The 69,709-nt window shown below is 51.1% G+C and overlaps 2 protein-coding genes across 3 annotated transcripts; one reads left to right on the top strand and one right to left on the bottom strand.

The window, feature by feature from the left end:
• Positions 1–25,846: 25,846 nt before the first annotated feature.
• Positions 25,847–34,097, top strand: ZYX (zyxin). 2 transcript variants are annotated; one of them, XR_010322562.1, is made up of 9 exons: positions 25,847–26,083; positions 26,789–26,988; positions 27,094–27,186; positions 27,280–27,879; positions 31,455–31,575; positions 31,722–31,891; positions 31,974–32,152; positions 33,062–33,249; positions 33,639–33,752. XR_010322562.1 is itself a non-coding variant. In XM_064289608.1 (9 exons), the coding sequence occupies exons 1-9, from the start codon at positions 25,882–25,884 to the stop codon at positions 33,741–33,743; spliced, it is 1,791 nt and encodes a 596-aa protein (XP_064145678.1). In that variant the 5' UTR covers positions 25,855–25,881; the 3' UTR covers positions 33,744–34,097. The 2 variants fall into 2 exon arrangements, 1 of the variants encoding a protein (XP_064145678.1); XM_064289608.1 differs by having other exon boundaries at positions 25,855–26,083; positions 33,129–33,249; positions 33,639–34,097.
• A 78-nt stretch (positions 34,098–34,175) lies between these two features.
• Positions 34,176–49,837, bottom strand: EPHA1 (EPH receptor A1). The gene is made up of 18 exons (XM_003422805.4): positions 49,747–49,837; positions 48,785–48,852; positions 44,612–44,893; positions 43,296–43,692; positions 42,953–43,108; positions 42,351–42,695; positions 42,146–42,273; positions 41,830–41,980; positions 41,275–41,371; positions 40,984–41,042; positions 39,866–39,991; positions 38,949–39,134; positions 38,761–38,822; positions 38,475–38,681; positions 37,135–37,284; positions 36,684–36,877; positions 34,547–34,702; positions 34,176–34,459 (listed from the first exon to the last, which is right to left on the bottom strand). Exons 1-18 carry the CDS (start codon positions 49,835–49,837, stop codon positions 34,381–34,383), a joined length of 2,934 nt encoding a protein of 977 aa, XP_003422853.2. The 3' UTR covers positions 34,176–34,380.
• Between the last annotated feature and the right edge of the window lie 19,872 nt (positions 49,838–69,709).

The raw sequence follows: 69,709 nt of genomic DNA, 5'->3' as shown, positions 1-69,709 counted from the left end.
CTGTATTAATTTGCTCAAGCAATGAAACCACATTTAGAACAGTAGCAGCAAAAGGAGTTGCCAACTGGTTAAGTTTACAATAATCCGTCTTCATTCTTCAAGATCCCTCTGTTTTTCCCATAGGCTAAATAGGCAAGCTGAATGGGAATGTGGTGGGAATCACCACCCCTGCATCCTTCAAATCCTTGATGGTGGCAGTAACCTCTGCAATCCCTCCAGGAATGCAGTATTGCTTTTGGTTTACTATTTTTCTAGGTAGGACAGTTCTAATGGCTTCCATTTGGCTCTTCCTGCCATAATAGCCCTCATTCTACTTGTCAGAGATCCAGTGCGGAAGTTTTGCCAGTTGCTGAGTGTATCTATTCCAATTATGCATCCTGGAACTGGAGAAATCACTACAGTATGGTTTCAGGGACCCAATGGACCTACTATGAGATGGATGTGAGCTAAGACTCCATTAATAACCTGACCTCCATATGCCCCCACTCTGACTGGTGAGCCACAGTGATGTTTTGGGTCTCTTGGAATTAGTGTCCGTACAGAGTCAGTATCCAGTAATCCCCGAAAAGTCTGTTTTCTTTTCTCTAATGAACAGTCAATCTCCTAAAAGTCCATAGATTCCTTTGGGTAAGGCTGGGAGAAAGACTAACAGTATAAATTTTTGCCAGCGTAGTGGGGCCCTTCCTCAAGGGGACCCAGTCTCCCCTTCATTCCAGGTCCTGTGGTTCTGTAAACTCACTCAAATCTGGAAATTAATTGAGGTGCCCTGACTCTCTATTCTTGTGATTTGAATTAGACTGCGATTTCCTTGACCTAGAATTCTTTCGCTTGTACAGATCAAGTAAATATTTAGTAGATTTCCCATCTATTTCACCCCTAGGGACACCATGACTAAATCACCAATGCCCTAAGGCTAGACAGGTCAGATTATTCTGATGAATGTTTTGACTCTGCTGTCCATTACAGTAATCACTCCCACCTTGTCTTTGTCAATTGAATGCTGCTACTTGCCCCTACCACCACAGGATCCAATCACCCCATTGTAATTAAGTGTCTTAATTCAGTTAGGGCAGTTCCCACTGTAAATCAGACTTACATAAAATAGCAATCACAGCAGTCTTCAAGGATGCTGGAGCTCCCTTTACAAATTTGTTCATCACTGTTGCGGTAAAAGATGTGCCCTCTGGACACTCCATGTGTGAGTCTGTGCGTTTAATCTGATAAATCCACTCTAGCATGCCAATTTCCCTAAGCCTTTGGATACCTTCTTCGACAGTATACCAAGGCAGGGTTGGTACTTCAACTTGATTTAGTGTAGGCCCCTGTGTAATCCATGCTTCAGCAACCCAAGCGAATAAAGTATTAGATCTTTTCCTAACCTTTCAAGCTGAAACATTGAATGAATAATCTGTGCTTAGTGGGTCCATATCAATAAACTTGGACTGATCCATCTTTATGTTCCTTGTATCATTATCCCACACCCTTAATAGCCATTCCCACATATATTCCCCAGTTTTCTGTTTGCACATATTAGCGAACTCAAGCAGTTCTTTTGGAGTGTAGCGTACCTCCTCCTGGGCCACACTTTGTGCTTCATCTTTTGGCGCTTGCTGGGACTTAAGTCTAGGTATACGTCTAGAAGCCAAAATGGGTGGTGGGGATCTGTTTTGAGAACACATTGTCTTGTAAGGCATTTGCCTCAGGCAATGTCCCAGGCAATGAATGACCTAGTAAAGAAGAAGTGTCAATGATTCTGGACTTATTGGTAAAACATTTGTGTGCCAGAGGGTGGGAAATTAATCCAACAAAAATTCAGGGGCCTTCCACTTCAGTGAAATTTCTAGGGGCCCAGTGGTATGGGGTGTGTCGAGATACTTCTTGTAAAGTGATGGATAAGTTCTTGTATCTGGCCCCTCCCATAACTAAAAAGGAGGCACAATGCCTGGCAGACCTCTTTGGATGTTGGAGGCAACATATCGCTCATTTGGGTGTGCTACTCTGGCCTATTTATCAAGTGACTTGAAAAGCTGCTAGTTTTGAGTGGGCCCAAAACAAGAAGAAGGCTCTGCAGCAGGTTCAGGCTGCCATGCAAGTGACTTTGCCCCTTGGGCCATATGATCAGGCTGATTCAAAGGTACTTGAAATGTTGATGGTGGGTAGAGATGCTGTTTGGGGTCTTTGGCAGCGCCCTGTTGATGAATCACAGCACAGACCCTTGGGATTTTGGAGCAAAGCCCTTCCATCCTCTGCAGATAACTACCGTCCTCATAAGAAACAGTTTTTACCTTGTTACTGGGCCTTAGTAGAGGCTGAACACTTAACCATGGACCACCAAGTCACCATGTGGCCTAAGCTGCCCATCATGAACTGGGTGTCGTCTGACCCACAGAACCATAAACTTGGACATATATAGCAGCACTCCATCTTTAAATGGAAATGGAGTATATGGGATTGGTCCCAAGCAGGACCTGAAGGCACAAGTAAGTTGTATGAGGAAGTGGCCCAAATGTCCATGGACTTCACTCCTATCACATTACCCCTCACCTAGTCTGCACCTATGACCTCATGGGGAGTTTCTTATGATAAATTGACTGAGGAAGAGAAAACCTGTGCCTCAATAACAGGTGTTTCTGTGTAATATGCAGGCACCACTAGAAAGTGGACAGTGGCAGCACTACAGCCCCTTTGTGGGACCTCCCTGAAGGACGTGGTAGAAATTCTCCCAGTGGGCAGAACTTCTACCAATGCATCTGGTTTTTCACTTTGCTTGGAAGGAGAGTGCCAGATGTGCAATTGTATACTGATTCATAGGCTTTGGCCAGTGGTTTGGCTGGATGATCAGGAACTTTGTATGTACATCTATTGCTATGAATTGACCTCTGAGCACTACCTTTGCTGTGTTTCAAAGTATGGTGTATTTTCATTTTTGTTGATTCTAGGAATTTTTAGATTTCATCTTTGATTTCTTCTATTACCCAGTAGTTTTAAAGCAAGGTGTTATTCAGTTTTCATGTATTTGATTTTTTTCCCCCTTGCTCTTCCTGTTGTTAATTTCTACTTTGGTGACATTTTGTTCAGAGAAGATGCTTTGTATTATCTCAATGTTTTGGATTTTGTTGAGGGTTGCTTTGTGGCCTAAGATGTGGCCTGTTCTGGAGAACATTCCATGTGTGTTGGAAAAGAATGTGTACTTTGCTGCTGTTAGGTGGAGTGTTCTATACATGTCTGTGAGGTGAAGCTGGTTGATGGTGGCCTTTAGATCTTCTGTATCTTTGTTGAGTTTCTTTCTAGATGTTCTGCCTTTACTGATAGTGGTGTGTTGAAGTCTCCTACTATTATTGTGGAACTGTCAATTTCTCTTTTCAGCGCCGTAAGAGTTTGTTTTATGTATTTTGAAGCTCTAGCATTGGGTGCATCGATATTTATTATGGTTATATCTTCATGATGGATTGTCCCTTTAATAGTTATATAATTTCCTTCTTTGTCTTTTATGGTGGATTTTGTTTTAAGGCTCATTTTACCTGAGATTAGTATTGCCATTCCTGTTCTTTTTTGGCTTATGTTTGCTTGATATATTTTTTTTCCATCCTTTGACTTTTAATATATGTATGTCTTTGTTTCTAAGGTGTGTCTCTTATAGATGGCATATTGATAAGTCCTTTTTTTTTTTTTTTAATCCATTCTGTCTCTCTTTATGGGTGCATTTAAGACATGTTCAGTGTGATTATTGATAGGTGTGAGCTCATTGTGGCCACCTAGTAGTGCCTTTTTTTTTTTTTTTTTTGTGGGGCTAACGTTTTCTTTGTTCCTCTTACTCTCTTGTGCTGAATTCCTTTTGATTGTGTATTTTTTGATTGTTTCTTTGATTTTTGTAGATTTTGTGTTTACTGAGACTTTATGTTTTTCTTCTTTATTTTGATAAGTAGGTTTGTCAACTTTGTGGTTACCTTGAAGTTTACCCCATCTTCCTAAATTTAAACCAGTCTTTTATTACTTGATATAACCTTGATTACCTCTCCATTTGAAAGTTCTATACCTACACCATTCATCCCCTCTTTTATTGTTCTGATGTTGTTGTCATTTACAGATTGACCTTTCTGGCTCCCTGTTGTAAATCTTTTAGTTTTGTTTTATCCTTGAGAGTTTATTACCTAGGTTGTTATCTGGCTGATGCAGTCTTGTGTCCTAGATTCAGGCTGTTGTCCGATGTTGTTAGTTCTCTAACCAAAGGACTCCCTTTAATTATTTTTGTAAATTTGGTTTGTTTTTTTACATATTCCCTTAATTTCTGTTTAGCTGGAAATGTGCTAATTTCACAATCATATTTGAACAAGAGTTTTGCAGGATATGTTCTATGGGGCAGTTGTACTCTGTCCTATAGGGTCACTGTGAGTTGGAATTGACTTGGTGGCAATGGGTTTTTGTAGGATATATTATCCTTGGTTTGCAATTTTTTTCTTTCGATGTTTTATATATATCATCCCATTGACTTCTTTTTTTAAATTATTTTTTTGTTGTACTTTAGATGAAGGTTTACAGAGCAAATTAGTTTCTCATTAAACAATTAATACACATATTGTTTTGTGACATTGGTTGCCAACCCCACAGCATGTCAAGATTCTCCCCTTCTTGACCTTGGGTTCCCCATTACCAGCTTTCCTGTCCCCTCCTGCTTTCTCATGCTTGCCGCTGGGCTGGTGTGGCCATTTAGTCTCATTTTCTTTTATGGGCCTGTCTAACCTTTGGCTGAAGTGTGAACCTCAGGAATGACTTCAGTACTGAATTGAAAGTGTGCCCATGGTCCATACTCTTGTGATTTCTCCAGTCTTTGTCAGACCAGTAAGTCTGGTCTTTTTTGTGTGGGGGGGTTATAATTTTGTTCTACATTTTCTCCAGCTCTGTCCAGGACCCTCTATTGTGATCCTTGTCAGAGCAGTTGGTAGTGGCAGCTGGGCACCATTTAGTTGTGCTGGACTCAGTCTAGTGAAGGCTGTGGTATTGTGGTGCCTTAGTCCTTTGGACTAATCTTTCACTTGTGTCTTTGGTTTTCTTCATTCCCTCTTACTCCAGATGGGGTGCAGTATCTTAGATGGCTATTCATAAGCTTTAAAACCCCAGATGCTACTCACCAAAGTAGAATGTAGAGCATTTTCTTTATAAACTATGTTATGCCAGTTGAGCTAGTTATTCCCCTAGTCCGTGGTCTCCAGCCCTCAGCCCAGTAATTTTGTCACTCAGGGAGTTTGGATATGTCTATGGAGCTTCCATGACCTTGCCTTGGTCAAGTTGTGCTGGTTTTCCCAGTATTGTGTACTGCCTTACCCTTCACCAAAGTTACTGCTTATCTATTGTCTATATTATCCCAATGCTGTTGAGATGATTCGAACTCCTAGCGACCCTATAGGGCAGAGTAAAACTGACCCCGAGGGGTTCCAAGGAGCAGCTGGTGGATATGAACTGCACACCTTTTGGTTAGCAGCGGAACACTTAGCCACTGCACCACCAGGGCTCCATCTATTGTCTAGTTAGTATTTTTCTCTCCCCATGCCTCCCTTCCCTCGTAACCACCAAAGGTTGTTTCTTTTTTTGTGTAAGCCTTTTCATGAGTTTTTATAGTAGTGGTCTCATACACTGTTTGTCCTTTTGTGATTTACTTATTTCATTCAGCCTAATGCCCCCCAGATTCACCCATGTTGTGAGATGTTTCACAGATTCATCATTGTTTTTTATCATTGAGTAGTATTCCATTGTGTGTATTTACCATAGTTTGTTTATCCACTCATCTGTTGATGGGCACTTAGGTTGCTTCCATCTTTTTGGTATTGTGAATAATGCTGCAGTGAACATGGGTAAGCATAAGTCTATTCGTGTGAGGGCTTTTATTTCTCAAAGATATATTCCTAGGAGTGGGATTGCTGGATCATATGGTATTTCTATTTCTAGCTTTTTAAGGAAGCACCATATCATTTTCCAAAATGGTTGTAACATTTTGCATTCCCACTAGCAGTGCATAAGAGTTCCAATTTCCCCACAGCCTCTCCAACATCTGTTATTTTCTGTTTTGTTTTTTTTTTTCTGTGCTGGTAATGTCTGAGTGAGATAGTATCTCTTTGTGGTTTTGAGTTGCATTTCTCTAATGGCTAGTGATCCTGAGCATTTCCTCATGTGTCTGTTAGCCTCCTGAATGTCATCTTGGTGAAGTGTCTGTTCATATCCTTGGCCCATTTTTTAATTGGATTATTTGTCTTTTTTGTTTTAGAGTTGTTGGATTTTCCTGTAGGTTTTAGAGATTAGACCTTTGTCAAATCTGTCATAGTCAAATTTTTTTACAGTATGTTTGGTTTGGTTTTTATATATTCCCTTAATTTCTTTTTATCTGGAAATGTCCTAATTTTGTCATCATATTTGAGCGAGAGCTTTGCAGAATGTGTTATTCTTGTTTTGCAGTTTTTTCTCTCAAGATTTTATATATGTCATCCTATTGCCTTCTTGTCTGCATGGTTTCTGCTGAGTAACCAGAAAAAAAAAAAAAGTCTTATTGTTTTCCATTTGTATGTGACTTTGTTTTTTTTTTGGAGTTCTTTTAGCATTCTTTCTTTGTTTTTGGTTTTAACATTACTATAGTACGTCTCAGTGATTTTCTTTTAGGGTCTATCCTACATGGGGTTTGTTGAGCTTCTTGGATGTTCAATTTTTCATCTTTCATGATATTAGGGAAGTTTTCTGTTAGCAAATCTTCAATGATGCTCTCTGCATTTTCTGTTTTCTCTGCCTGTTCTGGAAATCTGAACACATGCAAATTTTTGCTTTTGATTGTAACCTACATTGTTCTCAGGGTTTCTTCATTTTTCTTCATTCTTTTCTCTGATTTTATCTTCAAATAATGTGGTGTCCAAGGATTTGTCTTTAATATTGCTGATCCTGTCTTCCATTGTTTCAATTTGCTCCTAAAATCTTCTATTGAACTACCTACTTCTGAAATTTTGTTATTTTTGGATTTCTAATTGCTGTTTTTGTATGATTTCTAGTTTTTTGTTTGACATTTGTTCCTGTATTATTTTCCTGAATTCTTTCATTGCTTTGTGTTTCTCCTGATTTAGTCTGTGTTTTCCATGATTTTGGGTATTTTTTCCTTATTTGTGTCTGCATTTTCTTCATCTCTTTGAGAGCCCTGAATATTAGTGTCTTGAGTTCCCTATCAGGTAGTTCCCGTAACTTTTCTTCCACTAGAATGTCAACTGGTGTTTTATTTTGGATGCTTTCTGAAGCCATCCTGTCCTTTTTTTTTTTTTTATGTTTTGATATTGTTTACTGTCTTCAGAACATTCAGGAATTATTTGCTTTGTTTATTGATAGTAAGTTTGTTTTGTTCCATTTTTTTGTTTTGTTTTATTTGGTAATGTCTGGGCAGGCAGGGAAGGTGTGCTTTGTTGCTTGCTTGTCTGTGCGCATGACACTTCTCACCACCTTGTCTAAGTGAACAGAGCTGGTCACTCAGCTATGGTGCAGCAGGCCAGGTCCAGCAATGGGTAACGGGCAGGGATGGTTAATTTGTAACACATACCAGGGTCGCCAGGGTGGGGCAGAGGGCAGTGCAGGGTGGGGTCTGGTGGCCTGTGCCTGTGACCTCAGGAGTTTGGCACTTGGCACAAGGTGCAGATAGGCAAAAGAGAAGGGAGAGAATTTGATGTGTGAAGCTAATCAGGGAGAGGAAGAAGAGAGAAACAGAAGCAAAAAGAAGAAAAATGAAGGAATAAAGAAAAATAAAAACAAGTAAATAAAATAGTGACACTGTAGGATTAGATGGGTGGGGGTGGGGAAGACCTGGCAAGGCCATGTGCTGGTGGCTTTCTAGCTGAGCGATGTGGCTTGGCCTGTCAAGAAGGGGCATGGGCGGTGCCCATGGCTAGGTGGGCAGGGGAAAGGAAAGGAAAAAAGAGTAAGAGAGAGAAGAAAAAACAAAAATAAATATGGTGCTGGGGGAGCCAGCCATTGGGGACAGGCCAGAATTGGGGTGATGGTGAGTTAATGTCTCTCTCACTGAGCAGTGTGGCACAGCCCATCAGAAAGAGGCAGGGGCAGCACAGGTCTGGGTTCTCTGTCTTGTGTTGGGAGCTCCACGAAGTTGACTTCCCATACTCCTTGTCTGCAGTCCTTGCTGGCTAAAGTCCAAGATGGTGCATCTGGGTGGCAGTAAGCTGGCATTTCTCCAGCCAAGTGACCGTGGCCTGTTGGAAAGTGGCAAACCTTCAAACAAGGAAGAAGGGTGAGGGTGGGAAAGTGTGCATCCCTGATTATAAGGTGCTATGTCTTCCCGTACTCCCTGTCTGCATTCCTTGGTGGCTGTAGTCTAAGATGGTTAATCCATGCTGTGTTAGCTGATAGGGGCCTCTACTCTATAACTCTACTCATTCTCTGTTCTCTGTCAGTTTCTTAGTCCATTTGGTGCTTGATTGAGTTCTTTATCCCTTCATTTGATGCTTAGTTTCCCAGGATTTACGTTTTTATCTGTTTTAGTTAGTTTTTCATGTCTTCGCTGTAGACGGACGGCATGGTGCTTCTGTCTATAATACCTTGTTGGCTCCTCCTCTGGCCAGGAACTTGGAAAGAACATGATTGGAAAATTGGTGACAAGGAGGTGTGGGGAAGAGGTATGTGGATAGGCCTCTCTGAATGGAACAAATATGTGAAGACATTTGTGTCTCATGTGAATGCTCACCAAAGGGTGACCTCAGCAGAGGACGATTTTAACAACCGGGTGGTTAGGATAACACATTCTATGGAAACCAGTTATCTTCTTTCCTCTGCCACTCCTGTCATTGTCCAATAGGCTCATGAACAAAGTGACCATAGTGGCAGGGATGGAGGTTATGCATGAGCTCAGCAACATGGACTTCCACTTACCAAGGCCAACTTGGCTACAGCCACTGCTGAGTGCCCAGTCTGCCAGCAGCAGAGACCAACCCTGAGTCTCCAACATGACACCATACCTCGAGGTGTTCAACCAGCAACCCGGTGGCAGGTTGATTACATAGGACTGCCTCCATCATGGAAAGGGCAGTGTTTTTTTTCTGACTGGAATAGACACTTAGTCTGGATATGGATTTGCCTTCCCCTGTACACAATGCTTCTGCCAAAACTACTATCTGTGGACTTACAGAATGCTTTATCCACTGTCATAGATCAAGGAACTCACTTCACAGCAAGTGAAGTGTGGCAACGAGACCATGCCCATCATCCTGAAGCAGTTGGCTTGAGAGAACGATGGAATGGCCTTCTAAAGACATCTTTATGGTGCCAGCTAGGGGGCAGTGCCTTGCAGGGTTGGCACAATGTTCTCCAGGAGGCTGTATGTGCTCTAAATCTGCATCCAGTATATAGTGCTGGTTCTCCCACAGCCAGGATTCATGGATCCAGGAATCAAGGGGTGAAAATGGGAGTGCTACCACTCACTGTTATCCCTAGCACCCACTTGTAATATTTTTGCTTCCTGTCCCCATGACCCTATGCTCTGTGGGTCTAGAGGTCTTAGTTCCAAAGGGAGGAATGCTTCTCCTTGGAGACAAATCACTGATTCCATTGAACTGGAAGTTAAGAATGCCACCTGACCACTGTGGGCTCCTTACGCCTCTGGATCAACAGGCAAAGAAGGGAGTTGCCATATTGGCTGGTGTGATTGACCCTGATTACCAAGAGGAAACTGAATTATATTATATAATGGAGGTAAAGAAGAGTATGTCTGTAATGCAGGAGATCCGTTAGGGCGTCTCTTAGTACTACCATGCCCTGTGATTATAGTCAATAGAAAACTACAGCAACCCAATTCCAGCATGACTAATGACTAATGGCCCAGACCCTTCAGGAACGAAGTTTTGGGTCACCCACCAGGCAAAGAACCACAACCAGCTGAGGTGCTTGCTGACAGCAAGGGAAATATGGAATGGGTGGTGGAAGAAGGTAGTTCTAAATACCAGTTACAACCACATGACCAATTGCAAAAACAAGGAGTGTCATCTATATGAGTATTTTTTCCTTGTAGTGTGCATCAAATATATATATATATATATATTTTTTTTTTTGGTTATAAAATATAAGATATACATTTTCAGTTGTCATGTTAGGTGCTAGTATGACTTTATAAGTGTCTTTATTTAGAGATTATTTGTGGTTTAAGGAGATGTGTACAGGTGCCACATGGATAAGGGGTGGACTGTGATGTTAAGGTGGTGTGTCAGCTTGGCTGGGCCATGGTTCTCAGGATTTGGAAGTTATGATGTAGTTTGGCAGATGTGTAATGATGTAGTAAACTCCATGATGCGTTCTGATATAATATATTCACCTCCATGATGAGATCTGCTATGAGTAGCCAATCAGATGAAAGGGAATTTCCTTAGAGGTGTGACCTGTATCCAATATATGTGGACTTTCTGGCAGGGCTCTCTGGCTTTTGCTGTGCTCTGGGTCCTGTGTTCAGTGTCAACATCTGATCTCCGGTTCTTGGAACTTGAGACAGCAGCTTGGCATTTTACAGGCCGATCTTGGATTTGTTAGTCTTTGTAGCCTGTGAGCCAGGAGCCTACTGCCTGACCTGTGAATCTTTGGTTTGTCAGCCCCTGCAGCCACATGAGTCAGGAGAATCCTCCAGCCTGACCCACCGACTTGGGACTTGCCAGCCTCTACAACTGCATGAGCAATTCCCTTGAGATAAATCTCTCTCTCTCTCAGTGGTTTCACTTCTCCAGAGAACCTAGCCTAAGACAACAAGGATGTCCTGATTTCTAGGAAAGCTAGGTTTGGGGAAGACAAGACTTATGGGTGTTGTGTACTGGACTGCTGACACTATTTTGTCAACCACATGACACATTTTTATTTCATTTAATACACCCGTCAGACCCATCTCACCAGGTGAAAACTGAAAATCCACCTCTTGGATTCCTGAACATACCTATCCCCTGGGCTCCCAACCCTGTGCCCTCCTCAGCTTTTGGGAAGTCCTGTGCTCTCAGCTTGAATTCCCCTTGCAAATACTTACTCGAACTATGGTCTGTTTGTACTGCAAAGTCTAATATCCTGGGATATTTTCTTCTTTCCTGCAACTGGGCCTGTTCCTGAGTGGTGTGTTGCATGTTGAATGGGTAGGTGTAGCTCTGAGTCTCAACCCTCCCCATTTGGCCGTCTTCTTCTTGAAGCAAGAAGAACAAGCACAAAGAGAGGACAGCAGAGGAATTTCCCTAGCAATTAAAGAACAGTGGATTTACAAGAAACAAACACAGTTTTCTCAATGTTAGAACTGGAAGACACCTAGAGATCTCATCTGTGCTATACTTTCACAGACAAGGAAAATCCATCTTTCAGATTTTTGCAGTCACACAGCTAGTCAGTGGCTGAACTGAGACCCACATTTATCTCCTCTGATTCCTAGGCTAGTATTCTTTTACCTACCCTATGAAAGATTCTTACTTGTGTTTTATTGGCTACGCAAAGGTAATTGGGTGTGTGGATCAAGACAAATTGTGGATAACATTGAGAAGAATGGAAATTCCAGAACACTTAATTGTGCTCATGAGGAACCTTTACATAGGTCAAGAGGCAATCATTCAAACAGAACAAGGGGATGCTATGTGGTTTAAAATCAGGAAAGGTGTGCATCAGGGTTGTATATTTCACCATGCTTATTCAATTTGAATGCTGAGCAAATAATTTGAGAAGCTGGACTATATGAAGAACAGGGCATCAGGATTGGAGGAAGACTCATTAACAACCTGCGATATGCAGATGACACAACCTTGCTTGCTGAAAGAGGACTTGAAGCACTTACTGATGAAGATCAAAGACCACAGCCTTCAGTATGGATTACACCTCAACATGAAGAAAACAAAAATCCTCACAACTGGACCAACAACTAACATCATAATAAATGGAGAAAATATTGAAGTCGTCAAGGATCCACAATCAACATCCATGGAAGCAGCAGTTAAGAAATAAAGCAATGTATTGCACTGAGTGAATCTGCTGCAAAAGACCTCTTTAAACTGTTAAAAAGCAAAGATGCCACTTTGAGGACTAAGGTGTGCCTGACCCAAGCCATGGTATTTTCAGTCGCCTCATATGCCTGTGAAAGCTGGACAATAAATGAGGAAGATGGAAGAAGAGTTGATGCCTTTGAATTACAGTGTTTCGTTCTGTTGTATAAAGGGTCGCTATGAGTTGGAACTGACTCGATGGCACCTAACAACAACCCTATGATGCTTATCTAGATCTATAGTAAATTATTATTTTATATGGTTTTTATTATAACACAGAACACTATTGAAATAGTGTTCTTGCTTTGTAGATTGAAGCTCCTTGCAGATGAATGAGTTAAAAAGAGCACTGTTCCTTTTAGTTCAGGGGTTTAGGAGTTGAGTGTTCTCCTTTTCTTTGTGCTTAAAAATGGGTGTGTGATCCTTACATGTATCTCAGGGTCATTGTTTGGCGAACGTTTCTTTTTTATTTTTCCTGCAGAGATAAGCTATAGGGAACAAAGTATCACTCTACTGGGTAGGGGTGGGGTGGAATCCACTCAGAAGCTGTTTACTCCCTGTGTCAACCACGAATGTCCCACCCAGATGGGAAAGCCCTAGAGAGATTGAAAACTTTTAACCCTGAGTGGTGTGTGTGTATGTTTCTTCGTTAACTAAAAAAAAAAATTACACACGAGATATACTCCTTTCAGAAAAATTTAAAAATATAGATGAGCGAGATGAAGAAAATAGAAGTCACCGCCCTATTTTTTGCATCGCCAGCATTCTGATTAGCTTCCTTTCTAATCTTTTCTATGCATGTACATGCACTGAGGTATCTGGTGGCTGCAGAGGTGGAATTTTATAACTGAAGGTGGAAAACGGCATTGGGGAGGTGGTGAGAGCAACTTCTGCATTCTAAGGTGGGAGCTGGATTTGCCCCTTGACCTCCCCCCTGCATTTCTCTCCTTTCCTCACTTTTCTTCCCTATTTCCCCACTTCCATGGCCTCCTCGACCCCCTCCCATATGGCATCTTCTCTCTACCGAAACGCTTCCACTGACATCTCCCATAAATTTCATGTCAATAAATCCCTCGAAGAGGAATCTGTCTTTCCAGCTATCTTTCTAGGAATCTTCTTTCTTACCTTGCTGGACAATTTGGTAGCATTCCACCCGATGAGCGTTTCCCTGTTCCAAAACTCTCTTTCTTGGTTTTCTTTTTCCCTTTCTGGCTGCTCCTTCTCTGTCTTCTTTATTAGTTCATCTCATTCATTCCATATGAAAAGTAATTTTGAGCACCGGTTATATTGGAGCCCTGGTGGTGCAGTGGTTAAGTGCTACAGCTGCTAACCAAAAGGTCGTGTCTGAATCTACCAGCCGCTCCTTGGAAACCCTATGGGGCAGCTGTGCTCTGTCCTATAGGGTCGCTATGAGTCAGAACAGACTCAACAGCAACAATTTTTTTGTATTATATCCCAGCACTAGGTTTTTATTTTGTTTTGTTTTTAATTTGGGAAAAATAGTAGCATATCTGTACGGTGATGAAAATGATCTAGTAGAGAGGGAAAAGTTGATTGTTCAAGACAAAGATGTCAATTGCTGCACTAACATCTGTAGCTAGGGGTGGAAACTCATGCCCTCACGGGACTTCAAGTGGAGTGAGAAATGGTGGAGAGGAGACAGCAATAGTTAAGAACTCAGCTGCTAGCCAAAAGGTGGATGGTTTGAACCTGCCAGATGCTCTGCAGGAGAAAAGACCTGGCAGTCTACTTCTATAGCAGATTGTCTTAGTTATCATCTCACTTATCTAGTGCTCCAGTAAACAGAAATACCAGAAGTGGGTGGCTTTAGCAAACAGAGATTTATTCTCTCACAGTTTAGGAGACTGTTGTTGTTGTTGTTAGGTGCCTTCAGGTTGGTTCTAACTCATAGCAACCTTACGTACAACAGAATGAAACACTGCCCAGTCTTGCGCCATCCTAACAATCATTGTTATGCTTGCGCCCATTGTTGCAGCTGCTGTGGCAATTCACCTTGTTGACGGTTTCCTCTTTTTCACTGACCCTCTACTTTACCAAGCATAACGTCCTTCTCTAGGGACTGATCCCTTCTGAAGACATGTCCAAAGTATGTGAGATGCAGTCTCGCCATTCTTGCTTTTAAGGAGCATTCTAGTTGTACTTCCCCCAAGACAGATTTGTTCATTCTTTTGGCAGTCCACGGTATATTCAATATTCTTTGCCAACACCATAATTCAAAGGCGTCAATTCTTCGGTCTTCCTTACTTATTGTCCAGCTTTCTCATGCATAGGAGATTGAAAACACCATGGCTTGGGTCAGGCACACCTTAGTCTTCAAGGTGACATCTTTGCTTGTTAACACTTTCAAGAGGTCTTTTGCAGTAGATTTGCCCAATGCAATGTGTCTTCTGATTTCTTGACTGCTGCTTCCATGTGTGGTGATTATGGATCCAAGTAAAATGAAATCCTTGACAACTTCAATCTTTTCTCTGTTTATCATGATGTTGCTTATTAGTCCAGTTGTGAGGATTTTTGTTTTCTTTAAATCGAAGTGTAATCCATGCTGAAGGCTGTGGTCTTTGATTTTCATCAGTAACTGCTTCAAGTCCTCCTCACTTTCAGCAAGCAAGGTTGTGTCATCTGCGTATCGCAGATTGCTAATGAATCTTCCTAGATTCCTGATGCTCCATTCTTCTTCCTGTAGTCCAGCTCCTCAGATTACTTGCTCAGCATACAGAATGAATAGGTATGGTGAAATGATATAACCCTGACGCACACCTTTGCTGACTTTAAACCTTGCAGTGTCCCCTTGTTCTGTTCACCTGCCTCTTGGTCGAGGAAGCTAAAAGTCCAAATTCAGGGTGCCAGGTTCAGGGGAAGGCTTTCTTTCTCTGTTGGATCTGAGGGAAGGTCCTTGTCATCAATCCTTCCCTTGTCTAGGAACTTCTCAGCACAGGGACTCCAGGTCCAAAGGACGTGCTCCACTCCTGGTTGTTTTTGCTAGGTGATGATAAGGTCCCAGCATACTTTTCCAATCTGTATACTGAACACATAATCTGAGAAAATGGACTATATGAGGTCAAATGCGGCATAAGGATTGGAGGAAGACTCATTAACACCCTCGATATGCAGATGACACAACCTTGCTTGCTGAAAGTGTAGAGGACTTGAAGCACTTACTGATGAAGATCAAAGACTATAGCCTTCAGTATGGATTACTCTCGACATAAAGAAAACAAAAATTCTCACAACTGGACTAATAAGCAACATCATGATAAATACAGAAAATATTGAAATTGTCAAGGATTTCATTTTACTTGGATCCACAATCAACACACATGGAAGTAGCAGTCAAGAAATGAAATGACGCATTGCATTGGTCAAATCTGCTAGAAGAGATCTCTTTATTGGGTTGAAAGGCAAAGATATCACTTTGATGACTAAGGTAGGCCTGACCCAAGTCATGGTATTTTCAATTGCTTCATATACATTCGAAAACTGGACAATGAAAAAGGATGACCAAAGAAGAATTGACACGTTTGCATTATGGTGTTGGCAAAGAACATTGAATGTACCATGGACTGTCAGAAAAACAAACATGTCTGTCTCAGAAGAAGTACAGCCAAAGTGCTTCTTGGAAGCAAGGCTGTCGAGACTTCTTCTCACGTACTTTGGACATGTTATCAGGGGGAACCAGTCCCTGGAGAAGGACATCATGCTTGGTAAGGTAGAGGGTCAATGAAAAAGAGGAAGACGCCCAATGAGATGGATTGACACGGTGGCAGCGACAACAGGCTTAAACATAGCAATGATTGTGAGGATGGTGAAGGATCGGGCAGTGTTTTGTTCTGTTGTACATAGGGTCGATATCACTCAGAACTGACTCAGTGACACCTGACAAAAACAACAACAAAGATTACAGCCTAGGAAATCCTATGGGTCCCTTCTACTGTCACTATGGCGTCACTATGAGTCAAAATTGCCTTGATGACACTCAACGACAACATAGCATATTGAATACCCTATGGAGCGAAGTTCTACCCTGAAACACATAGGGTCATCTTGAGTCACAATTGACTGATGGCACCTGGTAATGTCAAAAGTGGGGACTAAGAATTATCCATTAAATGTTTGGAACAAATTAAGAGAAAATGGGAGAGGAGAAATTCGCGATAGCTTAGTAAGTATAGAAAATTCTTTGAAGGGGTTTCCCCCTCAAAGGAGCAGAGATAGGAAGTAGCTGGAGGAGAAAATGGGGTTTAAATATATATACACATATATATTTTAAGTTGGGGAAAAAAATGGCATATGTGTATGCTGATAAGAGTGATCTAGTAGAGAGGGAAAAATTTATTGTTCATGAGAAAGATGCCAGTTGCTGGGTCAACATCCACAGCTATTGTAATGACGTGCCCAAAAGTGGGTGGTTTATAAGAACAGAAATGTATTGTCTCGCAGTTCTGGAGGCTAGAAGTCCAAAATCAGTGTGTTGGCCATGTTGATTCCTTCTGAGGCTGTGAGGGAGAATCTATTCTACTCCTGTCTCCCAGCTTCTGGCAATAGCCTGTGATTCTTGCCAAATCTTCACGTGCTATCTTCCCTCCATGTCCAGTGTCTGTGTCTCTTCTCCTCCTTTATAAGGACACTGCTTAGCTTGGATTTGGACCCACCCTGCTCCAGTATGACCTCATGTTAACTGATAACACCTTCAAAGACCCTATTTCCAAACAAGATCACTTTCACAGGTACCGGGGCTTGTTGTTGTGTACTGTCGAATTGATTCAGACTTATAGTGACCCCGAAAAATTTTCTTGTCTGTAAGGAGCCCCGATGATGAAATGGTTAAGCACTAGGCTACTAACTGAAAGGCTGGCAGTTCAAACTCACCCAGCAGCTCTGCAGGAGAAAGACCTGGCCATCTGCTCCCATAAAGATTACAGCCAGAAAAACCGTATGGGACAGTTTTACTCTGTCAAATGGGGTTGCTATGAGTTGAAATTGACTTGTCTGCACCTAGCAACAACAACAACAATCTTTACAAAAGTAGGTCACCGAGTCTTTCTCCTGCTGAGCCGCTGGGTGGGTTTGAACCACCTAACTTTTGGTTAGCAGCTGAGTGCTCAACCGTTGAGGCACCACAGCTTCAAAATATCTTCAATCCATCACAGCAGGTAGGAAGTAGTAGAGTCTAGTGCATGAGTGGCAGAGATGGCTTTAGGACTGCGGGTGGTTCATTACATAAGAGGAAGGCAGGCCAAGGGCAGGAATACAGACTCAGGCAAAAGGTTGGATGTGGAGGGAGCTGGGCAAGGTGTCTTCTGTTTGCTTCACCTTATTCGGTGCAACAGGAAGTAGGGTCATCAGCTGTGCCTGGGGATGGGGAAGAAGGGGCTGGAGATTTGAAGAGAGATGAGAAATTCTAGAAGTGGAGATGGATGGACAAGGGACATGGGTATGCTTATGTGGGTGCAGGTGTGGAGCTGGTAGAGAGCTGGGCTGAACCCAGATGTGGGTTTTGCCAAGTGAGTATTATAGAGTGAGAGAGAGGCACAGCGGAGCTGAGAGCAGGTGCAACCATGGTGATTGTCCAAGGAATCAACCGGACAAGGAAGGCATGGGGGAGGGAAAGGTAGAGAGAACAGTTGATTCATAGGGTCAATGATTGATTGTAGGTCCCAGTGGCCCAAGGATTGTTAGAGTTAAGGTACAAAAAGGGAGTGCCCTGGGAAGCTACAAGGAAGTAGCTGGAAAGAAAGCTGCTTAGGACTGAGTTTGTGATGGGGTTGGGTGTGCCCTAGCTGGAGCTGCTGTCCAGTGGGGTGGCAGCTAGTGATGTGTGCCTCTTGAGCTGCAATGGGACTAGTCCAAATGGACATGTGCTGTGAGTGTAGAATATACATCAAATTCACAAGATTTGGGACCAAAAACAGAGAATGTAAAATATCTCCTTCATCATCTTGTAATGTTGATTACATGCTGAGATGGTAGTATTTTGGAAGTATTGGGTTAAATAAAATATATTAAAATGAATGTCATATGTTTCTTTTTAAAATATCACGTATGTGGCTCACATCGTATTTCTACTGGACAGCACTGGTTTAGGATGTTACCACGGGGATGGTGGTGGGGTCAGGCACAGGGAAGTCACTGGAAGGGAGGAGTTCAAGGGACGGGGCAGGGAGAGAAAGGACCATCTCTGTGGGAATTAAAATCACCAAGAATCAACAGGGAGGTTTTTTTTTGGAGAGAGTCACTGCGTGCTAGAGCCTAAATCCTGAGGAAGTGAAGATGAACGACCTGGGGCAGAAGCTGATGCTACAGGGAAGGGCAGCGAGTAGGATGGTTTGATAGTAGCATATTCAAAGCTGGGGTTTTAGAGAGAAGGAGAGGAGAATTGTCTGGAAGCAGCAATGAGGATCAAAAGGGACAACTGTTCACATCCAGGGCTAGTGGTAAGAGGGCTGGGAGAGGAAAAAAAATTCTGCGGCCACTTGCCAGGACTACAAAGGAGGCAGTGTCCTCGGGGGCGACCAGGTTAGAGAAGAAGGTAAGGGGGGATCTCAAAGAAGAGCATCTACTAAACTTGGCCTCTGAGCTCCAGGAGGCACCAGGGATTGTCTCAGGAGTTGGGCACAATGTGAGGTGAGCAGGGAACCCTGGGCTTCTTATGGTGACTAACATGAGGGGTTATCGGTTCCATGAAATTAGTTCTGGTCGTCTCCAGGCAGAGCTGATAGAGGCCAGGCTGCGAGTGTTGGATGGCCCACTGTCTATCAACAACAGGAGATCACACTGGAGTAGGTTGGGTCTTAACTCAATACAAGTGGTGTCCTTACAAAAGAGGGGAGACACAGAAGGAAGACACCACGTGAAGATGGAGGCAGAGATTGGAGTGATGCATCTATAAGCCAAGGACGGCCAAGAACCACCAGGAGCCGGGAGAGACAAGGAAGGATCATTCCCTAGAGACTTCAGAGACTGCGTGGCCCTGCCGACATCTTGATTTAGGACTTCTGACCTCCGGAACTGTGGAGAATCCATTTCTGTTGTTTGAAACCACCCAGTTTGTGGTACATACAATCCCTTTCCCTCTCTGAGCCCCAGTGTCCACTTGCCCCTCTCGTCTCATCTCTGAGGGGCCAGGTAGATAACAATGAGCTGGGTGGCTGGAAGGATAGGAGGAAGCTTGAGCAAGCTCTGAGGGTTTGCTCAGGAACGCTTCTTCCTGTGCCAAACAGCCTGGTGGGTGTCTGAATATTACCAGTAACAGCTGCCACCAAGTCGGCTCTGACTCATGGCAACCGGTTGTGTGTCAGAGTAGAACTGGGCTCCACAGGGTTTTCAATGCCTGGTTTTTCAGAAGTAGATTGTGAGGCCTTTCTTCTGAGGTACTTCTGGGTGGACTCAAACTGGCAACATTCAGGTTAGTAGCCGAGCACGTTAACCATTTGCACCACCAGGTATTCTGTCTGAATATTAAGCTCACCTCTCGTTAAAGGAACCCAGAAACTAGAGAAACATCAGTACTTCTCGTCTTAGGCAAGATAGGTTATCTACCTGTATTAAACCCCTCTTCCTGTTCCCTGTAGTGTTTACTCCCTGTAGTTACTCCATCAGCTATTTCAGTGACAAACAGTGAGTTTCCAGGCCAGGCGCAGAGCCTGGCTTCTTGAGTTCGGGGAGGAGGCCAGTGGCAGGTGCCCCTCGAGCTGGTGGCCTTGGTGCCAGTGAGCCGGCTGTGCTGCAGTGGGGCTGGACCTCTCTTCCTGCCTCCCTTCCCAGCCCCCCTGCTGACTCTCCACCATCTGACCATCTGCACAGCTAGTTCCCCCCAACCACCTCATGTTTTTGGCTCTCTGATACTGCAGTGCCTTTGGGCACCATCTGCCTTGGCCCCGGTATGCGTGGTCTCTTGCCTTTCTCTGCTTCCCAGACACCCTAGGTGTGGAGGTTGCACTCCCCTTGGCCTGGCATCGTCCCTGCTTCTCCCGACCCCATGGCAGGCAGTAATGAGAGTTCAGTGGTGAGAAGGCTGCCTGGCTATTGTAATTGGGGTGGCCGTCCCACTCAAGTACTATTGGGTGGGTGAAAATTTTCTTTCTAATCCTAATACTTACCTTGGTATGCTAAAAATAATCCACTCAGGTGACTGTCTTTTCTTTAGACTGAGAGTTCCTGAAGGGCAGGAACTGGGTTTCTGTATCTTTTTCTCCAGAGTGCCTGGAATGGAGAAGTTGTCAATAAATACTGTCAGAGGTAAGGTTGGGAAGGGGAGAGAAAGGTGCATAGTGGTGACACTCCTAGTCAGCCTCCTGGCCTGGCCCAGGAAGAAAGGGAAAAGGAGCACTTGTGGTTGTCAGTCCCCCCCCTTTCTTCGGGTGGGCCCCTGGGCACAGCAGGAAGCTGCTCTGGGTTGGCTTTGGCCATAAAGATCCTTGGCTCTTGATGGGTGCTGTTTTGGACTGAATCATGTCCCTCAAAAAGATATGTTGAAGTCTAGACCCTGGTACCTATGAAGGTGACCTTGTTTGGAAACAGAGTCTTTGAAGATGTTATCAGTTAAGTCAACTTGAGGTCATACTAGAGTAGGGTGGGTCTTAATCCCATCTGAGTGTTGTCTTCATACAGGAGAAGAGACACAGAGACAGAGGAAGGACACCATGTGAAGGTGCATCTACAAGCCAAGGAAGGCCCCGGGCTACCAGAAGCTGAGAGACAAGAAAGCCTCTTCTCCTGAAGCCTTCAGAGACCGGGCCCTGCCAACCCCTTGGTGTAGCATTTCTAGCCTCCAGAACCTTGAGACAGTAAAAGTCTATTGTTTTAAGTCATCTATTTGAGCATTCCGTTACTGCAGCCCCAGGGCACTAAAACAGGTGTTTCCTTGAGCCTACACTCTCCTCAGGTAGAGATTCCTTTGAGCTGACAAGCACAGCCGGTGGGACAAGGGAGGGAGTGAAGTTGGGAGGAGGGGAGCTGAGTGCAAGGGGAGCATTCTGACACCAAGAAAGAGGGAATGGCTCCTATTATCCTCTTCATTCTTTTCTTTCCTCTCTCTTTCCCTTCCTCCTCATTCCCTCCATTCCTCCCTCCTTCCTTCCTTCCTTCTTTCTCCCCCCTGCCCCTTTTTTTTTTAGATCTGAATCTGAGACATTTCTTTCTGGCACTTTCTGACTGTTCAAATAGCTTTTCTCTGATGAGTTGATATCAATGGTTGATGGTCAGGTTTCTTTCTTTTTTATTTTTTTCAGGAAAGACAGTCTTTTATTTATTTTCTCAGTGGTTTGGAGAGCAGGTGGTGTGTTCTAATATCTTCCACTATATGATATGCATGGTATATGGAAGTTTAAATACTTGGATGTACGGATTTCTTTTTTTCTAATAATTTTATTTTTGTTGCTGTTGTTGTTTTGAGAATACACAACAGAACATGGATCAATTCAACAATTTCTACGTGTACAATCCATGCAACCATTCTCACCTGCCTTTTCCAAATTGTTCTCCCCCATTGACATAAACTCACTGCCCCTAAGCTTCTTATCTACCCTTTCCAGTTGTTGTTGTCAATTTGATACTATACAGACAGCTCTTTAAAAAATCACAATGCTCAAGGCAGACATTCTTTACTAATTAAGGTGAACTCTAGTTTAAAGAAGATTTTAGGGGATATTTTTGGTTTAAGGTTTAAAGATTATTTCAGGGCAATAGTTTCGAGAGTTCATCCAGCCTCAATGGCTCCAGAAAGTCTGGATTCCATGAGCATTTGAAATTCTTTTCCACATTTCCCCCCTTTTGATCAGGATTCTTTTATACAATCTTTGATGAAAATGTTCAGTAATGGTAGCTGGGCACTACCCAGTTCTTCATTCTTTTCTTAATAATAAAAGTAATACCTGTGCTTGGGAAAAGATATGAGTCCAAAAGCCTTCTTTCTTCCCCCAATTCTACTCTCTAGTGCTAACCACTGTTAATAATTCTTTGAGAAGTCTTCTGGGATGTTCAATTATGCAGAAGCTTTCATATACACAACCCACATGTACAAACACATGTGTGCATGTGTACACACACACACAGCAACAAAGAGAATTGGTCACGTGATAGAAAGAGAAAATGGTGGTCCAAGAGTTTAAAGCAATGAGGGAAGACTCTTAACAGGCCAGGCTGGGGCTGCTGAAGGGAGGAGGTAATAGAATATGAGGATGGAGGAGGGGGCAGGGGGTGCCATAAATAATAACACACTAGTGTTGTAAAAAAAAAAGAAAAATCTGCCATTTAGGAGGTGAAAAATCAAACACCTAGTTTGGATAATATCTGTACATTCTTCCTAGGTTTATTATGAGGCTTCAACGAGAGAGAAATATTTAGAGCGCTTAGTGTCATCCAGCACCACATCTAAGCAGTATCTGACGCGTGCTACGATTGTTGTTATTATTTTACTAGGAGTGCCTTGCATTGCACTGGAGCTTCGGCGTCCTCTGTCCCTCTGCGTCCTATTGAAATGTTGTTAGCTGCTGTCAAGTTGACTATGACTCGTGGCGACCTTATGTGTAACAGAACAAAACATGGCTTGGTCCTGTGCCATCGTCTTGATTGTTGGTATGTTTGAGTCCATTGTTAAGGCTGTTGTGTCAATACATCTCACTCATGGTTTTCCTTGGGTTTCTCTGACCCTCCACGTTACCAATCATGATGTCCTTTTCTAGAGACTGGTCTTTCCTGATGACTTGTCCAAAGTAAGCGAGTGGAAGTCTTACTGTTTTGCCACTTGTTCCTTCCTTGATTGCTTCTAATTTCTTACTTTATGCTGTGTGCCCTTGAAAAAAAGCTTTCTGGTTCCTGGTAGATAAGAAGCCTTGGAGGTGTTGCGATGTTTTAGGCAGCCAAGGCCAGGATTCATTTTCTCATTTCCAAGCTTTGGGTGCGGCATGTACTTACTTGCTGCATTTTACATATCCTACCTAAGGACATCCATTAGAACTGCTTACTTAAGAAAAATACCTACGACTCATAAGGGCTGTTACTGTTCATTGTCTGTATTTAATAGCATTGGCTCTGAGGCCCCACTGGGGCTTCCCGGGCTGCTTGGGCAGTGCTCCGGTTCTTCTGGGACACTCGGCATTTCTAACTGTATTGAGAACGGCTGGATTCAATGCTTAGCAGAATATTATCTGAATCCCGAATGCTCTTAGTTGTCAGTAAAACTAAACCTTCCTACGCACTTTTCTATTCTTGATTTATAAATAGGTTTCGCTGCCTAACAATTAAACCTACTATATTTTGCACATGCATATTACTTAAGGAGACACTGAGAGGGTACATGGTTTTTACTTCCATAAAGCTCTGTGAAAACCTTTCTTTTTTGTTTTTTCAAGTGGGTATATTTTGAAGAGGGAGCCTCGGTGGCACAGTGGTTACATGCTCGGCTGCTAACCGAGAGGTTGGCAGTTCAAACTGACCAGCCGTGGTACAGGAGAAAGATGTGGAAGTCGGTTTTTGAAAAGATTCACAGCCTTGGCAATCTCACGGGACAGTTCTACTATGTCCTATAGGGTTGCTACGAGTCAGAGTCGGCTTGACAGCAATGGGCTTTTCCTTGAAGGGCTGGTGATGAGACTTTTGGTCTGGAAAGCTCAAGATACAATTTCCAACATGTACAGGTAACCCAGTATCACATTTCTAGCAGGTCTTCCAAGTGACAGGCCCAGGACCAGCTTGTACGTGTCAGAGAAGGTGAGCATGACATACCTTGTGATGTGCATGGCCACACACGCTTGCCACTGTGAGAAACGCTGGTGACAGATACAAGGAAGACATCAGAGAAAAGAAACATCAGTGGGGTCTGAGAAGGCATAGCTTTAGGTATTGTTGTGTGCCGTTGAGTCCATTCTAACTCATAGTGACGCCAAATGGCAGAGGAGAACTACCCCATGGGTTTCCTAGGCTGTAATCTTTATGGGACCACATCACTGTCTCTTTCTCTTGTGGGACTGCTGGGTGGGTTCAAACCGCAAACCTTTTGGTTAGCAGCCAAGCACTTCACCATTGTACCTCCAGGCCTCCTTTAGGTATTATCAAGGATTTGGTCATGTTGGAGGGGAGTCCTGGTGGTGTAGTGGTTAAGAGCTAAGGCTGCTAACCAAAATGTTGGCAGTTCAAATCCACCAGCTGCTCCTTGGAAATCCTATGGGACAGTTCTACTCTGTCCTGTAGGGTCACTGTGAGTCAGAATCAACTTGACAGTAATGGGCTTTCTTTCTAATATTGAAGGAAGGAGAGGGCATGGCCTGTACCAACATTTGCCTGGTAACTGAGGAAGGTATATATGGGAGAAACTGCCCTAGGTTAGGAGTCCCTGAGTGGTACTGAGTGTTAAAGGGCTCAGCTGCTAACTGAAAGGGCAGAGGTTTGAGTTCACTCAGAGGCATCTGGGAAGAAAGGCCTGGTGAGCTATTTCCAAAAAATCAGCCATTGAGAACCATGTGAAGCACAGCTCTCTGATACACATGGAGTCAGAACTACTCAAGCGGTTTTGGCCTTAGGATTTCTAATCTGGGCAGAACGGGGACCTGAATGATAAGACTGAATAGTGAACTTCCAGATCTGTTATTTCATTTATACCTTCATATAATGCAATAAGGCAGGCAGATCGCCACTCTTTTGCCCTTGGAGAAGTGTAGTTAAGAGTCTTGCCAGTTAGTTTGGGCACTTAACCTGGGCCTTTGCCCAGTGACTTCACCTACTCTCTTGTATGCAGCACTGCTTCACCTGTGAAAGAAGAGCAGCCACGAGGTGGACATCAGGGTGTAGTGGATGAGCTGAGCCATCTCCCGGTTCTTGCCTGGACCCTGCGGCCAATCTCATAGGCTCTCCACCTGTTTTCCGGGTAAATTGAAGGGCCGGCCTGGATGATTTCTGAAGCATGGCAAAGATGCTTGAGTATAGCTGAGTGGAGGGCCAGGGACACGGGAGAAGGGGGTGGGCAGGACCGCCTCAGGTGGCGGTGAGGACAAGAAACGTTAGCGCCTTGGGCTGGGGTACTGGACTTAGAAGGTGGATGGCCTGTGTTTGCAGGTAGTGAGTGCGCAGGACCTCAGGGAGCTACTGGGTAAGTTTCCACGTTCCATTAAAAAAAAAAAAATCCCGGTCTGGGCTCTTTCCTGTGGCCTGGGGCACCCAGTCGGAGGCCCAGGAATCTTGCCGGACCAGTGCGGGGCCTCACGGAGCATAAGCTCTGAGTCCCTGATGGGCTGGAGGGAGGGGTCGGGATGGGCGCTGAAAGGGCTGTAGACCTCGTGTTCTCCCCAACCCCATCCACTCGCCGGTTACGCCCGGACCCTACCCCCGCAGACAGGCGTGGCCACGAGCATTCCTGGAAGTCTTTGGGGCTGCCCAGGGTTGGGAGTCAGCACCCTCCAGGCATCCCTGGAGGCTCGTGCTTCCCCCAGGTCCAGGGCCTAGGTGGGCGCAGTGAGGGGCGCCGCCCACTCGCCATGCCCTGCACGGTCCCAGCGCGCCTCGCAGTTCGGGCAGAGCGGGGCAGGCGGCCAGCAATGGTTAGTGGGGTCCCTGGCCCGCCCGCCGTGCGGACCGTGAGTCAGAGGTCCGCGGGCCGGGGGACCGGTGGGGGGGTATCAGGAAATGACATCAGAGGCTGGTCGGGGCGCGGGCGGGCGGGGACCGGCGGGCGGAGCGCGCCTTCCGGGGGCGTTTCCTGGCCGCTCCCCGCCCGGCTGGCCGCTCCTTGTATGGTCACGCGGCGCTCTCCCCGCCCCGAGTGAGTCCCCGGCTGCGGCGGCCGGACGCAGAGCCCCGGCGTCGGGCAGCCAGGACGCCGAGGCCCGAGCCGTCCCTGCACCCCGGCATGGCCGCCCCGCGCCCGCCCCACGCCGTCGCGGTCTCGGCGCCCTCCTTCTACGCGCCGCAGAAGAAGTTCGGCCCGGTGGTGGCCCCCAAGCCCAAAGTGAACCCCTTCCGGCACGGGGACGGCGAGCCCCTAGCCGCACCCGGGGCGCAGCGCGCGCAGATGGGCCGGGTGGGCGAGGTGCCCCCACCGCCCCCCGAAGGTATGCCCCGCCGGGTGGGGGGAGTGGAGCGCAGGGGGTAGGGGCTGCCGGCTGCGGAAGTTGGGGGGCGCCGGGAAAGCAGCAGGAGGACTGGGGGCCCCGAAGGGAGTGCCGGGGACTAGAGGGTACGGGGGGAGCACCAGGAGGATGGCGGGGGCCAGGAGCCGGGGAGGGGGGAAGCTCCGGGAGGTGGGAGTTGTCCGGGCAGCATCAGGACTGGGGGCTCCGGCGGGGGAGTGCCGGGGTGTGGGGGTTCGTGGCCCGGAGAAGCTCCGGGACAGATCGGGAGGCGCCAACGGGCGGGGGAGGGTGATGCTGGGGTGAAGGGACTCCCGGGAGGGCCCAGGGGTGATGGGGGTCGTCTGGAGAGGCCGCTGCGGAGGGGCTGGCGCAGCCCCCGTCCGGAGCAGATGTTCTTACCTCATCGCGGCTCGTGGCCGGGAGCCAGGGCTCCTGGGACCGGGCCAAACCCCTTCGGCGGGGGCGGGTGTGGGGCAGTACTCTTTCCTTGGGGTGCGTTCTCCAAAGTGTAACGGGGCATCCAGCTCCTCCGAGGTGCTCTCGCTTGACCCGGTGCCCCGGCGCCCTGTGCCCCTCCTTACCCCCGTGCACGTCCGCGGGCCCCAGGAGAGTTGGGTGGTGGTTGAAGCCATAGAAGGAGGGGGTTGAGGGGCTGTGCTGACTACCCCCTCTCCCTCCCACCAGACTTTCCCTTACCGCCCCCTCCGCCCCTCGGGGATGGCGATGAGGCCGAGAGTGCCCTGGGAGGCCCCTTCCCGCCGCCCCCTCCCCCAATCGAGGAGCCCTTCCCCCCTGCGCCCCTGGAAGAAGAGGTCTTCCCGTCCCCACCGCCCCCGCTGGAGGAGGAGGGAGGGACTGAGGCGCCCACACCGCTGGCACAACAGGTACAGAGGCTGGGACGCCTGGTGGAAGAGGCCCTCACCTCCCTCCCCTGTGCCCAGGTTGGGGGGGGGATTGGAGGACTGGGCCTCTTTGACCCTGACCTGCAGCCCAGGGAGAAGGTGACCAGCATTGACCTGGAGATCGACTCATTGTCCTCGCTGCTGGATGACATGACCAGGAACGACCCCTTCAAGGCCCGGGTGAGGGGCGAGGCAGGGAGAGCCTGAGAGCAGGCTGAGGGCACCCCTTCTCTGACTTCTGTAACCCCTCTGTTCCCTCTCCCTTCCTTGCAGGTGTCCTCTGGATATGTGCCCCCTCCGGTTGCCACACCTTTCATTCCCAAATCCAGTCCTAGGCCTGCAACTGGGGGGGCAGCACCCCTGCCTCCTTGGAAGGCCCCTTCTAGCTCCCAGCCCCTGTCCCAGGCTCAGGCCCTGCCCCAGAGCCAGACACAGGTCCCTGTCCCACCCCAGGCCCGGCCCCAGGTCCAGTTCCAAGCTCGACCCCAGGTCCAGCCACAGGTCCAGCCTCAGGTCCATCCCCAGGCCCGGCCCCAGGTCCAGCTCCAGGCCCAGCTCCAGGCCCAGCCCCAGGCGCGGCCCCAGCCTGTGTCTTTGGCCCACGCCCAGCCCCGAGGTCCCCCAGGCCCTAAGTTTTCTCCGGTGGCTCCCAGGTTTACTCCTGTGGCCTCTAAGTTCAGCCCTGGAGCTCCTGGAGCCCCAGGTGGACCTGCATCACACCCCAGTCAGAAGTTGGGGTCCCCTGAAGCTCCCTCTTCCGTGGGCACAGGCTCCCCTCAGCCCCCCAGTGTCACCTATGCTCAGCAGAGGGAGAAGCCCCACCTGCAGGAGAAGCAGCACCTAGCGTCCCCACCGCCGCCTGCTCCAATCCAGGTGAGGGAGGACAGCCCAGGTGAGGGAGGACAACCCAGGTGAGGGAGGACAGCCCAGGTGAGGGAGGACAACCCAGGTGAGGGAGGACAGGCCCAGGTAGATCAGTTGAGAGGACCTGGACTAGGCTGAGACCAGGGGGCTGGGGTTAGGCAGGACTGAGTCAGGAGCAGGGAATGAGGGCGACTCGGTGGTGTTGGGGTAGGAGTTTTCCTCTGATGTGGGCTGGGGGACAATCAGAAGAAGAAGGGCCCCTGGAGGAAGGGTCTGGCAGGGCCTGGTTTGGGTGAGGCCCGCCTGGCAGTGGGGACCATCACAGATCGCTGCCCAAATGTTCGAGGGGAGGGGCAAGGTCACCACTCTGAGCTTGGTTCTTTGCCTTTTCAAGCTATCTCTGCTCTCCTGTCCATGGCCCATCTGCTCATCAGAGCAGTGGCAGCAGTGACATGGCCAAGCCAGCTCAGTAGTGCTGGCCTCTGTTGTGCATGGTGTTCAGGACATGGGAGAGATACCTGGGGCTTGGAGGGTGGGTGCCTGTGGTCGTGGGACAGAATCTGGAGACTCCAGGGGAGCCCAGTGAACTTTGAGCCTGGCTGCCCTTGTTGCAAACAATGGTACCTGATGCTGTGGTTGTGTGGTGAAGTGAGCTGACACGGGGCAGGGCTGGGCGTTGTGCCTGGCCTGAACGCACCAGGTGGAAGTAGCGACTCCAAGACAGTTCCTGCCACCAGAACCCAGGGTCTGGCTGGCAAAGGGGTTATCTCCCCAGGCCATCCAAGTGACGGTGTGAATGCCAGGCGCCCAGGAGCTCTGTGGAGTCCTGTGCCTCAGGGTCCCAGATGAGGGACCATTGTGGGGACTGCAGTCCAGGGAAGGTTTTGCAGTGCCGGTGTGCTCCAAGGGTTGGGGACAGAAGGGCCCGGAGAGGAGAGGGAACTCAGGAGCACCGCGGGGCAGGGGTGCACGGGACCACTGGAGAAGAGAAAGTAGCAGTCTCCAGTGGCAACATCACAGAGCTACACTTAGAGCGGCAGGTGGGGCTCAAGGAAGAGGAAACGAAAGCCCAGCTCGGGGTCTTCCGAGTGCTGGGGGAGGCATTGTGGTTTTGGGGTGGGCGGGGGCAGTGAAAGCAGCAGTTTTGGAGGCTTTGGGGGTGGTTCCCAGCAGAGGTGTGTGAGTCCACTCCGGGGCCAGAGTGACTGGCCAGTGAACAATAGGTTCTGAGTTGTGGCTGCTACAGAGGAAGGCGCTCCCAGCTGAGGAACTGATAAGCATTGTTGCGGGGGGGGGGGGGGGTCATGCCGCGGAGGAGGCTGAGGCTGGGTGTGCCAGGAACGGAGATTGTTGACCAAATAGAGAAGTCCCGAAGGGGAAATGGGCTGGAGGGGAAGAGGAGGAGTCTGGTGTCAGCACGTTGAGCAAGAGGTTTAGCGGGACCTTCTCTCAGCAGGATCTACTTTCAGTTAGAGATGGAGGGTGGGCTTCCAGCTGTAGATGTGCACGTCGTGGCCAGTGATGTCCAGAGCAGTGGCCGTGAGGAGACTTCCCATGTCAGGGGGTGCATAGAGAGGGCCTCAGGTGGGGACAGCAAGGGTGGAAGACGTACTTAAGGAGTGGAGGAGTCGCCTGTGGAATCACAGGCAAGAGAAGGCGAAGCTGTAGTGCTTTTCAGCGGGGGATTGAGGAGAATGGGCCCCAGAGGCCAGAGATGTACTATAAGGACATGTTAGGTGCCTTGGTGGTGGTGGTGGTGCGGGGAGGGGGGGGGGCGTGCATTTGTATCCTGAGACAGACTGGGAGGAGTTGCGGAGGGAGGGTAGTGAGAAGAAGGAGTTGCTGGAGTGTGCCTGCCCCGAGGGGCCTAGGGAAGGGCTGTGGGTGGGTGTGTGGCCTTTGCAAGTGAGGGGAGGACTTTGGTGTGGTGTGAGCTGGAGAAGGCCCATGGGGGCCGAGAGAGTATGAGAGAAGGCAAGCATGTTGAGGGCCAGGGTCTGGAGGAGGGCCTGCTGCAGGCCACCAGAGGCATTTCAGGGCAAGGACCACATCACCACTGTTTTCTGTGGGGGGGAAAATGTTGAGGGAGTCCGGACTGGCTGGCTTCCATCTTTTCTGTAATGTAGGCAGTGAGGTCATCTGGACTGAGGGGGTGAAGCCGTTGGGGGCTTGAGGGGATGGAAAGGTTTGGAACAGCTGCTGGGGAGAAGGCAACGAGGAGTTCCTGGAGCCAAGTCACAGCAGGGGCGAGGTGCGGAGGGCACCAGGGTGCTGAGTGCCCCTTTGCATTGCGGTCACCTCTCCGTGTCTCTGCAGCTGAGGTAGACACAGAAGGTGGGTGATGTGGCCCAGGGTTGGAGATTGGGCCAGATCAGCGAGGGTGGCCTAGGGCAGCAGAGTGGTCGTGAGCACGTCAGAGAGACAGGCTGGGTGGGGGGGCTCAAGCTCAGGGTCTTGGAGGTCATGAGGTTGTCAGACGTGAGGTCCATGGGGCCTGTGCTGGATGGTGACTGAGGTGGAGTCAAGGAGCTAGGGTGCCTCTGGCACTGAAGCTGGGACATTGCAGCTGGCAGGCAGAGGGGAATAGTGGTGGGCAGGTATGTCATGCAGGACTCTGGTTACCCGGTAGATTGAAGACCAGTTCACAGTTTGAGGGAAATGGAGTGGTCACCCAGGAGTAGCCGGAGAGCAGGGGCTGGCTGTATCCCACCTTTTGCCTCATGGAGCCTGCTGGGAAGGGAGAGTTGGGAGGGAAAAGTTGAAGTTAGTGTTGTGAAGGGGCTTATGGGGACCCATGTCAGGGAACAGAGGACGCAGGGATCCACAGGTGACTGGCCAGGCTGAGGGGCGTGTGATGGTGGTGGAGCGGTGCTCCTGGGCAGAGAGGTGCAGAAATGTGTGGATGGAGGAAAGCGTGTTCCCTTGGGTGGTGGCTCGGCTGGGAGGAAGGTGCTGCAGGCAGACAGGATGGGTCAGCAGGGGGCCTCACAGAGCAGACCAGCTTGGTGCTCCCACTGAGTGTCTCTGGGGGAAGGTGTAGCCTTGTGGCACTCCCTCCAGTTCTCAGGGTTACAGCAGTTACCCCCAGCCTCTGCCCTACCCTGGTACCATCATCGCCCGCATAGGCGGTAGGCTGGCCTGGCAGTGGGGAGGTTGGGAGTCCTTGAGCCCACACGTGAGGCCTGGAGCTCTAGTGCGGCCTGGGCTCTAACCATGACCGCCTGTGTTGTGTCCTCACGCTCTCGCTGCCCGGCAGCAGGTGGACGGTAGGTGTGTCTGCCTGCCATGTGCGGCCTGGGTGGTGTGTGGCATGTTTCATGGCGTCTGCGTGGCTCCGCCGTGTTGGTGCTTCTGTGAGCTGAGCTGCTATGTGTGGCCTGCGTCCACCCATCCTCAGCCTGTCTGTGACACCCAGGGAGGGCTGGCAAAGGGTGGACATGTCCAGGCTCAGGGGCGTCCCTTCCCTTGGTTATTTGTGTGGGGCCTGGGATGGGGCTGGGGTCATAGGGCTTGAAAGGTTAGCCCTGAGCTTCTGGGAAGCTGGAAGAGGGCCTCAGAGCCTGAAGAACGTGTTGGGGTTTCAGGTGCGCCCCCCTGGGGCCCCCGGCCCCCTGACCCTGAAGGAGGTAGAGGAGCTGGAGCAGCTGACGCAGCAGCTCATGCAGGACATGGAACAGCCCCAGAGGTCGGGTGCGGCCCCCAGTGGTGAGTCCCCCCAGTGTCCCCTCTGCTGATGCCCACCTTCCCGGCCCTGCAGAGCTCTGCTGTTGCAGCTGCCAACAGTGAGCCCTGCCACCACTACTCCCCCGAGTGTTCCCCCCTTGCCGACCTCCACCTCCCCGGTCCTGCAGAGCTCTGCGGCCGTTGCTGCCAGCCCCTGGCCCGTGCCCAGCCAGCAGTTCGTGCACTGGGCCAGCTGTTCCACATCGCCTGCTTCACCTGCCATCAGTGCGCCCGGCAGCTGCAGGGGCAGCAGTTCTATAGTATGGAGGGGGCACCCTACTGTGACGGCTGCTATACCGTGAGTGGGAGGCCGGGGCAGCGGGGTTTGCTGGGGCAGGCAGGGGCCTGGGCGCCCCTGCCCACTCGCCTTGTGCCGGCAGGAGACCCTGGAGAAGTGCAGCACCTGCGGGCAGCCCATCACAGAGCGCATGCTGAGGGCCACGGGCAGGGCCTACCACCCCAACTGCTTCACCTGTGTGGTCTGTGCCTGCCCCCTGGAGGGCACCTCCTTCATTGTGGACCAGGCCAACCGGCCCCACTGCGTCCCTGACTACCACAAGTGAGCACCCCGCCCCTTCTGGGTGCTCCTGGTCCCCAGCGTGGCTCCCCAGATGGCGCAGGTCTGGCCTGTCTGGCTGTAGCTGCTCAGGGATGTAGGCTGGGCAGCAGGTCCCGGCCTGCTGGCCGAGCTCACTGTGAGCATGTGAATCGTGTACAGCTTGTGAGTGACTTTTCTTCACATGCAGGCTGGGTTCTAAAAGGCCCCGGGAGTAGCTGCCTGGGACGCACTTTCTCCCTAGAGAGTATTTGCAAGGTGACTGCCTGCTCAGGCCACCAGCAAAACCCCATTGCCGGCTAAGGGGCAGTGTGGTGAGACCTTGGATCTTGTGCTCCTCTGACTGTGCTTTTGAGGTGCACATTGGAGGACCCCATCTCAGGGTCAGGACTTGACCTCCCACTACAGGCCCCAAGGCTCCCTGTAGCCCCCTGATGGAGGGCGGAGGACTGCAGGCTCCCCAGAGCTGGGCTGGGCAAGGGTCCAGGACTGGGAGGGTGGGAAGACCCCTCCCATGTGTGGGCGGGATTGAGGGGAGTGGAGGGAGGGCAGCGGAGGTGTGTCAGGATGGCACCTGGGGGGCGCGGGAGAGGTGGACACCCCTGGTGGGGGCCAGTCATGGAGGCAGGTCCTTGCTTCCCACAAGCTTCCCCATGGGGGATGTAGGACATAGTGTGTGTAGGGAGCTGTGCCCCTTCAACTGTGCCCCCCCATGCTGACCCTGCGCCCCTTCACCTGTACCCCACATGCTGACCCTGCATCGCTCTGCCCCCCGGGGGCAGTATGTCCTGAGGTGCTCCATCTTCTCTCCCCCCACGCAGACCCTGTGCCCCTCTGCCCCCCAGGCAGTATGCCTGGAGGTGCTCTGTCTTCTTGCCCCCCACATTGACCCTGCACCCCTCTGCCCCCCAGGCAGTATGCCCGGAGGTGCTCCGTCTTCTCTCCCCCTGCGCTGACCACACGCCCCTCTGCCCCCCAGGCAGTATGCCCCGAGGTGCTCCGTCTGTGCTGAGCCCATCATGCCGGAGCCTGGCCGAGAGGAGACTGTGCGGGTGGTGGCCCTGGACAAGAACTTCCACATGAAGTGCTACAAGTGCGAGGTCCGAGTCCCTGCTTCCTGGTCACATTGCGGGGGTGGGGCACTGCTCACCAACAGGGTGGGGAAGGCCCTTTTCATCTTGGGGCTGGAGTCATTGGGCCTTCTTGACCCTAGTGTGGGTTTCTGTGAGGTCACCTGAGTTGTGGGTACACCATGAGGGCCAGCCAGGGGCTGTGATCTGTTGTGCAGGGGTCGGGTCGGCCCATTGGTGAGAGGAAGGTGGTCAGGATGGTGGGAGAGGCTGGAAGAATAGGGGTCATCTTGGACCAACCCTGCCCACCGCCCATCCAGCAGTGTGAAGTGGGGGACCAGAGGTGGCCTTGGGGAGCTCCTGTGTGGAGGGGTGTTGGGAGTGAGAAGCAGCCAGGGCTCACTGTCCCATCCCCCCAGGACTGTGGGAAGCCTCTGTCCATCGAGGCCGACGACGACGGCTGCTTCCCCCTGGATGGACACGTGCTTTGCCGGAAGTGCCACACGGCCCGGGCCCAGACTTGAGGGCCAGTCTGCTGGGCCGTGGCCCACCCTCTCAGGCTGACCCCATTCCAACCCCACCTTCATTCTAGTCCCTCTGGGACTCAGGGCCCTGAATAGCAACCCCCCTGCTCTTTGGCTGCAGGGCCCAAGCCCTGGGCTCTTGGCCCCCTCCCCTGTCCACCCTGCGGGGCCCCATGACCCCCACACCCAGCCACCCACCCAGGGGCACCAGGCCTTTGTGCTGCTTTCACCGCTGCAAGCCCAGCACCCTGCTTCTGAGGGAGGGTGCAGAGCCTGGGGGCTGGATGGCCTGCCCCCACCAATGCTGCCCGCCAGGCTGTGGCCACAGCTGCAATAAAGAACCTTTTTCCAGAATCGCCGGTAGACTGCTGTGTGGTGCCTGCAGCCCTCAGGATGGGATGGGGCCGGTGGGGTGAAGAATGGAGTAAGGGGGAGAACTCAGTCCTGTTTATTTACAAAAATAGATATGTGTGTTCATATATTAAACCCCGGCCCTCCACATCACCCTTGACTCCTCCCCTTCCCCAGGCCTGGCCCAGTGGGCCACGGGGGTGAGTGCAGCACCAGAGGCCCGACCAGCCCGGCGGGGGTGGGGTGCGCTGCGGAGGAATCCTGGCTCCTTGAGCAAGGAGACGGCTCAGTCTTTGAATCCCTGAATACTGCAAAGGATGCGCTTCTGGTGCCCGGGCAGCGTGATGCCCATCTGTGTCAGGTCCCTGCAGGGTACAGGGGAGTGAGGGCACAGCATGGAGGGCTTGGCCTGACCCCCACCCCCGCTCCGGTCCCCGCTCGCTCGTGCTCACTCAGCTGTCAGCTCCAGCACGCACTCCATGGTGTCTAGTCCAGCGGAGCGGAAGTGTAGGATGTAGCGCTTCATACGAATCGACTCCAGCCACTCCGCCACGCTGCGATACGGGATCCCGTCCGAGCCACTCAGGCTGGGCAGGCGGAGGGTCACCCTGGGGAGCATGGGACTGCGTCACCTGCGGGTACGGGGCTGCTTCACTGGGGACATGGGGCTATTGCCCTGGGGGTGCAAGGCCGGGTCACAGGGGAGCATGGGGCTGTGGCAGGAACGGGGGTACAGGGCTGCAGGTGTGGGGGAGGGGGATGGTGGCATGTGGGGCTTTGTTAGCGTGGGGGTGCAGGACTACTTATGGGTGGATGGGGGGAGAGGGATACAGGGCTGCAGCATAGGGTGTGGGGTACAGGACTGCATCGCCCGGGTATGGGGCTGTCCTCTGCCCGCACACCCAGCTTTGCTGAATCAGAGCGGCCTTCTGGGCCCTCTGCAGCCCCACTCAAGTCTGGTGGGGCATCTGAGCACACAGCTCCCCGAGGAGGTTGGGGACTAGCTGCTATTGTCTGTAAGCCTGTTTCCTGGCATGCTGGCCACAGTGGGCGGCCGACAGCCCTGCCCACACCAGGGAGCTTGGTGGCTAGCCCTGCTGTTCCTTAACACCAGGACCACCAGCCCATCTTCCCCAAGTGGCCAGCTCTGCAGAGACAGGAAGTACTGAGGGCCCAGCTGGGGACAGAGGGCAGGCAGCGGAGGCCTGGGGCTAGCCAGCTGCTCTTGGGGTGGCCATTGAGTGTGGGGCCATCTTCTGTTATTCTTGACTCAACACCCACAGCACAAAGAGCGTTCCTGTGCTGGCGCCAACCAGAGCCAAAACCATTAGCAGGGCAAATCTGCCGGGGAAAAAAGTCCAGCATTCCAGAAAGATTAGCACATGCAGTCTCCAGTGTGTGGGGGGAGCTGTGTTCCAAAAGATAGCTTCAGAAGTTGGAACTAGGAGGATATTTTCTTAGAGACACAGCGTTATCTATGGTGGTTGGAGCCCAAGGCCAGCTCTGAGAAAGTTCTTGAAGTGCAGCCATGGCTGTCTCCCCTGCCTCACCGCACCCCCGCCCCAGGTCCTTCCACACATTCTGGCAGTGGTTTTGGTGAAATGCAATCTGACCATGTCACTGCCATGGGCAGCTCTCACACAGTGGTCACTTGCTACTCTTTGCACCCGGGGTGAAGTCCAAGTGCCTGGCCAGCTGGCCTTCCAGCCCTGACCAGCTACTTCTCCAGCCTCCCTGGCCTCAGGTTTCCGGACAACCTGCAACTGGCTGATCCTCAGCCCCAGACTCCGGGACGCTGCCCCCCACCCTGTCACAACACACCCCCACTGCCTGCATTTGCCTATTCAGACCGTCTTCCCCACCTCAGGTTTACCGACCGTGCTCCCTGGAGCAGATGTTGATTTGAGCATGGCTCTCTCTCCAAGCCCAAGACTCCGCACACAGCAAACCAAAAACGCCAAACTCGTTGCCACCCACCCAGTTCTAACTCCTGGCGACCCCCTGTGTCAGAGTAGAATTGTGCTCCATAGGGTTTTCTTGGCTGTAAGGTTTATGGAAGCAGAAAGCCAAGCCTTTCTTTTGCAGTGCCTCTGGGTGGTTTGAACTACCAACCTTTTGATTCGTAGTCAAGGACAAACCATGTGTGCCACCCAAGGGCCCCATCAGAACACAGCAGGTCCTCCCAAATGTGCCCAGTGGGTGACCCTCTCCTGAACCCTCTACCCTGTGAAGGGGTGGGGAGGCCTGCCTCCTGAGTCCAGCAGCCTCAGAAGCTCCATGGGGAGGATGGGGCTTGTGGCACACAGTGCAGGGTATGGACGGGGATGGGGACCTCCACCCAGGGCCTGGCTGCAGCTGACCTGCCAGTGTGGGCAGTCTGCCGCCGGCCCCTCCAGGCAGCTCCTTTAAAAACCTGCCCTGCCCTTCCCGTGTGCACACCCTGGGGTTGCTTCCTGCCTTGTATCCAGCTGGGGGCTCTCCAGGGAGAGATGGCCCTCCTCTCATAGTACACAGCCCTGGGGTGAGGTTCAGGGCTCATGCTCTGGGCTCTGTCCGGAGCTCGCAGGCCCTGTCCTTGGTGGACTGTACCTGGGGTCAAAGTTGGCGATAGTGCGCAGTGAGTGGGGGTTGGCTAGCAGCTGCTCCAGGTGGGCGTGGAGCTGGTGGAAGGGGGGCCGACGGCCCCGGTCATAGGCCCAGCAGCTTTTCATGAGCTCGTACAGTGGGGCTGGGCAGTCCACGGGTGGGGGCAGCCGGTACCCATCCTCGATGCTCTTCATCACCTGCGGAGGGGATGCCCAGGGGACGCTTGCCTGGTGGCCCGGGGGCAAACTACGTCCACACGAGGCATCGTAGGGGCCTTGAGACAGCCCTGGCCAGGTGGGGTGACAATGAGAGCAGGGCATGGGAGGGCAGATGAAGGAGGCTGCAAAGTGGGGTGTCAGGGAGATGAAATCAGGTCTTAAGCAAAGGGCCACAGAAGGACCCGGGAGAAGATGGAGTGTGCTGGGGAGATCTGGGGGTAGGCATGCAGCCTCACCTCCTGATTGCTCATGTCCCCGTAGGGCTTGTCCCCAAAGCTCAGCACCTCCCACATGACAATCCCAAAGCTCCACACGTCGCTGGCGGTGGTGAAGGTCCGGTGGGCAATGGCTTCGGGGGCCGTCCAGCGGATGGGGATCTTCCCTCCCTAGTGGATGCGAGGGACACAGGTGTGGAGATGGCGAAGAGAAGCACACAGGAAGGGCTAGAGAGCAATGGGGTCCACACAGGCACCATCCTTGTCCTTGTGGATGTATGCCACCTGTGTGTGCTGTGTGTGCTGTATGTGCACAAGTGTGTGTGCTCTGTGTGTACACACCTGTACTATGTGTGCATGCATGTGCATGCATGTATGCACACACATGCCGTGTGTATGGTGTGTAACTGCATGCATGTGTCCGTGTGTGTGCGCACATAAGCATGTGCATGAATGTGCATGTGTGTACATGTGCACATGCACTGTTTGGTGTGTGACTGCATACATGTACTGTGTGCACATGCACTGTGGTATATGACTGCATGCATGTGCTCTATGTGCATGTGTGTGCACACACGAGTATGCACATTGCACATGTGTACTGTATGTGTGCTAACTGTGCATGCATTGTGACTGCATGTATGTGCCTGTGTGAGCACATGTGCTATACATGGTGTGTGACCACATGCATGTGTGTGTATGTGTGTGCTATATATGATACGTGACTGCATGCATGTACATGCATGTGTGCTCTGTATGGTGTGTGACCACATGCTTGTGTGTACACGTGTGCTGTGTATGGCGTGTGACCACGTGTGTGTGTACTGTATATGATATATGATTGTGTGCATGTGCGCTGTGTATGGCGTGTGACCACATGCATGTGCGCTGTGTATGGCGTGTGTGCTGTGTGTGGTGTGTGATTGTGTGCATGTGTGCTGTGTATGGTGTGTGACCACATGCATGTGTGCTGTGTGTGGTGTGTGATTGTGTGCATGTGCGCTGTGTATGGTGTGTGACCACATGCATGCATGTGTGCTGTGTGTGCTGTGTGACTGTGTGCATGTGCCTGTGCGTGCATCTGTCCTGTATATGGTGTGTGACCACATGCATGTGCGCTGTGTATATGTGATTGTGTGCACGTACGCTGTGTATGGCGTGTGACCACGCGCACGTGCGCTGTGTATGGCGTGTGACCACGCGCACGTGCGCTGTGTATGGCGTGTGACCACATGCATGCGCGTGTGCGTGTGTGCTGTGTGATTGTGTGCATGTGCATGTGTGTGCATCTGTCTTGTGTATGGTGTGTGACCACGTGCATGTGTGTGCATGGGTGTCTGTAGTGCTCGCAGGGCTCACACCTGGGTTTCGTAGGTGCCGTCAAAGTTGTCCAGGAGGCGCGCCAGGCCAAAGTCCGACACCTTGCAGCACAGGTTCTGGCTCACCAGGATGTTCCTGGCAGCCAGGTCCCGGTGGACGTAGTTGTGGTCACTGAGGTAGCTCATGCCAGATGCTATGCCCCGTAGCATGTCTGTCAGCTGCCCGGGGGTCAGCTGGTCCTCCCGCTCCTGCAGCAGGGGTGGGTGCATCAGGGGAGGGCAGGGCCCCAGGGCTCCGTGTGTTCCCGCTGCCATGTACCCTGCTCACCCTCAGGAAGGCGTCCAGGGCTCCATTGTCCATGAACTCCGTAATGATCATGATGGGCTTTCCTGGGGCAGGGCACACGCAGGGTCATGGCAGCCCCCACGCTGACCTCACATCTCCCGCTCCGCTTGGGGGACTCAGCCCTCCTCCCCTCCCCCTCCCCGATCTGGGGACCACGCCCCCCCCCGTACTCTTGGTGACTACGCCTTCCAGCCGCAGGACGTGTGGGTGCTTGAACTGGCCCATGATCGTTGCCTCCCGGAGGAAGTTCCACCATTGGCCGTCAGGGGATGTGTCCTTCAAGGTCTTGATGGCCACTGTCCTGCAGTCCTGGCTGGGGAGCCGAAGGGAGCCTCGGTAGACTTCCCCAAACTCTCCTGGGTGGGGGGAGCAGGGTCACCGCAAGGACATTGAGGGGCTCTAGCCCTCGTGCCCTTTTGCTGTCTTTGGAGGGTCAGAAATGCCGCTGCCCATCCAGGGCCAGGGGGCCAGGGATCCGTAACAGGAGTGAGCATTGCCCCCAACAATGTCCTTAAAGAAGTGCTCAGAGGACACGGTGAACGCGTGCCAAGCATGGCTTGTGGGGACAGATGGGCCAGGGCAGAGGGCTGGGGCAGGCGGCCATCGCCACCCCTCTCCCGCGGGCCCCTTGGTCACAGCATGGCCCAGCCGCACAGTTGGCAAGCATATTGCCACACTTTGTTCTCTGGGCAGATCCATTTCCTTTGGTGGCCCAAGGGACCAGGGCAGCCCAAGGACACGGCCCTAGGGGGTGGAATGTGGGGCTGGGAGACTGGCTCTCTCCCACATTTGGGAATCCTCTGGGAACAGCCTGAGCCCACACAGCCACACCTCTGAGAACATAGACAGCATGTGAGCACTCTGTCAGAAACCTCGGAAGCACATGCCTGTGTGGAGGAGGGCTGACCCGGACCCTGGGTAAAGGCTGGGAGTGATGGTGAGTGGAACAGAGAGGACCCACGGGGGACATTTGGCTATGGAGGGGTCAGCTGGGCCCCACGGGGGAGGAGGGTGGGAGGTAGGCGGGGCCTGTGAGGCAGCTCTGAGCCACCCCAGGGGGTTGACTGTGGGGCACAGGGGGGTTCACCTTCCCCGATGACAGTATCCACGACCAGCCCAGTGGGGTCGAGCTCCTGGGTGAAGTCGAGAGCAACTTGGGCAGGGTCCTCATATGCCTGGAGGTCCACATATGGCTTCAGCCAGAGCTTGTCCTCTGTGGGGACAGAGTACTCAGCTCAGGGACCCCAGGGTGTGTCCTCTGTGGGGACAGGGCTCTCAGCTCAGGGACCCCAGGGTATGTCCTCTGTGGGGACAGGGCACTCAGCTCAGGGACATCAGGGCTTGTCCTCTGTGGGGACAAGAGGCTCAGCTCAGGGACCCCACAGCTGGAGGTGGTGAGAAGAGGGGTCTTGGCTCCATAGTTTTGTCTTCCCTGAGGTGAACTGGGGTGAAGTTCTCCTAGTGAGCAGGGCTCCTCATCAGCCCCCTCCCTCTGTCCATGCCCTGAGCCCCTGTGTCCTCTCCTCCTAGGCCACATGCCCCCCTAGCAGGTAAGTTGCCCATTCTCTGCATGGCTCAGCACCCGCACTTCACATTCCTGCATGCCTGCTCCAGGCCCCTCCACTCACTCACGCCTCGTTCCCAGACAGTCCTCACCCAGCTCATGGCCGGAATGGACACCCTAATGAGGTGACCAGCATGAAGCCCACATGCCTCAAGACCTCAAGGACCCAGGCTGGCCCTCATGCCCAGCCCCAGCCCACAGGCCCAGCCAGTGGGTGGGGACGTTGCCCAGAGCCTGGTGGGGCCACAGCACAACAGCCAACAGATAACAGTACCCACACCCCCGGGGCCGGGCGTTGAGGTAATCGACCACAGTTAATTAGGTGGTGACACAGATCCCGGGGCCAGGGAACTCCACGTGGCCCCAGAGCTGGCCTAACACATGTGGGGCCCTGGGTTCCTTCCTACTACCCCCTACCACACACGAACCCACACATGCGTACATGTGCACACACATGCACACATACATGTGTACACACAAAGGCACACAGATGCTTATGCACACACAGTGCACGTAGACAGGTGTACACATGCACACAGGCATGTACATACATGCACATGCACAAAAAGGCACACACACAGGCTCACACATGCATGCATGTATGTGCACACATGTGCATACACATAGATGCTCTGGCTCACCTCGGTCTACACCGGTGACGCGTTCACGCTGCCTCTGCTGCCGCCTCTGCTGCCCTCTCCTGTGGGGTGGGGGCAGCTCCTTCAGGCCCCAGGCCCACCTCAGGCTCTTGGGGAAAGCCTGGGTCCTGGAGACCCACTGGGCTTGGGTTGAATTCTCCCCAGGACGAGGGGCAGATCAGGATGAGTGTGGGGCACACTGGGTACGGGGAGGGTTGCAGAGCTGTACATGGAGCTCCTGGCTGGTAAAGGGGCCCAGGATGGGCAGGGTGGGGGTGAGCCCAGCAGCAGTACCTGGACCGGAAGATGAGGGTCCCGAGGAGCAGCGCCGTGCACAGCAGCAGCCCGAAGACGATGGCCATGATCTCCCCTCCTGTCAGGCCCCTGGAAGCTGAGGGCAGGTGCGGGCTCAGTGGGGGACTGGGGGCAGGACATGGTGCACCCCAGCAGGTGGCTGAGCAGGCCAGGTGCATGCCCTGTACAGGGGAGATGTGTGTGTGCACGTGTGCATGTGTGTGCGTGCTTGTATGCATGTGTACATGTGTGCATGCATGCCTGTGTGCACACGTGCTTGCATGTGTGCTGGGTATCACACACACAAGTGCATCCATGTGTGTATATGCATGTGTGTGCATGTATATGTGTACATGTACAAACATGTGCTTGTAATACATGGAATATGTACAGGTGTACATGTGCCCACGTGTGTGTATGCATGTGTGTGTGCATGTGTGTGCACATGTGTGCTCATGTGTGCTTGCAGAGGAAGAGGAGGGCCCAGGGGAATAAGGCTGAGGTGCTCAGCAGGGGACAGGTATGTGTGTTTGGGGCAGAACACAGGGAGCTTACCTGGTGGGCTGGTCCGGAATTCGTGGTCGGGGGAGAAGGGCCCAGGGCCCTGCGAGGTCACCATGCGCACTCTAACGATGTATGTGGTGTCCGGCTGCAGCTCGGTCAGCAAGACCCTGGGCTCCAGAACTGTCTGGTGCCGCTCTTCATCCTGCAGGTGGGGGCTGTGTTACCCGGCTGGGCCTCTCAGCCCAGGACGTGATAGAGGTCTCAGGAGCCTGTGGGGAGGGGCTGGGAACAGGCCTGAGAAGGTGGATGGCTCCCACTGTGAGGTGGTCCACACACCCACCCCGCCCCGCCGCCCATCTCTCCTGACCTGGTTCAGCACGTGTAGCTCATAGGTGAGGTTGCCCCCAGGACTTCGAGGCTGGGCCCCTGACCAGGCCAGCTCCAGCTGGCGTGGTGCTTTCTTCACCAGCTGCAGGGACAGGCCTGCCAGTGGCTCTGGGTGGACAGGCAGGGTTGAGTGAGGCAGAGGAGTGGGTCAGGAGCCCCTCACCAGCCCACCTGCCGGGCCTCACCTGCATGCCCCATGTTGACACTGAGCGTGGCACTGGCAGGCCCGGAATGGCCCAGCCCTGATACCCCGTTCTGGGCACCGACCTCAAAGGTGTAGTTGGCGTAGGGCTCAAGGCCGTCAATGTGCACAGCTGGCTGGGGGAGCCCGCTGGCCCCTGGGGAGAAGCGCACGCCACTTCCACAGGGCTGGCAGGGGCCCTCATCTGGGCCCGTCCCCGGACACCGGGAGCATCCCACATTGTACATGACATCCTGGCGTCCCCCTGTGTCTGCTGGGGGTTCCCAGTGCAGGGAGAGCTGAGTCCCGGACACAGAGAAGCTCAGGTCTCGGGGGGCTGAGGGGGGACCTGTGGGAGGGTAGGGCCATCAGCAGTGCCAGCTCAGTGCTCCCCCACGCCCACCTCAGGCCCGCACCCCAGTCTGGAAGGTCTGGTCCTCTAGAGGCCTTGGGGGGAGACATGGCTGAACCCTTCCAGGGACAGCAGGGGCAAAGAGGGGCTGTGTCTGTCCTTGATTATGAGAAGCTCGAGAAACTTCTGACCCCAGCAAGGGCTCAGCACAAGACCTGTGTACCCCTGTCTGACAGGTCCAGCCTCCCACTCACGTGTGCAGGCCACCTGGGGGCCCTCCCCAGAGGCTCGGTAGTGGCCGCTGTCACAGGTGCAGACGGTGGCCCCCTCCAAGGCAGCCGAGCTGTGCTGGGGACATGCGATGCAGCTGGGGGTGTCTGTGTCAGCACGGTAGGAGTCTTGGGGGCAGGCTGGGGGCACAGGGAAGCAGAACCTGGGTTATCGAATGGCTTACAGGCCCAGGGACCCTGCCTAGCCCATGTACCTGAAACACCTAGGTGGGTGTTTCTGTGGGTCACAGGTTGCCACCCCCTTTTGTACCCACAGTCCTGCCCCTGGTAGCCCCTGTGGCTCTCATCCAGCCTCCTGCCCCCTTACCTACACAGCCCGCACCGCTAGGGCCCTCCTCGAAGCCAGGCTCACAGTAGCACTGCCCCACGGGCACCAGCCACTCTCCGTCTGGGCTGCAGTGCAGGCGGGGTACGCCCAAGGGGCCAGCCTGGGCGTGGGGCACACAGGTTCCCACCACTTCTGCCAGCCCACCAGGGCCCGGGAGCATGCCGGCGAAGTGAGCCAGGCCGTGTACAGTCTCGGGGCAGCGCTGGTAGAAGACCCGCACGGACACCAGGGCCACACAGGCCCCAGGGTTCTGGAAGGCCAGGTAGAGGCCACGGCGCTCCAGGCGGCCCAGTGAGCAGCGCTCCACGTTGAGCTTGACGGCACCAGATGCCAGGTCGCGGATGGTGAAGCTCTGGTCTGCAGCCACGGTGGTGACCTGGGGGTGGGGGGTGGGGGGGAGAAGGCAGAAAATCACACTTCATATGCACCCAGCGGAAATGGCTGCATGCTTCACATCTCACAGACCACCGAGGGGGGCTGGCCACGTGGGAGGTGCGGGCTAGGACCTCCATCACTGAATCCCTGCAGGCATCCTATGAGGTGGGATGGGTACCACCAGCATTTAGCAGAGGAGGAGATGGGAGGCTCAGAGAGGTTGCACACCCTGCACAAGATTGTACAGCTACTACATCTGGGGCTGGGGCTGGGACCCTGTCTGTGGGCTCTACAGAATGATCTCCACAGTTCTGAGGTGTCCCCACCTCAGGGCCAAGGGGTGCTTGGTTATAAAGCATGTCATCATTAACTTACTCCTAATAAACTTTTCAACGTTTTCTCTTTGGGGGAAAAGAACGGGAGCACACCCTATCCTAATGGTCTCCTCCCTCTCCTGCATTCTGGTAGGTTCTTGAGTAGGAAAGAAAGGGCACCATCAGGGGCAGCCTACAGGAAGATGCCTTACTACACAGCTCTACCCTGCTCGTGGGTGTGCTTTGCACAGCCTGCCTGGTGCCGACAGAAAGTCCTAACAGCTCTAACCTATACATCCCCACTTCCTCTGGGGCAGGCTGGTCTCCCATCAGAATCTCCTAAAAGCCTTTGACTTCCACCAGGCTGGCACCACGGCCATCTCCACTTCACTGTGAGGGAACCAAGGTTCGGGAGGCTGAGTGCTGTGGCTACAGCCGGCCGACAGGAACCCTGCTCAGTCCACCCACTGGTTTCTACCCTGCATTTGTCCTGGTGTTACACCCCCTGACTCTCCTGTTGGGCCCCCTGCTCATTTTCTCAGCTTGGGGTTGTAGGTAAGGAGCCAGGCGCGGTGAGCACCAGGCAGGTGCAGTGAGGGCGCAGACCTTCTGGAACAGGGGCCGCCGGAGCTGAATGCCCACATCCTGGTCGCTCTCCATATAGAGCAGGTTGAAGGTCTCCTTGCAGCCCGCGGGTCCCACGCCGCGTGGGAAGCTCTTGCAATCACGCACGGTGAACTGCAGCTCCACGTGCACACGCGCCGCCTCCTCGCCCCGGTAGATCCAGTTGGAGCGCAGCCAGTGGTCCGTGTCTCCACTGTCTTCTAGCGGGCAGTCCTGGTACATGTACAGTGGCGTCCCTTTGAGCATCTGCTGCACCTCGCTCCACTGGGAGAGAGAACCCGAGTCAGGGGCCAGCTCACCCTGGCCCCCACACCCTCCATTCCTAGAGCGATTGAGTGGAAGGCTGTGTCAAAGCCCCCCCCATCAATGATCCTGACTCTCCCCACCCCTCGGAGAAGCACTGAGGGTGCAGGATTTATGTAGAGATGAGATGGGCAAGACAGTCCTCCCTAAGCCCCAGCCAGCCCTGGCTCCCTTAGATGAGCCCACTTTGCCTGCAAGAGTTTGGGCACTATTTTTTTTTTTTACCTATTTCATCGGCAGAGCCATTGGGTACCCCAAAGTCAGACTTTTGCAGCCAAAGCTTATTCACAAGACCCTTTGCCTCCTTGTTCAGACAACAGGACGCTGACGTTGAATATTAAAGTCCCCCAGTTTTTTGGTTTAGCTTTTGGAGGGCAAGGAAAATCTTCACCCTCTCCATTGCTCCTGCCATGAATAAAACTGTCTTGAAAGGAGTGCAGCCAGAATGCTCCTTGGAAGCAAAGAGACTATGTCTCACATAGTTTGGACATGTTATCAGGAGGGACCAGTTCCTGGAGAAGGACGTCATGCTTGGTAAAGTAGAGGGTCAGCAAAAAAGAGGAAGACCTTCAATGAGATGGGCTAACACAGTGACTGCAACAATGGGCTCAAGCATAACAACAATCATGAGGATGGCACAGGACCGGGCAATGTTTTGTTGTGTTGTACATAGGGTCACCATGAGTCGAAACCAACTCGATGGGACCTAACAACAACGACATGAAATAGTATGGCATTGTATGGATGTACCACAATTTATTTAACCATTCACCCACTATTGGGCATTCAGGAAGCTTCTAGCTTTTTTTTTTTTTTTTTTTTTTTTAAATGTAAATGTACAGATTTCTGTAGAACCGCTATAATAGACGTATTATAAATTTTATAAGATTTTGCCAACTTGCCCTCAAAAGGCTCTATCCATCTACATTTCTACCGGCAAAGCCTCTGTCATTTTTTCAGAACCTCTTCCAACCTGGACGTGAGCGACCTTTATAAACAAAACGTAGGAGCCCTGGTGGCACAGTGGTTAAAGTGATCGGCTTCTGACCAAAAGGTCAGCGGTTCAAACTTACCAGCGGCTCTGAGGGAGAAAGATGTGGCAGCCTACTGCTGCGGCAGTTACAGCCTCGGAGACCCTACGGAGCAGTTCCCCTCTGTCCTATAGGGTCCCTGTGAGTCAGAATCAACTGGGTGGCAGTGGCTGTGCCTGAAAACATAGCTTCTTATCATGGTGATTTCCATTTCTTTGAGGAGAAGTCTGCACATGTTTTTCTTTTGTTCATTGGGTATTTGCATTTTTATGCAATTATCTGTTCATCGCTTTTGCTCATTGTTCTATTGGCCTCCTTCGATTATTCGTTTGGATGAGCTTTTTTACATGTTGTAGAAATTGATCATTTGCTTGGAATGTATGTTTCAAATACCTTCCCTCTGCCGGCCACATGCCGTTTAATTTCGTTAATGGTGTCTGTCACATTGACATACATTAAATTTTTTTACATAATGACACCTCTCGTCTTTCCCTCTATGACTTCTGGGCTTTATATTTCACTTGGGAGGGGCTCCCATCACAAGGTCGTAAAGATCTGGAGTTTCTGCAGGTTGGGATTTTAGGTTTAGATTTCTAATCTCTCTAGAATTTATTTATTTATTTTTTGTGCATGGCGTGAGTGGAGATGTAACTTTATTTTCTTTTTTTAAATTCTGGACTCGTGATTTTTTGGCCACTCCATGCCTTCCCCGCTGGGTTGTGACTTCACGTTTATCACCGCTAACGTCTCGCACACGTGGGCCTGTTTTGGGTTTTTTTTTCCCTGCTTCATTGACCTGTGTGTTCTCGGGCACCGCCACATGTTTTAATTAGAGTTGATACATTGCATATTCTGGTATCTGGTTGGACCAGGCTCCCATTTCATCATTGTCCTTTTCTTAAAAAAAAATTCCCAGCCATTCTTCCAAATGAAATGAAGAAAACGGCTCTGAAATTCCATGAAATACCTCATTGATATTGTGGTCGCAACCCCTGTATTTTATAGAGAGGAGACAGAATGAGGCCCTTACGGCATTCTCTTGCCCATGGGGCAGGTCTCCGGACTTTTTCTGCACCACAACTCGGGGCTTTCATCAAGACCATCAATGGAGAGCTCAGGGCGGGTGGGGCAGGGACACACCTAAGCTACTCAAGGCCCCTATTCCGCAGTGTGTCAGGGCATTCAAAGATTGGGGTGTCTGAAAGGTGAAGGGGCTGGAGCAATACCAGGACCGAGGACATGGTCCTGGGCTGGAGTGGGGTGGGGCCGGGGGGCACAGGATGGCAGGTTAACGTGCAGGCCGTCAGTCAAACGGCCGCAGCTGCAGCTGGAGCCTGGCGCAGATGTTCCCGGCTGCAGCTCGCCTCTCCAGCTCCCAGTGGTGACAGATGTGGGGTCCAGCTGCCCAGGAGCAGCAAGGAGGATCCTGTCACTTATCACTCGGCTGCTGTGGGTGGCTACAGGATACAGTCTGGGGAGCTGGCCCGGCGTGTGCTCATGCATACTTGAGTGTGTGCATGACTGTGCGTACAGGTGCACGTGTGCAAAGAGGCATGTGCGTGCGTACTCACGTGTGTGCGTGTTCACAAGCATGTGTGTGTTCATGCACGCGTGTGTACATATACATGTGCATGTGTACCATGTATGCATGCACTTACATGTGTGCTGAAAAGATGGCGGCAGGAAAGAGGCCAGGGTGGGCAGTGCGAGTGTGTCGCTGCTGGCTGTCCTCTCGAACAAGACTAAGGGGGCTTGCACCCCCCCAGCCCAGTCAGGGGACATTTATTTGGGTGGTGTGGAGGGGCACAGAGAGGGCCCATGGGAGCTAGCAGAGGGACCTGCAGCCATTCTCGTGGGGTGATTAAATGGTTTATGGGATGAGGCTCCTCTTATGCCTGCACTAGTCCAGGCCTTCCCACAGCCCCTCCTGTAGGACACAGCATGGTCTAGACTATTAACGCTAATTACAGGCCTCTGTGGGAGAACAGGGGCTGGAGCACCCAGAGGGAAGGGAAGCGAGCAGCCCAGAAAGAGAGGTGCACTGAGGTTCCACTCTGGAGCACGGGATCCAGGACTGGAGGGGAGGGGCCTGAGGCCTGGATCCTGGAGGCTCAGTTGGAGGCAAAGGTATGCTCTCGGGAGTCTGGGTGAAGCTCTTTGGGGCTCACCTTGCATCCTGCCCTGCTCAAGAGGCCTCAGGTGTGTCCAAGGAGGGGCTGATGGGAGCAGACCCAGCCAGCCATGGGACCTGTGGTGTGTGGGGCCTGCCTGGCAGGCGTGGAGTATGGATGGGGGTTTGGGCCTTGAGGAGCAGCTTTAACTTCGGGGAAGTGGGTCATAGACCCTCTGGGGCATATGATGAAAGCTTTGGTTCTCCCCCCCCAATACAGACGTTTAGAATATCCTTTGTGCAGCTCCCTGACCCCTGAGACTCACCTGGGCAGCCCCTTTACGGCGGGGTTAGCCTTACACTGAGAACACTGTTGGGGTGTTTCTGCCCCTCTCCAGAGAAGACCTGGCCTCGGTCCTAGCACCCCCAGCACGGCCCACTCCTCCCTGGAGTGTCCGCTCAGAGACCCCTCTGAAGTCCACATTTATTCTCTTTGGGGTGGGCAGGGAGGTGCTGGCTATAGTGGCATTCCATAGCGTGAAGTCTGGCCCCCCATGTCCCCTTCAGCAGGCTCTGACTCAGCCTCCCCCCACTGCCTCACCAGGAGACACTTCCAGTTTTTCCTGCTCTTTTCTCGGTTCCTCCACCCACCTCTCCACCCGCTTCCCACCGGCTCATCCTGTGCCCTCCTGGCCCGCCTCTGACACTTACCCCATCCTCTGGGGGGTCCAGCAGCCAGCCCAGCTCCCCCTGTGCGGTGCTGGTATCCATCAGAGTAACTGGGTGGGCAGAGAGGGGCTGTCACTTGGGGGAGGGGGCCCCAGTGCCACCACACACACCTCCTGGGGGTCCCTTGCCCCAGGTCAACATCCAGTTCCTAACAGTTGTGACCTCCTGGGGCTTGGGGAGGCATTTGAGCTCCAGGGAGGACTCCACAGAGAGCCATCAGGAGAGGGAGGCTGAGGGGGCTGGGTGGGTGCAGATCTTTGGCAAAGCCAGTGCAGGAAGCATTAGGAGGCCATCCGCCACCAGGCTTGAGAGGCCTGGGGCCCTGCTGCAGGACTGCAGTGCTTGGACCGTGGGGTGCAGCTCCGCGGGGAGGGAGTCTCAAGTGGGGTAGGTGTGGCCAGGGACTCGGTGGGTTCCCAATGGGAAGCCTCACCGCCACTTTCCAAGGCCTGTTTTGGCCTGTGAGGGGTCATAGGCCCAGCTTGGAGGGGGCACAGGTCCAGGTTGGAGGGGGCACAGGCCCAGCTTGGAGGGGGCACAGGCCCAGCTTGGAGAGGGCACAGGCCCAGTTCGGAGTCGCGGCGGCTGGGGAGTGAGGGAGAGCCTCCACTCGTAAAGTCGGCCTTCACCCCGGGAGCCCTGCACCGAGTCCTCCCCTTCCGTTGCCCGCCCGGGGTGTCTGGGCTCGTCCCACCTCCGAGCTCGCACGGCGCAGACCTCCGGCCAGAGCACCTGGGCCCGGGGCCATCGGGCAGGGAGTCCCCGCGCAGGAGGCGCGGGGTCCAGGCCGCGGCATCCCGGGCTCAGGGCGCCCTCCTCACCCCGCGCGGGCGGTACCCAGGCCGCGGAGCGAGGCCGGGGTCAAAGACCAGGGCCGGCCGGCAGCCACAGCGCGGCGGCCCCAGTCCGGGCCGGGGGCGGGGAATCCGGGCCGGCGGTCGTACCTTCCTCGGCGCGCGCCCCCGGGGGCCACAGGGCGCAGGGCAGGAGCAGCAGGAGCAGCAGCCCGAGCCCCGCGGGCCAGCGCCGCTCCATGGCGCCGGCCGGGACCTGGGACCGCCGGCCGCCGGGCTACCGCGCTGGGACTACGGGGGCGGGACGGGGCGGGGAGGGGCGGGACCAGTGCGGGGCGGGGCCGCTCACCTGGCTCACCTTCTTAAAGGGCCAGGGCCAAGGGCGAAACCTGTGCGTCAGGTAACAAACTTCCCACCTGGGGGGCGGCCGGGCCGGAACGAGGCTGCGGGCGCCGCCTGGTGGGCGGGACCGGAATGGACACCCAGGTCCCAATTCCAGTCCTCACCTGGCCCAGCCTGATGCAGCAGCCTTTGACCTCGTTCTACAGGGGGCTCCACCTGCACCCTCTGCCCCCTGTCTGCCCCTCTTCAGGGCCTAGACCACAGCAGACACCGGGGAAGCCAGCGAGGGTAGGAGAGGTGCCCTGACCGACCGCGGGGAGAGGTGGGGCAGGTGACCCTCACCGGGAGTACAGCCCTCTGAGCCGCACCTGGCACGGAGGCAGGGGAAGGGGTCAGCCCCGGGGCTCACTAGGGAGGAGCCCTGTGAACTGGGTTTCCAGTGGCATAGATTGGGAAAGGCGAGCGCCCAAAGGCAGGGCGCCCCAGGTGCGCTCGGGAGTGGTGAAAGGACCAGTTCGACTGCTGGGGCGCAGGGCAGAAAGACAGGTGTGGCCAGAGCCGGGAGGTCTTGGCAAACTTGTCAGGGAGTTTGAACCTTCAGGGCTTTGTACAGGGCAGTCGGGGGGACTCCTCGGGGTTTCCGTGCAGCAGGGTGGGGCAGAGCGGGCTGGCAGGCCGTTTCGGACCTTCTGCCTGGCGGGGCCATAGCTCTTGGAGATGCCCTGAATTATCTGTAAGATTCTGACTCCTGGCGATTCCACGTGTGTTAGAGCAGAACTGAGCTCCATCGGGGTTTTCAATGGCTGAAGTTTTGGAACTAGATTGCCAGGCTTTTCTTCAGAGGCACTTCTGGGTTAGCCGTTGAGCTCCTTAATATTTGCGACTCCTGAATTATATGTTGTTGTGTGCCTTCAAGTGGATTCCAACTCAGCGACCCTACAGGACCGGGTAGACCTGCCCGTAGGGTTTCCCAGCCTAAAATCTTTGTGGGAGCAGATCATCAGGTCTTTCTCCCTCAGAGCAGCTGGTGGGTTCGAACCGCCAACCTTTCAGTTGGCAGCCAAGCACTTAACCATTGTGCCACCAACGCTTATTCAGTTTCTACACTGCATGAACTTAACTCCGAAGGCTTAAAAGAAGAGTAAGTCCCTGAAGAAGCTACAGGTCTGAGCTGGGGATCAAGCTAACACCCAGGTGACTACAGCTACTGGCCTTCCTCATGCCCCACTTCCTGTACCCTCCCTGGCTCACCCGGTGAATCACTCCTAATTCTTCTCTCATCTACATTGTTGCATGTTTCCGTCACTGGGGGGAAAGGGATGTGGTGGATTAGAGATGCTTACTTCATTTTCAAAAATTAATGCTTCTCAGGGTTTTTCTTTTTTAGATAAATAAGAAAAAATGGCCTCTGGCTTTCTGGCCTAGGCGGTCCTTACTGACATAAAGAAAGAAATGCCATCCATGTGTGTTGGTTGGAACTTCATGTTGACAGAAGGAAACACAAGGAAGAGTAAAATCCTCCCTCTTCCCACCCTTCAGTCTCTGTCTAGAAAGTTAACTGCCACCGACTGTTTCTTCTGAGTCCTTCTGGGATTTCCCAGGCACGCACCATCCTATGCTTCTCCCTCCCTCTCTCCCCCACACACATGCTTTTAAAAATACACTGAAGGAGCCCTGCCACATACGGCTCTGATGTGGGGCCGCTCTCCTGACACTGAGGGTGTTGGGAAGGAGGAGGTGGCATGTGGGGCTCAAGGGGCTCAGAGCTCTGTGACTTCAGCTGGAAGGAATGGGCAAAGGGTGACCAGCCAGCAGCAGGGAGACCAAACAGGGCTGGACAACTGCTGCCCAGGGAGAAGCCAGTGAGGTCGCGCCATGCTGTGGTGTGTTGGGGCTCCAGGCAGGGCTGTCCCTGCAGGAGAGGGGTCGAGAGCACTGAAAAGGAGCCCTGTCTTGTTTTAGGATCGGCTCGCCAACTGGGCTCGGGAAGTCCACCTCTGGCTCAGCCCCAAAACCAAAAAAAGCCCACTGCGGTCGAGTTGATTCCAACTCATAGCGACCCTATGGGACGGAGTAGAACTGCCCCATAGACTTTCCAAGGAGCACCTGGTGGGTTCGAACTGCTGACCTTTTGGTTAGCAGCCGTAGCACTTAACTACAACTCCACCAGGGAGCATCCAATTTGGCGCTTCCTCTTCTGTCTGTCCTGAGAGGAGGCATCTTTGTTTGCGTGCTCTGTTCTGAACCAAATGCAGCTCCCATCAAGTTGCTTATACTCGCTAGGCCTTGGTTTCCTTGTAGCGAGGTGACCCTGAGGTCATTTCTAGGGGTACCCTTGACAATGCAGAGATAGCTGGGTTCGCAGTCAGAACGCGCTGGCCAGCTCTCCTGGCTATTCTGTACCTCTGTGTCCTTGGCTGAGAGACCGGTTTGCTCATGCCACCCTGTGGAGCAGGTGTGCTGATGGAGAGAAGAACAGCCTGCACCAATTACACAGACCCAACCAGCGGGGCCTGCGGGGGTGGGTGGCAGGCAGAGGGCGGTGGCTACTGTCTTTCCCAGCAGGTCCCCTGGAGCCACACCCCCTTGCCTGGAGCCTGGCCCCAGCTCACCCCTAGACTGGAAAACCCTATGACTAAGACCTCAATTCTTTTCTTTAAAATCAACTTTGTTGAGGGATGATTATTTGTATAAATGAAGTGCCCCCATTCACATGCCCGGCTCAGTGAGTTCTGACAGACACACATGCCCTTGTAGCCACCCCTCATCAAGATACAGGACACTTCCATCTCCCAGAAGGCGTCCCCAGGCCCCTTTGAGGTCATCTCAGCTCTGGCCTCCGGCTGTCTTGTCAGTAGAGACACATTTTTCCCTTTACAGAACTCCAGGTAGTCTCCTGACCCTGTCGTTCTGCTTCCTCCCCCACAGTGACCCCAAAGTCCCGGTATCCGCACATTAGCAGTTTGCTTCTTCTCCTCCCAGAGAAGCGTTCTGCCAAAAGGATGCCCTAAAATGCCATTTAGCAATGCAAAGCCCAAACCCACCTCCTGGGATTCGGAGGCCTCTTAGCAGCTCTTTCCTTGCCATGGCCCTGTTTCCACTCTGCGTTTGGGAAGGGAGGCTGCAGAGGCCTCCTGCCCCAGACCTTCAGGCTCCGGCTTGTCCCTGCAGCCTCTACCTGATCACTAACCAGCTGCCTTTGAGTCGGCTCCGACTCAGCGCAACCTCACACGTGTCACAGTAGAACTGCGCTCTACAGGGTTTTCACGGCTGATTTTTCGGAAGTTGCCAGGCCTTTCTTCCAGGGTGCCTCTGGAGGGACTTGAACCTCCTACTGTTCAGTTAGCAGTCGAGCGGATCAACCATCTGGATCACCCAGGGACGCTAACTTTAACACTACTCTATGTTGCCCCACTCTCCCCTTAACATGAAATTATGCCCAGCCTAGGTCAAGGTCTCGTGCGTTCATAGGCTCTGTTTAAAATGCAATAGCCACTCACTAGGAGACCATTAGTGGAAATTAATGTATCCAATTAGTATCAGGTTCCCTGGCAGGGGCCTGGTGGGTGGGACCATAGCAGCTTCCTCTGGCTCCTGAGGTGGCCTGTACTCGAAGCCAAAGGATCCAGGGGACACGTGTAAGCAGCGGGGGAAGAAGCAGTGTTGTAGAGCATTCTGACTGTGTGCGCATCTTTGGTCATGAGCTCTCTCGGTTCTCCCTCCCCTGTCCTTCCTTGTTCTAGCCTGTCTGGGCTTTGGTCCCTGCTTGCTGCAGGGCGCGGGGGTGGGGTAATAACAGCTCCTGTTTACAGCAGCACCTACGCTGGCTTCTTCGCACTTTGCATGCATTATTTATTCTCACACCAACCCTGAGAGGAAGGTATCATTAGTCCCATCTTGTAGATGGAAAGCCCGAGGCAAGGAGTTTACGTTACTTGTTCAAAGTCCATCAGTTGCAGAACCAGAATTTAAATCCAGTTCTGACTTGGGCTTGTGGCTCCAACCCCTACTCAGGGGCTCAAGAGAAAGAAAGCAACAATACTTCACTTCTTGCTTTTGTTTTACCACCTCTCCCCTCAGCCAGGGGTGACCAGGGTTCTGGTCCCTAAAACCACAGACAGGTTTGCCTGTTATCGAACTTCATAGAATGGAGTCACTCAGTACGCATTGATTGGTTCGAGTCCCTGGGGTCGGAGCTCTTTCATTCTCATAGTTGGTGACATCTATCCATACGGTGTGCACTGATTCAGCCATGTGTACAGGGCCCTCCTGACCTGTGCTTAGATGTTCTACGCTTGAATTGCTCCATTAGGTGACACCCAAAGTTGGGTGCGACTCTGAATGAGGCTAACCCGTCAGTCCCAGGAGCGGCTCTGTGCCAATTCCAGTGAATGGTCTTTAATGGGTTAAATATTGGGAGAAGCAGTGTGTGAGTGGGGCCACAGCCCCCTCCCATTGCTCCTCCCTAGTTTTCATGTCCCTCCCTCCCCCGCTTCACTTTGCCAAGGGGCAACCACCTGGCATTGGCTCTTAGCTGAAACTCTCCATACCAGGGGAGAGGCAGTTGAGGTTGTCTCTGGAGTGACAGATACAAAGTTACCTGTTGTAAAGTTGTTACATTGCCACGGTACAAACAGTTAAGCACTAGATTACTAGTGGAAAGGTTAGTGCTTTGAACCCACCCAGAGGCACCTCGGAAGACAGGCCTGGCAATCTACTTCTGTAAAGATTAATAACCCACTACCATAGAGTCAATTCTGACTCCTAGCAAGCCTGTAGGACAGAGTAGGACTGCCCCATAGGATTTCCAAGGCTGTAATCTTTGCAGAAGCAGACTGTCACATCTTTCTCCTGTGAAGCAGCTGGTGGGTTCAAATCATCGACCTTTTGGTTAGCAGCCGAGTGCTTAACTACTGTACCACCAGTGCTCCTCTTCATTAAGATTAAAAACAAACAAACAAACAGACAAACAAACCCTAAACCCATTGCTGTTGAGTTGACTTCAACTCACAGCGAGCCAACAAGACATAGTAGAACTGCCCCATAGGGTTTTCAAGGTGGATTCAAACTGCCAGCCTTTTTGTTAGGAGCTGTGTGGCTCTTAACCACTGCACCACCAGAGCCCCAAAGATTATAGCCTTGAAAACCCTATGGAGCAGTTCTACCCTGTACATGTGGAGTCACCACGAATCGACATCAACTCGAAGGCAACTAACAACAACAACCACTGTGTGGTCTTGGGCAAAACACCTGGCTGCTTTGCGTTCGCTTCCTCACCCTCAGGATGGAGGAGGCGGTGGTGATGATGTTGGTCAGAAACTCCTGCCTGACAGTTGTGTCCTGTGAGTGCAGGTGGGAGAGAGAGTGCCACAAACCTCCTGCTACTGCCTTCAGCTAGGGGATGCCTTGCTGAGCCCTGTGTCTCCCTGCGCAGGTCTATTTGCAGGACAGGTTTGGGGGAACCTAGGGTTCAGTCTGCTGAAGGAAGAGGGCACTGAGTCGCATCAGCCCCTGAGTTAAAAAGGGTGGTTTGGATGGAGCCTGGATTTCCAGAAGAGGCAAAAGAAAGATACAGAAGGGGCTAAATCAGTCTGGGTCCATTTTGATGATGATGCGTCGTGGGGCGAGTAATCACTCTAGAAGGAGTCCCTGGGGGAGGTGGAAATGGCTAATGTGCTCAGCTGACAACAGGAAGATTGGAGGTTGGAGTCCACCAGAGGTACCTTGGAAGAAAGGCCTGGTGATCTCCTTCTGAAAATTCAGCCATCGAAAACCTTATGGAGCACAGCTCTCCTCCGACACACGACATCTGGTTACTGGTTGTAACCACTCTAGCACTTTTAGGATGCACTGCAATTCTTCCTACACTTGTTCTGTTTTAACCCGTCTCTACGACTGCAATTCTAAAATCCCCCAAAGCATTCCATTTGTTTTAGGGGCAAGCAGGGAGCAGGGAAGCTGTGAGGCTGTGTGGCGTTCCAGCAGTCACAAAGAAGGGGAAGCTCACGTTGAAGACTGGATCTCAGCCACCACAAGGAAGGAGATGGGCTGGGTGCTGGAGCTGGTGAGAGAGGAAACGGGCGGAAGGGAGATTAGCCTGAGGTCACGCACGGCTTTAGGCTTTCGAGGGTGTGCTTAGGTACATGTCTTTGCCTCGACGCCTTTCTTCCCCCACTGTAAACAGAGCTCATGCCAAAGTGGAAATAAAAGCCGTTCAAGTTGCCAGGGCTTCCTAGTGTTTCATTTGGCTTCAGGAGTGGCAGAAGAGAGTGTGGAAGGGTGGCCAGGTGAAGGGGGGTGTGACTCAATTCCTCATGGTCACATTTGTGTGTGCTTCATTAGAAATCATTGTTTCCACCTTAACCTGTGTGCCTGACGGCTTGAGAAGAGGGTCACCAACCTGAGAGGTTAACACCCTGTATTAATGTCTGGGCAGGTCCATGGGCGGGAGCAAGGGCAAGAGCGCAGCCTGGTCTCAGTGAGCTGGGGCATGTCAGACATTGACTAAGAACAAGTCCAGACAAGTGTTAACCAGCAGAATCCCCTGGGAGTGGAGCGAGCTTGTCAGGAAGTTGACCTACTAGACCTGAGGAGGGGAGGAGAGAATGGTTAACCACGCATGTTTGACAGCCAATCTTAGTTTAGCTAGCATGGATGAGGAGAGGCCTGGATTAAACCTTCAGCTTTGTCTGCTGGATCAGGCTAGAATCGGTTATTTTATTTTTATTGTGCATTAAGTGAAAGTTTATAAATCAGCTCAGTCTCTCATACAAAAATCTGTATACTCCTTGCTAGGTACTCCTAGTTGCTCTCCCCCCAATAAGACAGCACACTCCTTCTCTCCACCCTATATTCCCCTTGTCCATTCAGCCAGCTCCTGTCCCCCTCTGCCTTCTCATCTCCTCTCCAGACAGGAGCTGCCCACATAGTCTCATGTGTCCATCTGAGCCAAGAAGCTCACTCCTCACCAGCATCATTTTCTATTCCATTGCCCAGTCCAATCCCTATATGAAGAGTTGGCTTTGGGAATGGTTTCAGTCTTGGGCTAACAGAAGGTCTGGGGACCATGACCTCTGGAATCCCTCTAGTCTCAGTCAGACCATTAAGTCTGGTCTTTTTAGGAGAATTTGAGTTCTGCATCCCACTGCTCTCCTGCTGCCTCAGGGGTTTTCTGTTGTGTTCCCTGTCAGGGCAGTCATTGGTTATAGCTGGGCACCATCTTGTTCTTCTGGTCTCAGGTTGATGTAGTCTCTGATTTATGTGGCCCTTTCTGTCTCTTGAGCTCATAATTACCTTGTGTCTTTAGTGTTCTAGGAATTGGTCATTTAAAAAACCTACAGTGTCGTGGTTAGTCTGGGCTAGGAGCACAGCAGAGATAACTAACCCCTGGAGAAGGGCAAGAGGCCAAGTCCACAGAGGCCACACTTGCTTCTGAGGTCTGGAGGTCATATTAGATGGTTGCCTTACAAAAGAAGGGTTTGATAAATATGGTCCCTATTAACTGAGCACTGTCTTGGAAGATGTACAACCAGAATGCTCATTAGAAGCAAGGATGGTGAGACTATGTCTCATATACTTTGGACATGGTATCAGGAGGGATCAGCTCCTGGAGGAGGACATCATGCTTGCTAGAGGGTCAGTGAAAAAGAGAAAGATCCTCAGCGAGATGGATTGACACAGTGGCTGAAATGATGGGCTCAAGCATAAGAACAATTGTGAGGATGGCACAGGACCGGGCAGAGTTTTGTTCCATTGTGCATAGGGTCGTTATGAGTTGGAATAGACTCAAAGGGATATAAAAACAACAACAATTAACTGAGGGAAGGAGCCCCGGTGGTGTAGTGGTTAAGCACTTGTCTGCTAACTCAAAGGTCAGCGGTTTGAACCTACCAGCTGCTCTGGGGGAGAAAGATGTGACAGTCTGCTTCCATGAAGATTACAGCCTTGGAAACCCTATGGGGCAGTTCCCTGTCCTACAGAGAACTTCTCTGTCCTACAGGGTCGCTCTGAGTTAGAATCAACTCGATGGCAACCTGTGCGTATTAACTGGGCATAAATTTGGTTCCTCTTTCACTTTACTTTGAAGAAGTGACTTATAAAGGATTCTAGTAGGATAATCTGTAATTTCTCCTAGGAAGTTCTAGTTACAAAGTTACTGTTATAAATGAATACACACAGATACAGACACTTTTGAACACACAGGCAACCACCATCTGCATGCATTTGGAAGGGACCCAGGTGGAGGGCCATAAAATACGCGCGTCCCCTAGTGGGCGGAGTCGGTAACTGCACCGGCATCTTCCAATTCCCATGTGCTGGGAACAGATGTGTGCAGCCAGTCTTAGCGTGTCATGGGAGAATGTATCAACAGGATGGGAAGGTGACAGCGATTGTTCACACATTCCCATTGTCATAACGATGGCAGGAAAGAAAGGGCTGTTCGTCAGGTTACTTAGCTAGAAAGCAGCTTTCTTAGTCATCCTAGTAATGACAGCCTCCTAGGACAGGGTGGTGTCCAGGTGGGGCCTGAAGGGGGGTGCCTGCAGGGGGGCGGAGGGGGTGACTTCTGGGGCTGTTTACTCTGAACACACACAAAGCGGAAGCCAAGTGTTAGGATGTGTTGGCCAGGAGGAAAGGGCCCTCATCATTTGCAATGTGTCCTGTTGGTTATAAGCTGGAGAGAGATGCTGATTCCCTGATCACGCCTTCTCAGGGCGAGCAGCCTTGCCACTGGGCAGAGACTGGCTAGGAAAAAGCATCAGGGATGTTTCTTTCCTTTTTTTCTTCCTTCGTTCCTTCCTTCATTCATTTCCTCCTTCCTTCTTTCCTTCTTCCCTCCTTCCCTCCCTCCCTTCTTCCCTCTCTTTCTTCCTTTCTCTCTCTCTCTCCCTCCTTCCCTTCTTTCTCTTTATTTTCCTTTTTTTAAAAAAATAATTCTTGAGACATGCTGTATATTGAACCAAAATTAAAACTTGATCCCTTTGTATTAAGTGTTTTGTTGACTTGGGATGTTGTGTTTGTTGTCTGTTCTGAGAGGCACTGGGGGTTAATGGAAAGGGTGTTGGTGGCCTTTGGGTTCAGATGGGCCTGGAGCCTTCTGCCTCCCAAGTGTCAGACATGGGCCATTTTTCTTAGTCTCTGAGACTCCTCTTCCTCACATGCAGGCGGCTTCATTTACCTCCTAGGAGTACCTGGTGGATGGTGGTGCGCCCACATGCAAAGCAGTGCAGGAGAAGCCAAAGCAAAGGGTCCCAGGAATATGGGAGGCTCATTCTGACACCGACAGTCTGGGGGAAGAGGTGGCCTTTATATGGGCCTGGAAATATGGCTTCAAAAGGGCAGTCTTTATTCCTCCAGTCAAAAAGGTTTATGGCACCTCTAGGGTGAGCAGGGAGCCCTGGGCTGTACAAACAGTTAACGTGCTTGGCTGCTAACTGAAAGGTTGTGTGTTCAAGTCCACCGAGAGGCACCTCAGAAGAAAGGCCTGGAGATTTACTTCCAAAAGTTCATGTTGTTGTTAGATGCCTTCAAGTTGGTTCTGACTCATAGTAACTCTATGCACAACAGAACGAAACACTGCCCAGTTCTGCACGATCCTCACAATTGTTGCTATGCTTGAGCCCATTGTTGCAGCCGCTGTGTCGATCCATCTTGTTGGGACCTTCCTCTTTTTTCAACGACCCTCTACTTTACTGAGCATGATATCCTTCTCCAGGGACTGGTCCCTCCTGATAACATGTCCAAAGTATGTGAGATGAAGTCTTGTCATTCTTGCTTCTAAGGAGCATTCTGGCTGTGCTTCTTCCAAGACAGATTTGTTTGTTCTTTTGGCAGCCCATGTATATTCAATATTCTTTATCAACACTGTAATTCAAAAGCGTTGATTTTTCTTCGATCTTCCTTATTCATTGTCCAGCTTTCACATGCATATGAGGCGACTGAAAATACCATGATCATAACCCTTTGGAGCACAGCTTTACTCTGACACACGTGATGTTGCCAACACTCGACTGGATGAAAACTGTTATTTATGTTATGTCTTTTGCGACTCTTGGGAATAAAAAGAAAGGGTAACAGGTAAATGGCATTTACCTTGTCATTATCATAATTATCATTACCTTTATCACAAAGTCTTGATGAAGCATCTAATTGTACCTGGCCTTCAGGGAGAGCAAGGAACAGACATAATTATCCCGTAGGAACTGTCCTGACCCTTAGAGGTTTGGAAGCCAGGTCTCCAGAACCACTGATATGCACCTGTAATAGAAGTGGCTGGTGTTCTAATTTTATTGGGTAAACCCTGACTTTCTTTGGCCTTTGATTCCCCACCCTTTACTAGGATGAGATCCTGGGCAAGCCTTTTGATCTCTCTGGGCTTCAAATGCAGATAATAATATCTTACCTGAAGCCAGGGGGCTTTTCAGTATGGAGATGTACAATTCTGTGAATTCTATTTACTTGAAGCTCCCAGGAACCAAGTCTCAATCAGTTAGCATGATTCCAGAAGAATTCTCACTCTCCCATACAGGAATTCTGAGATTAGACAGTAATGCTAGAGAAATAAGGCAGTGTGTGAGTCAGGATACAGGTCTTCATGTCCATCGCTGTGGTGGTATTGTTAGTTGCTGTGAACTCCGCTTCCTGGTGACATCATGTGCAACAGAACAAGACATTGCCCAGTTCTGCACCATCCTCATGACTGAGAATGCTTGAGTCCACTGTCATGGTTGTTGTGTGGTGCCTTTCAACCTAGGGGGCTCACTTCCAGCACTACGTCTGAATAACGGTCTGTTGTGATCCGTAAGAGTTTCACTGACTAATTTTTGGAAGTGGACAACCACCAGGCCTCTCTTCCTAGTCTGTCTTAGCCTGAAAGCTTCACTGAAATCCGTGCACCATGGGCGACCCTGCTGGTATTTGAAATACGTGTGGTGTGGCTTCCAGCATCACAGCAACACGCAAGTCCCAATGGTGTGACAGACGGACAGAAGGGTGGTGGACATCACAGTGTAGGAGAGCTATAGCCAGGGCATCCTGGGACATGTATTGATAGTTAGCTATCTTTAGGAGCTCTTATATGAGCCAGGAACCCCGGTGGCACAGTGTTTAAGAGCTACTGCTGCTAACCAAAACATGAGCAATTTAAACCCACCAGCCACTCTTCGGAAGAAAGATGTGGCAGTCTGTTTTTGTGAAGATTTACAGCCTTGGAAACCCTAAGGGGCAGGTCTACTCTGTCCTGTAGGGTCGGTTTGCATTGGAATCAACTCAGTGGCAATGGATTTGTTTGGTTTTGGTATATGAGCCAGACACTGTGTCAAGTGCTTCACACACATTGTCACTGGCTTTTTATAAGGACCCTATGTGGAGTGTCCACTTTACAAATGAAGAAACAGAGGTCCAGAGAAGCTATGACATAAGCTCCAGGTTATACAGCTAGTGATGTTGAAGGTGACCTTCAAACCCAGAAGGTTTGACACCTCACAGTCCCAACCCCACACTCCTCTTTTGTCTTTTTGTGCAGATACTGGGAATCTTATTTATGGGCAGAGCTTCCTGGTGATGGCTAGGTTCTGGGGACTCTGGGATTCAGGCTGTGTCAAAAAAAAAAAAAAAAGACCAGTAAAGACTGTGAGCTCAATGGACCCCTGGAAGGCAGGAACTCATGCCCAGGTTTGGGGAAAGTGGAAGGTGGGGCCTTGTCATCAAGGATGAGCGTACAACCCCAGATACCTGTTCAACCTGTGTCTCCTGGGGAAGGCCTATGTACTTATTCACCGGCTCAGTTTCCTAAGGTAGAAGGAAGAGTGAATTCTCCGGAGGTGAACCCCTCCTCCAAGTTGGGGAGCCGCAGACTGGGGGGAGGCAAGGACCTGACAGGCAGTGTGACCCAGGACTGGGTAAAAGCCTGCAGGGTGGGTGCTGGGCCAGAGACCCACACCAGGCAGAGCCAAGGGCCACTTCCGTATGTCACTATCCCCAGGCTGCGGGGACTGGGAGGTGTACAAATGTGTTCACACGCCATCCTCTGGTGGGCACTGTGGCTGCCTTCCTCCTGGGCGGTCTGAGTCACCCTCGCACTGGTGTCGGTAGCTCTGAGCTTCCGAGGAGCACTGGCTGCCACAGCCCCTGTGATGGCTGTGACTCAGTGCACCCAGCCCTGCCCAGTTTACGCCAACCCTTGTTGGGTGCTCCCATCCCTGAAATTCCGGGGTCTCCTAGTGCATTTTTTTTTTTTTTCCTAGTGCATAGCGGGGTACCGTCTGAGCAGAAAGGGAGCCCCGCTGGGACCGTCCTACCTTGGTGGCCGCAGAGAATCTGTCTTCTATAAGCGCCTAGAGCCTGGAGCGGGAGCGGGAACATGTGCTGCTCCCGGGCAAACCTGAGTGGCGCGGCTGCCTGGGTCTCCCTGCGTCTCCTGTGTTGTGCTCCTGGGGAAGCTCTACCTGCATTAGTGTGGGCCTGTGATGGGTTGAATTATGACCCCCCCAAAAGGATGTTGAAGTCCTAAACTCCGGAACCTGTGAAGGTGACCTTGTTTGGAAATAGGGTCTTTGAAGATACTATTGGTGAAGTTAATATGAGGTTACTCAGGAGTACCGTAAAAACCCAAACCTATTGCTGTAGAGTGGGTTCCAACTCATCTCCTGGAGTAGGTGGGTCCTGATCCCATCTGAGTGGTACCCTTATAAAGACCAGAGGAGACAGACAGACAGACAGAGATGGCCATGGAGTGATGGAGGTGGTGACTGAAGCGATGCAGCTACGACCAAGGCATGCTTGGATCACCAGTGCCCCGGAGAAGCTGGGAGAGAGGCCTGGAAAGGTTCTCCCTCAGACCCTCAGAGGGAATTTGTGCAGCAGACACCCTGAACTTGGGCTTCCAGCCTCCAGAACCCTGAGGCAAGTAACATTTCTGTTGTTTTAAGCCACTCTTGTTTGGTACTTTATTACACCAGCCCCAGGAAACGAACACAGGCCCTAAGGGGCAATGATTCTCTCCAGCCTCCTGCTGTGTGGGAAGGTGCTGGTCTCGGGGCCCTGCTGACCACAGCGGGCCATCAGGCCAGGGCTGGGCTCCAAGGGCTCGGGACTGCCGTGCACGGCAGCCTCTCTCCAGAAGGAGATGCCGCTCCAGGGAGGAAGTTCTACTCGACCAGGAGGCTGCTTCTGCAGAGAGTTGCCGTGGGGCTCAGGCCGAGGGCTCTGGGGTGACCACCACAAGGGCTCAGCATGGTTTTCTCCAGCAACTCTTCTCAAAATTTTTATTCTGTCAATTTAAATAATGCAATGAATCCCTACACCCCTTCCCTTTGTGTACATTCAAACATCTTGACCACTGCTCCTGACTCCACGTCCTTGTTATCCGTTTGTTTTATAAATGTTCAGACCTTCCCTCCACGTGTTTTCACCATAGTTATCATAGTGTTGCTTTGTGTGTGTGTAATTGATGTCAGCCGTAATGCTATGTTCCAAAATAGCTTTCTTCACTTACTGACGTATCTCAGAGGTTTTCCCGTACCAGTTTACGTAGATTTAGCTAAGTCTTTTAACTGTTGACGAGTATTCCACAGTATGATATATCTTATTTTATTTATAGATAATCTGTCTGGACCAATGCCTTCTTTTTATATAAATCTTGGGGAATTCCCTACTGTTCTCCAGAATGAAATTCATAAATAGTATAACTTACCTATCTTTGTTATCTGGGGCTGCTATAACAGAAATACCACAAGTGGATGGCTTTAACAAACAGAAATTTATTTTTACAGTCTAGTAGGCTAGAAGTCCAAATTCAGGGTGTCAGCTCCAGGGGAAGGTTTTCTCTCCTTGTCAATTCTGGAGGAAGGTCCTTGTCATCAGTCTTCCCCTGGACTAGTAGCTTCTTTGCGCAGGGACCTCAGGTCAAAAGGACATGCTCTGCTCCTCATACTACTTTCTTGGTGATAGGAGTTCCCCTTGTTTCTCTGCTCACTTGCTCCTCTCTTTAATACCTCAAAAGAGATTGACTTAAGACACAACCTAAACTTGTAGATTGAGTCCTTAACATTAACATAACTGCTGCTAATCCTGCCTTGTTAACATCATAGAGGTAAGATGTACAACACATAGGAAAATCACATCAGATGACAAAACAATGGACAATCACATACTACTGGGAGTCATGGCCTAGACCAGTTGACACACATTTTTTCAGAGGACACAATTCAATCCATAACATTACCTAAAAGATGATTAAAAAGCAATATAATGTCCTAAGTGTAATACGGAGCCTCTGCTTGGCTGCTAACTGAATGCTTGGCAGTTTCAGTCCACCCAGAGGTGACTTTGAAGAAAGGCCTGGGATCGACTCCCAAAAGATCAGCCATTGAAAACCCTGTGGAGTAGTTCTGTCACATGTGGGGTCACCATTAGGCAGAGTCTGCAACTGGTTAACTGTAATACAAGGACATAAATAAAAGTGAATTGTAGTAAATAATATGTCATTCCATATATGCATGGCTCAGGCATGCAGCAGCAGGCCATGTGATGAAGGAGACAGGTGTTTGCACCTATAAGTAGACTTGTCAATACAAAGCTTTGGAAATAAGCAGATTTTGGTGTGTTTTGTTGGTGACTCACATACCATAGGTGATGTTGCCAGCAATTTCATGAATTTTCTCAAATAATGAGCAAATCTTGGCACAGCTCCAAACTACACAGAGTTCTAACAGCTCTCAATTTACTTGGTAGCTCCATTCCTAGACGAGTCATCATATATAAAATTGTACAAAACTTCCTTTGTGTTCTTGTATAGTGGAGGTAAGTTCTTGGCTCAGATGTCTTTCACCTGCACAGGTGTCTCTCTGGTAGGACACCTGGTTCTCTGCTGGGTGGGGAAGTTCTTCACTGTGTGGGACACACTTTGGCTCCCAAGCAAAAAATGCCAGCAGTGACCCCAAAGGTCTGACAATCAAAAACAGCCCCATTCAGTTCCTAAATATCTCTTGGGGGGCAGTTGTACCCATTAAGAACCAAAGGTGTAATTGTGACATTTGTGCTTTTTCCTCTAGTTTTTGCTCTGATAGACAAAGCGACAGGGAGCCTCACCCTTCAGGGAACGTGAATCCTGACATGGGACCTCTCTGGAAGGTGTATCTTGGTGGTCACATCGGTGGCCCCCAGCACTGGGTCTGGTTCCAGTATGAATTACCCCTAGGTCCTGGAGCCACAGCCTCCCTCCGTCTCTGAGAGTTCAGCTCTTCCCTGGGGGTGGGGGTGGGGTTGCTGTGCTCACCTGCTCTTCCGAGAGAGAGAGAGGTGGTACCTCTATGATTGCAAAGACCCCGCCCTGCTCTCCCAAGGAGGCCCTTCTCAGCAATTTTGACCCCTGCCCCACCCCACACCCCCCGCTGTAGCTTATCTTGCTCTTTCTATTGTGAGGCTCAACCTCAAAAGGACCACTACGAGGATGAATGTCGGTTCAGGATAGGAGCAAGATCAGCAGCAGCTGTGATGCTGGAAGCTGTGCCTCCGGTATTTCCAAGGCTAGCAGCATCACCCATGAGGGACAGGTTTCAGCATGGATGGCAGCTAACAATAGTTAATAACATATACTTGGCAAGGCTGTGAATATTTCAGAAGGCAATGCATATATAACACTGTTGTTCACTGTTCAAAGAGCTTCCAGACTAAGATAAACTAGGAACGAAGGCTTAGTGATCTACTTCCCAAGACTTAGCCAACAAAACCCTATGGATCACAACAGAATATTGTCTGACTCACTTGGTTTGGATACTTCTTCAGGAAGGATCAACGGCTAGAGGAGGACATCACGTTTGGTGGAGTGGAGGGCCAGCAGAGGTGAGCGAGATCTTCAGGGAGTTGGATTGGCACAATGGCCTCAACAGTGGACTCAGACATGCTGGCGATTGTGAAGATGACACAGGACTAGACATGTTTCGTTGTACATAAGGTTGCCCTGAGTTGAAGTCATCTCAATGGCATCTCTCTCTCTATTTTTATTAGTTTTTTTGATGAGTGGTATATCTTAATTGTGCATATTGAAAATTATGAGGTGCTTGAAGGCACTTTTTGGAGAGGGCTAAAGATGGATAAAGTCTCCCAGTGAGACTATGAAAAGGGGAGAGGTCGAAATTCCCAGCCTGTGGCTGGAAAGAGAGAGGAGATTAGAACCATGGCCTCAGGCTTGCTGGAGCTCCAAAGATGTCTAGCCCTGGGTCTTTGATATCCGTTCACAAGTGAGGGCTCCTTTAGAAACCTTGGAGGAAGCAGGATGCCACAGAGGGGTCTGAAGGAGAGAAGCAGGACTAAGAAGCATCAGGAAGAAACTGGTACAAGATTGGAGACTTGTTCGTGCATAAGAAATAGAAAAGGCTTTTTTTTTTTTTTTTAATAGGGAAGATTTTGGAGTAGGTCAGGTGTGGAAATGTTTCCCTTCAGAAACGGAAAACAGTAGACAGATACCTTATGGAATTTGTATTTTGTTTCTTCTGCTTTGTAGACATTATCTTTCCTGCATTGTGTCAGCATATTTTACTTTATAACTAATATATAGGACTTAGCAATGTACAAAAGTGTTTATATATATTGCCTCCTCCAATATTCACAGCCTTGCCAAGTATATGTTATCTACTGTTGTTGTTAGCTGGTGTTGAGTTGGCCCCAATCCACAGTGACCCCAAGCACAATTGAATGAAACATTGCCTCATCCTGCTCCATCCCCATGATTGGTTATGAATTGGACTGTTACGACCCATAGGGTTTTCAACAGCGGATTTTCGGAAGTAGATCGCCAGACATTTCTTCCTTGTCTGTCTTAACCTGGAAGCCCTGCTGAGACCTATTCAGCTTGTTGTTAAAGTGTGTAAATCAAGGTTGAAAAAAGAAAGAGACTTTCCCAAGGTGACATGCTGAGAAAGGGACAGAAATAGAAGCCAATCCAAGTCTTCTGAATCTAAATTATGTGTCTTTTATACAAAGGAGCTCTAAGTTAATTTAACCATCTAGAAGTTACGATGAGTGTTTTATTTCTATAGCTTTCTGTGGAATGTCATGGTGTTTTCTTAGATTCTCCCTCATGTTTGCCTGCTTGGACCTGTTTACCCATTGTCACCAGGTGGTAAATAAAAAATATTTTGGGGAGGATGAGAAACTGGGTGGTGAGAAAACAGTCAGGGCTTACTCAGAACAGCAATTTTGATTCATGTATTTGAGATTTGATCTATGAAAAATGGTAAATCCGGTTGCTTTGGCCTGGTAGGCGGTGGAAACTATTGTGCATTGACGTGGTACCAGCATAATATTTCCCTCAGGGCAAGGGTGCGGCTGCAGGAGATTCGCTGTATTTTTTTTTAAAAAAACAAAAATAAAAACAAAACAAAATCAGAGGCATAGACAGTGCCAATGAAGCTGTGGCTCACATGAACGTGCTCAGCACAGCGCCAGGCACACGCCAGTCTTCCCATTAATGGTAGTTCTATTGGAGACCATATTTCTTTCCTAGAACTTCTTAATTGATATTTAAAAAATATCTACTACTGTCGCTTTTATGACCAGGGTCTGAGGGAGAGAAACAACAATGCACCTGGGAGCCTGCTGTCCATCCCTGCTGGTTCCTGGGCTCCTGTGGCCACTCTGAGGCGTGTCCTTTCTCTTACCCAGCAGGAAACTCAGCCACGTTGGCTTCTTATATTTCCTTCATTTCTGCCTGTGCATGAAAATAAAAAGACGGGAATTTTCTATGGGAATTGTGAGAAGGAGACGAAAGATTGGGAAGAATTGTTTCACTTCCCCTCTTCTGCACTGCATGTGTGGTGGCTTTCATGCTGCTGTGACGCTAGAAGCTAGGTCAACAGTATTTCAAACACCAGCAGGGTCACCCATGGTGGACAGGTTTCATCGGACCTTCCAGGCTAAGACAGACTAGGAAGAAAGGCCCGGTGAGGTACTTCCAAAAATCAGCCAATGAAAACTCTACGGATCACAACAGAATATTGTCTTATACGGTGCTGGACGATGAGCCCCCTAGGTTGGAAGACACTCAAAATACACAGTGGCCGAAACAATGGTCTCGACCATATCACCGACAGTACAGATGGCTCTGGACCAGGTAACGTTTTGTCCTGTTGTGCATGGGGTCACCATGAGTAGGAGCCAACTCAATGGCAACTAACAATAATGTCTCCATTGAGCTCAGGAGGAAGTGGGGGTGATAGTGGGTGAGCAGCCGCGTGCTTTTGGGAAGAGCTCAGCTGCCCTTTCCTCTGCCTCTTGCTCACCGACCGCCAGCACCTCCTCTGCACTGTTGGTGGTAAGTAGGTCAGCACATTTTGGCCTCAGCCCAGGAGCAAGCATTTCATAATTGGCTACCACCACCCTCTCTCATGTCTCCAGGAAGGGCGTGAAGATACGTGGGGGGCAGGGGTGGTTGGAGGATCAGAAGAGGGGCAAGATGGAGGGGAGTGGGCAGAAGAAATCAGGAGAGAAGTCGCCACTCAACAAAGGGAAATCTTGGATTACAATTTGTTTTCCAAGCAAGATGATGAAGCCATTTTAGAAACGTGACTCATATGTTGACTTCTGCCCTTTTTTCCTCCAAATGATGATGAAAAACACATACTTGGAAGATTTTAATGAAATCATGAGTAATATTAGATCATCCTAATTCCTGTTTACTGAGGACAGCAACCCAATACTTAGTTGCAAAAGGAAAATACATGCTTGCTTCCAGGAGGCACTGCTGTTTACAAAGGACGAGGACAAATAACTTGGTTGTTTTTGCTTGTAGCCTTCGTGTCTCGCTTTTTCTTCCTTTTCCTTAAGTTTTTATTGAAGTTACAGATGCGTCTTGTTTAAAGAGCCAAATAGTCCTGTGAGGTTTGTTTTGAAAAACAGCAGCCCTTGCTCCTGCCTGCTTCCAGTTCTCCTTTCCCGAGGAAACCACTTCCACCTCTCTTAGCTGGTGTGTGTACGTGTGCATGTGTGTATGCATGCAGGTGAGTGCATGTGAGCACGTGTGCATGTATGTCTCTGTGTGCATGCGTGTGTAGGCATGCATGGGTGTGTCTGTGTGACTTGTGTATGTGAGTACATGTACATATGTGTGTATGTGTGTCTGTGTGTGACTTGTGTGAGTACATGTACATATGTGTGTATGTGTGTCTGTGTGTGACTTGTGTATGTCAGTACATGTACATATGTGCGTAGGTGTGTCTGTGTGTGACTTGTATATGTGTGTGAATGTGTGTCTTTGCGTGTATGGTGTGTGTATGTGCATGCGTGTGTCTGTATGTGCATGTATGTGTGGCGTGTATATGTGTGTGCCTTTGTCTTTAAATTACATGCTTGCTTTGCTTCTTTTTTTTTCTTTCTCAGTCTTGAGCATTACTTCTCACTATGGAATAGGAAGCTTCTTCATTCTTCCTCGCCCCCAGTGCAAGGATACACCCTTTATATCCCCCGCCTTCACTATAGCTGTTTCATAATGTTGGTTAAGTCAACACTCCGTGTTTTCAAGATCATGACAACGTAAATGCTATTCATGGTTGAACCCGGTATTAATTAAACCCCAATTACTTTTTCTTCCCTCTACAGACCTTTGTTTTCTGTTGAGTTAATAATTGCCTTGTTTTCTGTTTCATTTTCCCTCTCGAACTCTTCATCAATGGTCTAAATCTTCCTCAACAATTTTGGACACCTCAGGTATTTTAATATTTTAGTTGCCCAAAAACGTCTCCACTGGAGCTGCCAGCCATGCTCCATCTGTCCC

Source organism: Loxodonta africana, chromosome 8 (genome assembly GCF_030014295.1).
Source record: "Loxodonta africana isolate mLoxAfr1 chromosome 8, mLoxAfr1.hap2, whole genome shotgun sequence".
Classification (NCBI taxonomy): domain Eukaryota; kingdom Metazoa; phylum Chordata; class Mammalia; order Proboscidea; family Elephantidae; genus Loxodonta; species Loxodonta africana.
The sequence above is the reverse complement of the archived record's forward strand: the minus strand, read 5'-3'. Positions and strand labels throughout refer to the sequence as shown.

What these genes read in the sequence shown, in the direction of transcription:
- EPHA1 (XM_003422805.4), bottom strand. Translation starts at nt 49,837, where the DNA reads ATGGAGCGGCGCTGGCCCGCGGGGCTCGGGCTGCTGCTCCTGCTGCTC. An exon ending in TAGCGGTGCGGGCTGTGTAG is followed by an intron (nt 43,109 to 43,295) that starts GTAAGGGGGCAG and finishes CTGTGCCCCCAG; the next exon opens with CCTGCCCCCAAGACTCCTAC. An exon ending in GGGACATGAGCAATCAGGAG is followed by an intron (nt 36,878 to 37,134) that starts GTGAGGCTGCAT and finishes TCCCCTCCGCAG; the next exon opens with GTGATGAAGAGCATCGAGGA.
- ZYX (XM_064289608.1), top strand. Translation starts at nt 25,882, where the DNA reads ATGGCCGCCCCGCGCCCGCCCCACGCCGTCGCGGTCTCGGCGCCCTCC. An exon ending in CGCCGCCTGCTCCAATCCAG is followed by an intron (nt 27,880 to 31,454) that starts GTGAGGGAGGAC and finishes TTGGGGTTTCAG; the next exon opens with GTGCGCCCCCCTGGGGCCCC. An exon ending in TGAAGTGCTACAAGTGCGAG is followed by an intron (nt 33,250 to 33,638) that starts GTCCGAGTCCCT and finishes CCATCCCCCCAG; the next exon opens with GACTGTGGGAAGCCTCTGTC.